The 72089-nt window shown below is 37.6% G+C and overlaps 1 protein-coding gene across 1 annotated transcript; it reads left to right on the forward strand.

The window, feature by feature from the left end:
- The first annotated feature begins 11469 nt into the window (after positions 1–11469).
- LOC114650394 (interleukin-5 receptor subunit alpha-like) lies at positions 11470–55449 on the forward strand. Its single transcript, XM_028799987.2, has 9 exons — positions 11470–11550; positions 32399–32490; positions 37710–37830; positions 37915–38087; positions 43149–43297; positions 47465–47606; positions 51299–51398; positions 51888–51975; positions 53998–55449. Exons 2-9 carry the CDS (start codon positions 32427–32429, stop codon positions 54094–54096), a joined length of 936 nt encoding a protein of 311 aa, XP_028655820.2. The 5' UTR covers positions 11470–11550; positions 32399–32426; the 3' UTR covers positions 54097–55449.
- The last annotated feature ends 16640 nt before the right edge of the window (positions 55450–72089 follow it).

Below are 72089 nucleotides of genomic sequence, written 5' to 3' on the forward strand. Positions count from 1 at the left end.
CTTTTCCATCATACAAATACCTTAAAGCAATGGCATTATCCAGGGTGTTAAGCCCCTAATAAGTGCTGAAGCTAGCACTGCCCCTGGTTCATATGGGACCTTCTGGAAGAGGACATAGCTAATAACCCAGCAAAAGGGAACTTAAAAATTATTATCAGTTGTTATTGGGAGGAAAAAAATCCAAAAGTAGGGTTAAAAGCAAGTGGCCTCCGAGACCTATGCCATTACATGACCATCTGCCCTCTAGGGTCATGTCCCGATTCAAGCATCTGATATTTGTGATCTATATCTATGCTACCTACTGGTTGGTTTTTTTTTTGGTCTACAGGGGCACCAGGTTCTTATCAGCCACATAACAGACATGCTCAAAAACATGATTTTAATAATATAGATTAATTAAATAGTTTTTTAAATTAACATTAATTAATCATTAAGGACAAATTTTATTTTTTAAGACATGTCACCTCATACCTGGGATGACTTTGGTCAGACATCTGCCCAGTTGCTGGATGAATATGGACTGAAAGAAATGCACCCCCAGTATTAGGATAATAGCATTCTGAGAGAGTGGATTGTGCTGCAGTTATGGCCCAGCCACAATTTTAATAAATCTTCATGTATTTTTCTTTGAGAGTCTTCTTTAAACTAATTCTGATGGCCTGCTTTCCTAGCAGATACACATAGTCAGGTCAACTCAAAACAATTATTTTTGCTTTTGTTTTGTTTTATAACTCTTCCCTGAGTACTATCTGAGAGTGCTTTAACAATTTATATGTAAAATATGAATTACACATTTTTCAAATTCTATGATGCACACACAGAGAAATAGAAATTAGGATAAACACATTGTACAGTAAAGGGATAAATATTCTGTAAAAAAGACACATATAGCAAACATGTTCTTAGAGACTATGCAGTGGATTACTGTAAGTAAAAAGCAGTAAATCTAACTAGGAACAGCATTTGAATGTCAAGAGATTTTCATGATTTTAATTGCCTATTATTGGCTCAAACTAATTACTGTAGCATATCTCTAGACAATGCATTCAACTGTCATTACTTAATTAGTCTTGCTGAGCCAGATGTATATTATGTATGTCTGGAAACAAACATGAATGAATTTTGTTTAAAACTGGGTGGAAACAATTAAATGGCTCATTGAGTTTTACAGATCTTAATTAATCCATAATTTCATGATGGCAGCGCAAAAAGTAGGGATGGCGAGTTTGAACTACAAAGAACAGAGAAGTGCTCTCAATAACCAGCTCCAACACAGAATGATCTTCTAATTATAATATACAGTATACAGCCAAAAAGTCATCTAAAAGACCCCCATTGAACATAATATGTGTGTCACTGGTGCTGAGAAAACATTGCATGTTTTAAAAATAAACGTAACCTGTTGCAAGGGAAAAACCTTTCTGTAACATCAGATTACACTTTTACATTCAGATACATCCATGGACTAGTGGTAGAAGTGAATGATACGTCACTGCAGATGCTCTATGTGCTCTCTGTTGTTCAGTTACGATGACAGTGTTGGAGTCGATGTAAGGTTGAATGAATAGGCAGAATTTTTGAAGAAACAATGTGTCACACCCTGTCAATAGGAGATGAAAAGACCTGTTGTTGAGAGAGCTGGTAACAAAGAGCCACTGTTTTCAATACTCAAAACACTTGATTCAACAAATCTGCTCAACAACACCAGTAGAAGCATGGACAAGGCTGCACAGCAATCCCTGTTTGTTAGTACATCTAAACGAATAACTAAAGTAAGTTAATATTACTATCTAATTGGAAATGCAAACTTGCCCTGCCAGAATATAGCCACAGTTTTAACACATACAATGCTTACCTAAACTTTATTTGCTCTTGTTATTCCACATAGTGATATAATAGTCAAAATGACAGAAAGATATCATAGCAAACTTAGCCCTGATTCAAATGTGTTTAGCAAGTTAGCTGCACTGGTCTATGTAGATCTGTCTTTCTATCGCTGCACTTATTGCAATATGCAAATTAGATAGATAGATAGATAGATAGATACTTTATTAATTAATCATTAAGCTTCAGTTACCTTGTCCTACTGAGCTCCTGAATCGATATAAGAAACTTTAACTTTTTACTTTCTCTCAGAGACATCTTCAGTTCAGTTTCATTTGCACTCTCCCTGAAACCCTGTTGTTTTAAAGTGCAAGGACTGGAGGAATTTTAGTGTTTGAGGAAGAAGTCCTGTGTGTGTAACGTTTTCAGCAGTGAATTCCTCTACTATTGACTACAAATTTTGTAATGAGTTGTCCCCAGACATGTATCATCTCTGCCTCCACAAGACTATCACTTAATTAACTCTTAAAGATATCCATCCATCCATCCATTCATCCATCCATTTTCTGAAATTTCCCAGCTGCACACATTCTTAACCTGACTCATCCAGTTCAGGGATGTGAAGGATCAAAGCTGATCTTATCAGTACTCCGCCCAAGGCAGAAATCACGTCTTGACAGGGTGCCAGTCTATACTAGTATACACTTATGTTCACTTCCACATTCACTCATGCAAACCCAATTTATTATCACCAGTCAAGCAAAATAACAAATCTTTAGCATTCAGTTCTACTTTTTAGTACTTAGTACTAAAGTGATAGATGATGCTTAAAGGTGCATCCAAGAAGACATTAGTGCCACCCCCATTACCTTTTCATTCAGTATGACTTTTGACCATCGGATTGTCAAAGAGAATACTGGAACTCTTTTCAATAACTAAGGAGTCAGATTAACTTTCAACGTAAGGTTCATCCAGCTATTAAAGAAGCAGACAGACACGATACTGTTTTTATCCGAGACACCCACCCTTCCTGTAGTACCCTTTACTTTGATCCCCTGAAGAAGTCTCACAAATGAGAGGAAACTGTTCAATCCATGAAGGTTGTTTTGTTAGCTAATAACTAAGGTTTCCCAAAACTGCAACTATAAGCTCAAAAATAATGGTTCTTTAATGACACTTTATGATTCATTCCTTGGTCTTGTGGTTCCCTGTAGAACTATTACTTGACAAAGCACCATTTAATTCAGGGAAGGGTTCTTTGCAAATGAAGTTGGTTCTTTGTGCTTTGAAGTACTTCTGGTATGTAGAAAAAAAACTAAAATCTTTAATGTATGGTAGCAGGATACTAGCAGATTAAGAAAACCTGGACTTAGCCCATGTTATTGTAAAATCATGACTTTTTGGGATTTCACATATGCGCTACCATCTATTTACTGTATGGAGCCTGTTACGGCTCTAAATAAATAAAGGGCCTTTCTGGAACGTTCATGTGGATGGGTCTTTTGGCAACCAGAAATGCTTCCCCTATGGCATTGCTCTGAAGAACCACTCTAGCACCTTTATTGTTAAGAGTGTAGATAGTTTTGAAAAGTTGTGTTGAGATCCACATGTACACCTTTTGCTGGTTCATAAAATCAGATTTCCTCACTTCTTAGGATTCTGATGTATTTCACTTAAATAGTACTTAACAGCTCCTTATGTATAGATAATTGTTACATCTGATAGACACCAAACACACTATGATGCAAACACTCACACATGCCCACACACCATCAGTAGGGAAATTTTGAATGTCTCTTTGCGTGTGAAAAAAACCCCATGTGAATAAGGGGAGATTGTATGAATATTTCTGAATGTCACTATAAAGCTTTTCTTTCCATCCTTCTTATTGTTTTCTTCATTCCTTGAGCTGCTTTTTAGGATATTGCTTTATGGTTCTTTAACTAACCACTAAAACCTCCATCCTAAATTATTTTTCACTCTTTGCTTACTTATTCTTTATTATTAAGTTCAGTTACAAAAAAAGACAGAGGGCACATACAGTTTATTACTTCCTGTCTGCCTGTCACCTTCACACACATTTTAAAATACAGAATTTCACACCAAAAGCTTACCACAATTATAAGGAGTTCAGCATATGATCAGGACAGAAGGAAATGTAAATAAGCTAGCACTTATAACATGAAATAAACCCTAAACCTCAAAATGTGTTTTTTATGTGAAATCCATGGTTTGCATTTCTCTTCTTGTTAGTTGAAAAATATTGAGACAGATATAGGCTTCTATAAGTAATCATTTCATTAGGTACTCCTGCCCTAATTGTGTAACTGGCTATCTATCTATCTATCTATCTATCTATCTATCTATCTATCTATCTATCTATCTATCTATCTATCTATCTATCTATCTATCTATCTATCTATCTATCTATCTATCTATCTATCTATCTATCTATCTATCTAGTATTTGATGTGAAAGAGAAGATATTTAAAACTAGACTTATCTGCACTTAGTCTTATCAATACAGGGTTGTGAGATGTTTGAGATGATCTTTACATGATGAGGAACATGACAGGAATCAACCCTGAATTGGTAGCCAGTCCATTGCAGAATGCACATACACACATAGAACCATGGGAGAACATGAAGTCAAGTCCCCATACAGCTATTGGAAGAGCTGGCAATCATAAACCAATGTCACTCTAGCTGATAATATGTAGGACTATAAATAGAAGGGTGGTGGTTGAATACTTGTTTATGACCTTTGGAAGTCACTTATTTCTTCTTCTTTCAACTGCTTAATCTTTAAAAAACCATCAACAAAAATTAAACTGCTAATTTAACAAATAAATAAATGTAAGAAAATAAGTTGTGGTTTTATGTATTTGCCAGACTTTAATATTGCTTTACAAGTAAAAGATTAAAATATCCCATTTAAACCATTTTATTATGCAGTTTCGTTTTAAAATGACACTAACCTCCATCTCAAAACAAAAGCTGAAAAAAATTCATTTACTACTGCACCTTAAACTTTAACCATTTTGAATCAGATCAGATTTTTTTTTTTGGAGAATAAGAAACGTGAGAATAGCCGAAGACGAGAAATGCCACATCCTATGTAGGCAGAATGTGTTAAAATTATTTGGCCTCCACACAATAAATAATAATTAAGGAAACATGCAATGTACAACACACCTACCTGCACATTCCAGAATAGAACAGCCCTGTCTGCTTCCATTCTTTGTCCAGTCAAAGGCTTTTTAATGCTTTCCAAACACAATAAGAGAGTATAAAAGAGATAGATGATATTAGACTTAATGATGAAATAAAAAGGTTCTTAACATCTAATTAGAAAGAACAAGAAACAAAGAGGCATTCGATAGACACTATAACTTTAATCAAAAAAAGAAGCTAGAAATAGCTGATTGATTATTAGGCAAGTACTCTTCTCTTGCAATTGCACAACTAAAATGGGATAAAGTTTCTCAAAGGCAACTACAAATTCCATCTGTCCATCTACCTTATATATGAAGATGAGGAGTCTGACTTGAATGGTTTTATTTTTCTTAAAGGTCCCTGGTGGAATATTTAAAACTTTCAGTTGCTCTTAGCACGTTGATGCTGAGTTTCAAAGCCAAACCAGGTAATAAAGCCAAAACCAAATGCCTGGAAACACTTACAGCAAAAGTATTGAAAATAAAACGGCCGTGAAATGAAATCTGTCAGACATACTGAAGCTTCCTTCACTAGTATTTAATTTCAGCAATAATATGCAAGAATTCAATATGGACTTTCACATTCTGCCCCTTAAAAAGTAAACCTCAATGGTACCAGCATTACCAGATGCAGGGAATTACTTCAGAAGTTTCATTCTTACAAACCTAGACATTTACATCCTGACATAATGGATACACACGCAGATATTAGATTACACTCGGTAACAAAATTGAACTTTTTTTGTCATAGGAGTCAATAAAGGTGAATCGTGTGCCATTTTTCATGCTGAATTCAAATATCTAATTAGACTTTCTCTATCATACAAGGATTTTAAGTGACACACAATTCAAATTAACAATAAATGTATATTTTCACTATATACTATATACATTTTGGAAGAGTCTCACCTAAAAGATAGAAGTGTACAATGTTCTGTTATACTTGGCCTAAGAATATCCTTCTTAAGGGTCCAGCTGTAGTCAGCCAGCATATTGGGACTCCTCTTGCCTTGGTATTGCTTTTCTATTTCAGAAATGTCCCGATTAACTGTTCGCCAATGATGGTCACTGACCGCTCTGAGATTTCCAAGGAAAAAGTCCGGATGACAATTTAAGAAATCCATTTTTAAAGATTTGAACACATAGATATTTATACTTTGACATTTACTCACCAACTGGCATGGAGCTGTGCCTCAGACAGGCAGCAAGCTCCTGCCTCACCTTGTCTATATGTGTAACAGCCTGCACATTCTGGCACAAAAGATCTATTTTAAACCCTTCTGGATAGTTATACTATGTTCATAAACAGCAATAAAAACATTGTAATCCTAAATTTAACTATAAAAAGCTAGCCTCTAAAAAGAGTTTACATGCTAATTATAAAAATCAGAACTCAAAAACTATGGGTGATAAAAAAAAAATCTGTACATTTCTGAAATCACCAGGAAGAAGTACTTTGAAAATATTGTTATGTGACAGAATCTTTGTTGACCAGTTTTACTGTAGCTGTCCACACAAAAATGTAAGTAGTCTGTTTATGGATTATTCCAGAAGATACAATTGTTTACAGTGTATTTATAACTCCTGTAACTACCATCTTAAAAAAGCTAGTTTAGATCCCGATTACCTCAGTAACTACTGGCCAATATCCAACCTCCCTTTCATCTCTAAACTCCTCTAGAGGTTAGTTGCATCTCATTTTTAGACTCACTTTGCCAAAAACAATCTGTTTGCATCATCTTAATCTGGCTTCAAACAAAACACAGTGCAGAAACTGTGCTGGTAAAAATCGCTAAAGACCTTCTTTGTATAACTGGCTTCGGATTATTATCCATTCTCATCCGTCATGTCCTCAGTGCAGCCTTCAATGCCACATCACACTACTCTTTGAAAGTCTAGTCAACATTGGACTCCAATGTGCTTATCACTTGCTCACTACCTGTCTTAAAGGTAAAAAAAACATTGTTTTCAAATCAAGACCCTCTTTTCTGAGAGCTCTACGGTCACACAGGGAGTTCCACAGGACTCTGTACTGGAGCCATTGCTATTCATCATTTATCTTCTTCACCTTGGCAATATCATCCGTCATCATGGCATTTGGTTTCATTGCTATGCAGACACCACTTTATTTATTTATTGTGAGTGCCATGCTGGATGGTACAGCATCCTGAGCAGGATGGAATTGGGTTCCTTGACAGGGTTGGAAGTCATAACGGAAGGACAGAGACAGGCTAGCATGCCAACCACAATGGAAGTGTGTATCTTGCCAGGTTGTCATTCCGATCAGGATGGCTGGTAGAAAAAGAGATGTGCTTGGAAGGGCAGGGGGTGGGTGATTTCCTAGAGTTATATCTTCCCATATGGATACTAGCAAGGCAGGCTGGGAGTTGTAATCCCCTAAGACAGCCCTGTCAATGTTTTTGGGTGCTGCCAAGAGGAGCTGCAAGGGAACAGTATATCTTCTTTGAAGGGCTTCCATCTGGCCCAGAAGTGATTCCATTGTGCAATGAAGGACAGCCCAAACCACACAAACAACCTTCTGCCTGACTCTGACACCTTGAGGTAAGGCATTGGGCTCCTTTTATGCTGGCTTCCAGTGATCTGGCATGACTTTTGGGGAGCACCTCTGGGTTGTTTGACAACCATGGCAGTCATTTCCTGACAGCACCCCCTTGTGGTACCTAGGGACCCCGACAGTCCTACACTTCCAGACTTTAGTTCCCATGAACCCCTACAGGTGTCCAAGATGGGGTGCCTCCAGCAGACCACTGCCACCTATTGTATCAAGGAAGGAATTTTGGATGGACGGCACTTTCCATCTTGGTAGGAGGTCATGCCGTTCTCCATCTGGGATGCCCTCTTGTCCTCCATGGCACTCACAGGGAGCAAACCGTTCCATCTCTTTACAAAGTTACAGTAAATAAAAAACCATGGAGCAGCTGCTGTTTCACCACCTGAGGCCACAGGTCCATCACGCCCTTGACCCTCTGCAGTTTGCATACCAGGAGAAGGTGGGAGCGGAGGATGCCATCATCTACATGCTACTTGGACAGAGGCAGTGGTGCAGTAAGAATTATGTTTCTGGACTTCTCTAGCGCCTTCAACACCATCCAACCTCTGCTTCTTAGGGACAAGCTGACAGAGATTGGAGTAGATTCATACCTGGTAGCATGGATCGTGGACTATCTTACAGACAGACCTCAGTATGTGCATCAGCAACACAGGAGCGACGCAGGGGACCATACTTTTTCCGGTCCTGTTCAGCCTATATACATCGGACTTCCAATACAACTCGGTGTCCTGCCACGTGCAAAAGTTCGCTGACAACATTGCTATCGTGGGCTGCATCAGGAGTGGGCAGGAGGAGGAGTATAGGGACGTAATCAAGGACTTTGTTAAATGGTGCAACTCAAAACACCTACACCTGAACAACAGTAAAACCAAGGAGCTGGTGGTGGATTTTAGGAGGCCCAGACCCCTCATGGACCCCATGATCATCAGAGGTGACTGTGTGCAGAGGGTGCAGACCTATAAATACCTGGGAGTGCAGCTGAATGATAAATTGGACTGGATTGCCAATACTGATGCTCTGTGTAAGAAAGGACAGAGCCGGCTATTACTTCCTTAGAAGGCTGGTGTCCTTCAACATCTGCAATAAGATGCTGCAGATGTTCTATCAGACGGTTGTGGCGAGTGCCCTCTTCTATGCGGTGGTGTGCTGGGGAAGCAGCATAAAGAAGAGGGACGCCTCACGCATGGACAAACTGGTGAGGAAGGCAGGCTCTATTGTAGGCACGGAGCTGGACACTTTGACATTTGTGGCAGAGCGACGGGTGCTGAGCAGGCTCCTGTCAATCATGGAGAATCCACTGCATCCACTAAACAGTATCATCTCCAGACAGAGGAGCAGCTTCAGCGACAAACTGCTGTCACTTTCCTGCTCCACTGACAAACTGAGAAGATCGTTCCTCCTCCACACTATGCGACTCTTCAATTCCACCCGGGGGGGGGTAAACGTTAACATTATTCAAAGTTATTGTCTGTCTGTATACCTGCATTGTTATCACTCTTTAATTTAATATTTTCTTTATCAGCATGCTGCTGTTGGAGTATGTGAATTTCCCCTTGGGATTAATTAAGTATCTATCTATCTATCTATCTATCTATCTATCTATCTATCTATCTATCTATCTATCTATCTATCTATCTATCTATCTATCTATCTATCTATCTATCTATCTATCTATCTATCTATCTATCTATCTATCTATCTATCTATCTATCTATCTATCTATCTATGTTTAATGTTTTTACTCTTTATTTTACTCTTTACTCTCTAATAAGAGACTGAACACTTCTAGCTGCTGTCTAAATTGTATTATTCAAATGGCCAAATCTAATTTCCAAATCAAAGCCAGGTGTGCAAGGATATTGTTATACAATGTAGTCCCTTTTGCAGCATTTTTAACATGATAGCTAATCACAGAGGTCACTAAAGAAAAGCAGTTGAAGAACTGCATGAAACCTCTGATCGTAGTTTGTTTTATGCAAGAGGGGATGACAGTCGAAACACTTTATATGCAACTTTGTTTTATTTATCTGTACAACATAAGTTCTCATAAAACATCTGTAGGTAGGCAATTTTCAGTTCTTAAACCAGCTGTATGTAAAATTCCTTTAACTACACTTTAGTAATTCAAGGCTCTTTAGAAACTCATAATGTGTCAGTACATTTGGCTCACCAGCTATTTGAAACTGTCACTAAGAATTAGCTTCAGCACTGCCATAGTAACAGTCTGCATGAAAAGGACTAATTAATACAAGGTCTGGAAAGGCCTGTTGAGAGAAGATTTTTGGGGAGTAGTTTAGTTAAAAAAAAACAATTTTTTTCACTTCTGACAACCTTTATAGAAAAAGGTGAGAAATCTCAGTGAGCCTCAGTGAGCCTCTTGTTATCGGAAAGTCCCTCTCTTCTCATCTTGAGCTTGCCTCATCACCCTACACTTGTTCATCACCAGAGACAAGCATACTGGAAATGTATTTAAGCTTCCTTAATGTGGTCACATATAATGTTTGCTACAAAGATTTACATTCTGTCTTTATTTTTCCAGCAATAGAACAGGAAATGCTGTGAGAAATGTTGAATTTGATCATACAATTTAGTCCTCACCCCCATCCCTCCCCAAACAAGTGTGCTTAGATGGCTAATGAACACTAATAGCTTAACTGCTTCATTGCTAATTTTGAAAGATCACAAAAGTCCAATTAAAGACGTTTTTTTGGGGGACATAATTTCCACCAAAACATTTATTATAATTATTGGCAAATCTGAAAAGTTGCAATCTGCAGGCTAGATTTGCTTTCTTATTTTCTGATTGCTGAGTGTTACCTTATAGTTTCAGCAAGTAGTAAGCATCAAGTTAATGAAAGACAAGTAGTGTCTCAACCTCAGACCCCATTTCCTTATAATTAGGGCAGTTCATGTTTCTTATATTTCTTATATTTCAAGGAGGCAAGAGGGTGACGTATAGGCTTTTCCTTTAAATCATTTGCAAATAGAAATTAACCTTGTTTCCACCTCCTCATTTTTCTTATGTAAACTATAACAAATACAGAAAGCGTTCTACAATATTGTGAAACAGTGTTTCCAAAAAAAAAAAGTACTGAAAAAAACTGACATTTTTTTTGTAAGTGAAATTTCTATAAAAGAATTCGCAATGAGAGGAAATATGCAACAAATATTTTGACGGACTTCTCCTTTACAAAACAAGTTATAACATCTTAACATGTGCCTGATTTCCATTCGCTTCAGGAGGCAGGGCGGGTATTTCTCAGTACCGTTGCGTCAGTACACGACTTCTTAGTTTCATTTTACCGTCTGAAGTTGTTTCATTTGAATGGACCAACAAATTTGTTTTGTTGTTGAAGACAAAAGAGTTCTGGAGGGTTTAGTCTTAGTTAGGTCTAAAAAATATATATATATATCCTCAGGCTGCGGCTTATCGTAAAAGTTTGATCGAATTTCTTGGGGAATTCTCCAGTCAGCTGACGTGCTGTACAACAGGTAAGTTCATTTTTCTTAGTATTGAACATCCGCGCGCTTCATTTAGGAACATCATTAGATGTTTTTGCCAAAGAATTACTGCATAACTTTGATAAAGAGAGATGACGAACAAGACCAGCTTTTTACAGACGGGAGTTTTGCTAGAAAAGAAAAAATTCTATTATTATTAGAATCAGTCGGGGCCGCAACGTCTGTGTTTTGGTAGCAGCAGTCACTTCTTACTTGCAGCTACTTCGCGCAGTGTGGCCGGATTTAAAGCATGTAATGAATGGAGGGCTGAGAGCAGCTGGACCGCACACGAGGCTGTACTTTCAAGAACAGCCCATTAATCCACCTGCACGGATGACGTGACTAGTCTCGCAGTTCAGTGGGCACGGTGGGCTTTGACTGGCATCGCAAACCACAGTGGGCTTTGGTGGGCAGAGTGTCAGACCTGTCAATCGACTTGTAAGTCCAAACGCTTTGTTCTGTTATTTGACACTCGTTAGCTTCGGAATCTAGGTTTTGTTTTAAAGAAGTTCTTCTGTTACAGCTGAATATATATATAAGTAAACTTTATAAATATATATATATATATATATATATATATATATATATATATATATATATATATATATATATATATATATATATATATATTTGTCCCCTTCTAAAACAAGACTGTAACATCTGTATAAGGGTATAAGGTTAACGATAATAACACTATTGTTATTTTTCCTTTAACTGGTTTCCGATGACATTTTAAAGACATACTTAATAGCTTAATCCGGAACTTTAATCGGAGCAGAGTGGAAAAACAAGCCTCAGAAAAAAGGAATGGGGAATGTATTATTATTATTATTATTATTATTATTATTATTCATCCGTCCTCCTGTCCATTCATTTTTAAAACACGATTTTCACAGGACATGGCCATGACTACACTTATGGACTAAGATCTAATTTTTGACCGCAAGCCAACCGATCACTGGCAGTTTTACTCTTACCAGTCTAGTTTTGAGTCAGTCACCTTGACTGTAAACCTTGCGGATGTGGAGGGAAAACCACGAAACTCAGAATGAAGGCACCACTACTAAAAGTTGGAGCACTAAAGTACTGTATATTATGTAGATTATATTTGCTGCTACCGTCGTTGCAATTATCCATCCTCTCACGATGCTCGCCCATCCTTTTCTGCTCGCAGTCTCTCCAACTCAGAGTCACGGTGGACTGCAACTTAGTCTTAGAATTAACTTGAGCAAATGGCCTATATAAAAGTACGTCTCCGTTTTAAGTATCGATGTTATATTCTCAGACCCGCTTAACCAGAGCCGGCTAATCTTATGTTACTCTCTCATGGGAAAATGTTTTAGTGCAACTTACAACGTGAAAATGCAAGTGCTTAACTGCATGCGAACACGTACCGTAAAACAATAGCTGTATGAAACGTAGTGAAGCAAAAGCCCTCCGACGGTAAACGTTTAATCTCTAAATAATGAAGAGAACGTTTTCGCACAGCCGGAGGAAACGTGTCTCTCTATATTACTTCTCCGATCACAGGATTTTTTTTCTGTACTTGCCTAATGTGAGGTTTTGGAGTTTAAAGAACTCTTTATGTCTACTTTTTTCTTTTGATTTATATGTGTTATTTTGATATTTTAATACTTAACCATTTAAACATGTACTCTTCTTTATAATGGCACCATTGATAGAATGGTCCCAAGTTATTGAAAAATGTAAGGTAATCAGCAATGAAAGTTTCATAATGTGGCACTCGATACCAATATCTTTCAAGTTATTATAATGTAATCCAGGGGTAGGCAACGTCGGTCCTGGAGTGCCACAGTATGTGCAGGTTTTTGTTCCAACCCAGTTCCTTAACGAGAACTCAATTATTGCTGATGAAGCACATATTGCTTAAGTGACATTTTAATGCTTCATTTTAGTGGTCTCGCTTGTTAAGGTTCTCCAACCTTAATTGCTTATTTCAATCTTAAACTGCTTCATTCAGTGTTTTAATTGCTCCTTATTAGCAATAAGATGTAAAAGACAAAGCAGCCAGCAGTTCTCCAGCTAGCTTTTTTCCAGTTACATCTGTGTGTGTTCATCATGCACGGTTTGATTTAATAAAACACTTAATAGAAAAATGTGACAGACTGAAAATGATCTGTTTTAGGCTTCAAATCATTTGGATGATATCCTTGGAAAGGAAAAAAATCTACGATATAAAAGCCTTACATTGCACAGACTAACAAGCCATGAAATTAAATAAGGTCTGAGATTGGCAATGATTGGTTTCTAATTAAGCAATTGGGTTGAATGAAAACCTGTAGCCACTGCGGCTCACCAGGACCGACATTGCCTACCCCTGTTTTACATCTTATTGCTAATAAGGAGCAATTAAAACACGGAATGCAGCAGTTTAAGATTGAAATAAGCAATTAAGGTTGGAGAACCTTAACAAGCGAGACCACTAAAATGAAGCATTAAAATGTCACTTAAGCAATATGTGCTTCATCAGCAATAATTGAGTTCTCGTTAAGGAACTGGGTTGGAACAAAAACCTGCACATACTGTGGCACTCCAGGACCGACGTTGCCTACCCCTGATGTAATCTGTGGAAAGTCTACTCAAAATATATATACTGTTAATGCACTGTTAGCCACACTATTATCAGCAGTATATACAGAATGAATATTCTTATATGGGGCGGCACGGTGGCGCAGTGGGTAGCGCTGCTGCCTCGCAGTAGGGTGATCTGGGGACCTGGGTTCGATTCCCGGGTCCTCCCTGCGTGGAGTTTGCATGTTCTCCCCGTGTCTGCGTGGGTTTCCTCCGGGGGCTCCGGTTTCCTCCCACAGTCCAAAGACATGCAGGTTAGGTGGATTGGCGATTCTAAATTGGCCCTAGTGTGTGCTTGGTGTGTGGGTGTGGGTGTGTTTGTGTGTGTCCTGCGGTGGGTTGGCACCCTGCCCAGGATTGTTTCCTGCCTTGTGCCCTGTGTTGGCTGGGATTGGTTCCAGCAGACCCCCGTGACCCTGTGTTCGGATTCAGCGGGTTGGAAAATGGATGGATGGATATTCTTATATGACTTAATCCACTTCAGGTTTCTGTCTGGGACAGAGGAGTTTGGGCTGCACCCTAACCTGACAGCACTGATTGCAAATCATTCACACTCAGATTGGTCCAGATGAGAATAACTAAATGGCCTAATCTGAATGTTTTTTGGGAATAATAAGAGGAAAAGTAGAGTACCCAAAGGAAATCCCATACACACATATAGGAAGAATATGCAAACTACATACAGATGGGTGAGCACAAGATTTGAACCCAGAAAGTGGCATCTGCACCATGATGTCATCCTAATATAAATGGTTCTATTGGAAAAATTAAAATCTATCTATCTATCTATCTATCTATCTATCTATCTATCTATCTATCTATCTATCTATCTATCTATCTATCTATCTAGGTCACTCTTGATCTATCTCAATTATTCAGTCAGATATATATTACATAGTGCTGCAAGTACAATAACCAAGTAAACTGCAAGCAAGTTTAATTTCACTTAGTCAAAATACCTCAAATAAAACTGAACAAAATACAACCTACAGGCTATCCTAGCCAGATAATGAGAGACCATTTTGGGCACTCCTTTAACAATGGATCCTTATATTTATCTCCTGAAGTTGACAAACAACAATCATTTTTACGTGGTTGCCTAACTTTTAATAAAATAATAAAAGAAATAATTTAAATGCTCATAGTAATACAAATATTAAGGTAAACACAGAGGAAGTTTTTTTAAGTTTAATTTAATGTATTTAAAATTTTAAATGGTGTGCATGAAAATAATATTGCTGGGAAAAAAGATATTTAGAACAAAGCATGTTTATAAAAACTGTGGCTCTAGTTCAAATACAAATTAATTATTTAAACTTCACTTTATATAGTATCAGTGACAAAGCTCAAAAGCTACTTTATAAATCACATTGCAACACAAATTAAAGCAATGAGACAAAGTGTAATACAAGACACATGCGTGCATGATAAAGGACATAAATGTAACACGCTAAGAAGAGTGTACTTAAGTATAAAATAAGATAATAATACTGTATATAACACTAGATTAACAATATGATGGATACAAAGAGCTGTCTTTGTTACCTAAGACATAAACCTGCATGCGACTTGAGAGACAGAGAGAGCAGCACAATCAGGTGTATCCTGTTATATAAAGTCCATTTGAGGTCTTCAAGCATTTCAGGTGGTACTGTTTTCAAACGGGTGGAACGGTGGTGCAGTGGTAGTGCTATTGCCTTGCAGAAAGGAGACTAGGGTTTGCCTTCCAGGTCCTCCCTACATGGAGTTTGCATGTTCTTCCCAAGTCCACTTGGGTTTCCTCCCACAGTGCAAAGACATGCGGGTTAGCGGGATTGGCGACACTAAATTGGCCCCAGTGTGTGGTTGTGTGTGTGTATTCGCCCTGCAATGGATTGGTGCCCTGTCCAGGGTTTGTTCCTACTTTATGTCCTAAGCTAGCTGGGATAGGCTCCAGCAGGCCCCTGTGATCCTGTTTAGGACTAAGCAGGTTAGAAAATGACTGACTTTACTCAAAAGGCAGCGGCAATGCCACAGAGAACCAGCCTAGAGGTAAATTCAGCACAAGCAATAAGGTAGAGGCCATTCAAAAATAATCAGTGGCAAGGCTATTGGTAAGCTAAGCAGAAAAAATGAAATTCGGAGTTTTAAGTTGGGAAAGAAAGTGCTAAAATAGTTATAACCTGAAGAACAGAACACTAAAAGACTGGCTTCTTTATTACAAGGATAACTTTTATAAGGAGGAACTGCAACAGTCTAAAAGGGCAGATTCAAGTTATGTATGATGACATAAGCAACAATAAAATATACATTTTTTAATTTAAAACTTCAATATGATCTTCTATTGTAACAAGTTCAAGAGGACACAGCACCTGTTATTCATTGCTTTCTAAATAAAGTAAGCCTCCACCTCCTAAAATGCAAAATAATGAAATAAAAAAAAACATCTACATTACGAAGACAGACATGAATTACAATATCAGTATATACCAGTACCAAAGGGCTATCTAAGTTTTCTCACATATTTTTTCAAGGCCATTAATCTGCTGTCTGCCATACTTCCTTAATTGCCGTCTGCACTGTGTTACAGGAAAAGAAGGGAAACAACAAGTTTCTAGGCATACCACTGCTTGATCTATTTCTCTTCCTGACAGGAAAGTTTTCACTATAGCCAGTGGGAAATATGTCTGTTTAGTGCAGATTAGTGCAGATCATGACACAGCTCTCTGTTATCTATAGATATTCTTATTTATACAATATTGATATTAACACATACTAGTTGGTCTTTCAGAAGTATAACAGGACACTCAGATATCATTAGATATTCCTAATTCTACAACACAGTTGTATATGTGATATCTGGTTTGTCAGAAAAATAATAAGACACAAAGCCAATTCATACAATTACACTAATTTGTCTTGTTTTGAGAACTTTTAATGGTTCTGCCTTGCTCATAGTGCATAATTATAGTTACGTATATTTATAGACTTGTTTTTTTTTTTTTGTTTGTTTGTTTTTTTTTTTTAATGAGATATTTGCATATGTACCTAGTAAAACATACATTGGCATAATGACCTTGCTGGATGTGACTTAATTTCAGCAAGTCAAACCTTCCTGTTATTCCATCCTGTCATGGTTGTGTTGAGTAGTTGTGCCAACAGGTCTGGATAGACTCATTTTCAACAGCCTTCTTGCACTTAGTGAACTTTCAAATCTGCCGGGACAATGCATTTTGGGGTTTGTGTAACCAGTTGCAAAAAGGTGTTAAGTAAGGTATTTTTTACTAATTTTATAGATGCTAATATCTGGGTTTGTGTAGTCCGAGCTTTGATTGTTGGTTCAATCAAGAGATTGACTAGGCCAGCACAAAACATTCTCCTGTTTATACTCAATGGCCTCTTGACGTCTGACAGTCAATATGCAGGTACTAAACCTACAATTTATTATTACAAGGCTGTCTTTGCCCAAAAAGAGTCCAGCTGCAGACCTCTGTAACTCCACTCCATGGATGAACTAATCAAATTGCACAAATCTACACCACAAGACAAAGATGTTACACTCAAAAAATTTGCTGTCAAAATAAAAGGTGGCACTTCTAATATACATTGCCTCCATGAAAGAAACATCATTCCCAAATAGCTGTCAAAATAAAACAGATCCCTTTACACTGTTACTAGACTTAAACTATATCCAAACAAAAATATATTCTACTGTGCCATTATTTTTAAAAAAATATTGTATTAATACTACAATCAAAATAAAGAACCATAACTAGGGAGTAATGAAAAATGAAAATAGAACAAACAAAATAATCTCCATTTTTAGGCTTAAATTATGTCATGATAAAGATATTTTTGACTGTGTCATTATTTTGTAAATTACTTTACTAATGTTATGATCAAAAATAAATTACTACACCTAAACTACACACTTTAAACACGTTTCACAGTTTAAACACATTTGACCTGTTTAATAATTCTTTTGTCATTAAATGTAAGATTATAAGTGCAATATTTTGCAACTACAAAAGCAGATTTCTTTAAGCGGTTCACCTTTAAAGACAGAAAATAAACATTTAAGATATAACTTCTAATAAAAATGATGCCACAGAGATACATTTTTAAAATAAATTAAGAACAGATTGCAGTTGAAGTGCTCAAATTTCATTTCAATGCTTTTGATATTTTTTACAGGATACCTTTTTGCAAGATAAAACCTGTGAATTAATTTAAGTCAGACTTGTCTTACTTTGACTTAAAAATATTTGCTGGTAAAGATCAAACTTTTTTCCATTCTACATTTTTGACAAAAGTGCTCCAAGAAGATGTTAAATAAGGTATACAGTAGTCAGTAAATAATACTGATAGAAGGCTCTAAACGTTTTAAAATATTTCTGGAAGGACTTAACTGCTTCATCATGTCAAACTAATAAAGGGTTTAAGGGCAAATATGCCTGCAAATGCATCTCAAAGAATAAGAGTAAACTGTTTAAGAGATAATGGAATCTTATGAACTGGTACCATTTTAGAGTCGTTAATTGTTATTTTTATACTAATTATATATATAATTAAAACACCTCAAATAAAACTAAACAAAATACAACCTACAGGCTATCCAAGCCAGAAAATGAGAGACCATTTTGTGTACTCATTTAACAGTGGATCCTTATATTTATCTCCTGAAGTTGACAAACAACAATCTTTTTATGTGGTTGCCTAACTTTTAATAAAATAATAAAAGAAATAATTTAAATGCTCAAAGTAATGCAAATACTAAGGTAAACACAAAAGAAGTTTTTTTAAGTTTAATTTCATGTACAGTATTTACATTTTTAAATGGTGTGCCCAAAAATATTATTGCTGGGAAAAAGGATATTTAGAACAATGCATGTTTATAAAAAATGTGGCTGTAGTTCAAATACAATTCAATTATTTAAACTTCACTTAATATAGTATCAGTCAAAAGCTCAAAAGCTACTTTATAAATCACATATTTTTTACAAGATACCTTTTTGCAAGATAAAACCTGTGAATTAATTAATTTAAGTCAGACTTGTCTTACTTCATGACTTAAAAAATATTTGCTGGTAAAGATCAAACTTTTTTCCATTCTACATTTTTGACAAAAATGCTCCAAGAAGATGTTAAATAAGGTATAGTCAGTAAATAATACTGATAAAAGGCTCTAAACGTTTTAAAATATTTTTGTAAGGGCTTAACTGCTGCATCATGTAAAACTAATAAAGGGTTTAAGGGCAAATATGCCTACAAATGTATCTCAAAGAATAGCAGAAAACTGTGTAGGAGATAATGGAATCTTATGAACTGGTACAATTTCAGAGTCATTAATTGTTATTTTTATATTAATTAGCATGGAACAAGATTCATATTTATTTTGAAGTGTTATTGTCATATGAAATGGTAGTTCTCAAGTCATTTACCAGTTTTTTGATTGTAACATGAGCAGAATGGTGATACAGTGGTCAGTGATCTGTGTTCAGTTCTGATGCCTTGTTGCTGTCAGTGTAGAGTTTGTGTGGTCTCCCTGTGATTGTGGGAGTTATGCTCTGGTTTTCCTCTGACATCCCCAAGGATGTGCAGGTTAAGTTAATCAGCCTCTGTGTCAGTTTGGGTGAGAATGTGACTGGGCCCTGTCTCAGTCTGGCATCCTGCCCTGCTCAGGTATTGTTCCTTACTTGCACACAGTGCTGCTTGGAAGAGGCTGTAGCCCTTATGATCCTGAACTCGATGAATATGTTTGACAATATGCGCATGTAGTAAATATATTGAAAATATGAGAAAACTCTGTATTTAACAGGTAGTAGTTGACATTTACTTATATTCATGTGCAAGGGGGATGCCTAGAATAACCATTCAATAAAATTGAGTGCTTTTTGGATGAAAAGCATGGTGGCATTTGCCTTTGAGTGGTGATTATATATTAATCAGCAAAACAGTTTTGTAATTACAATAAGTAATACATTTAGTGAGAAATGATTCACCAGCAAGTAGAAATAAGTATGTGGAATCTGGGCATACTGATCTAATTGTGCAATTAGCTGAAATATTGGAGATGTGTCCTGTTAAGCACTACTCCCATATCAGGCAAAAACTATGAATGTCAGGAAATGTGGGTCACTTCAGTTTCCTTTTAATGTCACTTTTGAATTTTTGCTAAAATCTTCCCAACTTATCTAATAAGTTATCTAACACATCTAATAAATCACTATTAATATAACTTCATTCTTAATGCCAACTGTTAGCTCAGTTCTACTATTTCTAGCATGCAGACTGTTTAGTAATCATGTTTTGAAAGGGCATGATGGGGTTTTTGCACATTTCATTAATAATTACTCATCCATCTTTCTATCCTCAGAAACATCTCTTTTTTATTAGCTTGCTCTACAAAAAGATTATTTAATGAAAACATGAGTGCCTCCTATATTTTTGAAGTATAATGCTGTGTGCACATTTTAAATAAATATTTGTAGGCGTACAACTAGAGGGGTCTGCTACACTGACCTGATATTTGTCACACATGGTACAGTATGAATGTTTGTTCCTAAAATATCAGATTCATGTTTTTCTAAGACATCTGAATTAAAAAAAAAAAGACAAAGCCATGAAAAAATATTTTTTGCAGTCTGTGTTTTATATTTCATAGCAAATTTTTCTTTATCTTCTAGTGGGGGAAAAATAAAACCATGAGTCCAGTCTGTTCATACACATATTCAGTAAAACAAGTGTGTCATGAAAAATGAGAAAATACAGTAATATTTATACCCATATTACATGCACTAACAAACATCCCTAAAATAATTTGCAGTGGTGCAAAAGAATATATTACAACACTAAATTGCAATATCAATGTTAAAATATTTTTGTAAAATGTTAAAACTAATACTCAGACATTTACTGTCTTCATATTTTACTCTTAAATGTGTTACCTGGAGAAAAATCCAATGACTTGACTTCATAGTCAGCCAGTGTGTGGCTACGGCAATGCACAGTTAGCTTGGTTAAATATTGAATATAGTATATTTTAATGTTTTTTAAATATTGTACATTTGGACAACAAAAGAAATATTGTTTATTTCTATGTGAATATAGTTTCTGTTTTTGACATAAAACACTGGCTCCACATTCTTAAAAGTAAAGGTGTCAGAGTGGTTCTTCAGACCGATGCCGTAGGAGAACCATTCTTGGTTCCCAAAAGACCCATCCACATAAAAGTTCCAGGAAGAATCTTTATTTACTTAGATACATAATAGGCTCCATACAGTGAATAACCATGGATAGTAACAGATCTGTGAAGTCATGATTTCAAAAGGACTCTTGCTGCTTACAATAACAAGTTCAAGTTTTCTTAATCTGTTGGTGTTCTGCTAGGTACTCAATTATACATTGAAGATTTCAGTTTTTTTTTCTTTTCTACGTATTAAGAAGTTTTTCAAAGTACAAAGAATCAGCCTCATATGCAAAGAATCTGTCTCACAATGAAATGGTACTTTGTCAAGCAGTAGATCTAAGATGGACCATACAACCCAGTAAAGAACCATTATTTTTAATTGTGCATTTCTCCTTCAAGCACTGGTCTGTAAAAAAAATTCGTAGACCCTAAAATACAGGTAACCAATGACTCAGTTATACATTTATATTTCAGCAGTATATAACAGCCATATTGTACCCCTCCACTTGCAGTACAGGGTTATATAACCAGTACAATGAAACCCTTGTGATCTCCAGGCCTACATTAAATCAAGAAAAAGTATTTCTTGAGATTGTCGTCTCATAACCTATGAAAAATGAAGACACTATGAAGGTAAACACTTAATATATTAACAAAAAATACAGTTTCTGAACTTCAGTAATTGAATCCATAACAATAAGTGGCTAAAACAGAAAACAAAGTTTATGAGGTACTGTTTTTCCTTTCTATGTTACATTATTATGAAAGCAGTCTTATCATATACACACTTTGGTGTACAATTCATTATACGTTTTTGCATGTTATCAAACTTTCTAAAAGTACATGCACTCACACATGCACTTATTCCTTATGTAAATCAGTCTAGAAGAATAAAAAAAAACCAATCAGAATTACATTACTGAACACATTTACAGAACTGTATGACATGTTTTTATTAATGTATCACCTTATAGGGAAGCTACCCATGCTGTTTGATTGGAGCCACAATGGTGGGAAATAGAAATCCATTCCTAGTACATTCTTGACCAGTTCAGCAAAAAGTTCACAAACTGCATCCTCAAATATAAAGGTTATTTTTAAAGTCCTTATTAAAATGAAAACAATCACATTTTAATATATACTGTACTCAGTAATATAATGTATAAACCCTGAGTCTACACAAGATTAAAACCATTGTTAGTGAGTGTTAACTTGGTTATAAATGTTTAGAAATGTATATAAATGGTTATAAATATATATATATATATATATATATATATATATATATATATATATATATATATATATATATATATATATATATATATATATATATATATACAATATGTATATATATTGTAAGAAGGACGCTATATAAGGGGCCACATGTAAAATTGCACGGGCAATACACAGTCTCAAGCACAGTACAGTAAATCACCACAAAGTCAACACACTCTTCTTCTTTTACCTCCACTCCTCCCTAGCAACCTAGACCACTTACTCCCGATTCTGGCCGCTGAGTGGTGGTCGTTGGCTCCTTTTATAGTTCACCTGGAAGTGCTCCAGGTGCTTGATCACCGAGTTCCGGCTGCACTTTCGGGTGTGATGAATATGCTGCCCACATGGGCTCAGGAGTCCCAAACACAGCACCCCCTGGTGGTGTCTGCGGGAACCAAAAGGGCTGAACCCAACTCCAATTCCCATGGAGCCCTGTGGGAAACCGAGGCATCGCTCCAACCCAGGGGGGTGGCCATCTAGCGTCCAGGGGAAGGTATTGCACTGTCCAGGGCTGCTCCCCCTGGATAAAGTGTGCAGGATCGTCCCAACCTGGCATGGACCCTGGCCACCTGCCACAATATATATATACTGTATATATCTCAAGTGAGCTGTAAATAGTAAAGCACAAAGCAGAAGTGAAATTATTTTGAAGAGGGTTACTTGTTTGGCTAAATTATGTTTAGTTTTATAGCAGTTAAGTTAGACAATCTATATAAATTAACATTATGACAATATTTAGTTGTCCTTTCATTACAATCATATCTTGAAATGTGGCTGTCTAGAACTGATTTTGTATATGCATTTTTTCTTTTGTTTTATTTATTTATTAATTTTATTGTAATCATTCCATACAAATAGAACAATTTATAACAAAAAAAAAATTGAAGACAAATCAAACCCCACCCCTGAGAAGGAGAGCTTAGCCAAAGGAGAATTGCTTAGGGCTTTTTAATAAGGCAACAATAAACAAAAGAAAGGGAGAAATATATAAAGGAAAATAAAAAATGGAGAAGGGAATTAAATGCGGTAATAGTTATTTCTCTTATTCTAAAATATTATTGATTAGATCCTGCCAGGTTTTGAAAAAATTCTGTACAGATCCCCTAACTGAGAATTTGATTTTTTCCAATGTCAAATAATATAAAACATCAGTTTCCCACTGACTTATCAGAGGAGAGTTAGGATTCTTCCAATTTAACAAAATAAGTCTGCATGCCAAAAGTGTAGTGAATACAATCACCGTTTGCTTGTCCTTCTCCACTTCAAGTCCATCTGGAAGAACACCGAACACAGCTGTTAATGGGTTAGGAGGGATTGTGACCCCAAGGCTGTCTGAAAGGCATTTAAAAATTTTGGTCAAAAATGATGTTAGTTTGGTGCAGGCCCAAAACATGTGACCCAGTGAGGCAGGAGCTTGGTTGCAGCGTTCGCAGGTTGGATCTTGCCCTGGAAACATTTTGGACAGTTTTAAGCGAGACAGATGAGCTCGATATATAATTTTTAGTTGAATAAGTCTATGCTTTGCGCATATGGAGCTCGAAGGAATTCTCTGCTTTGCTATCTTCCACTCCTTTTCTGATATATTGATTAAGAGATCTTCTTCCCAATGTCCTCTTGGGTCTTTAAAAGGTAGGGACTCTAATAAGATTTTATATAATGCGGAAATGGTGTTTAATTCCTCGAAACTGAGCAGTATTTTTTCCAGCATGGTGGAGGGTACGAGGTGAGAAAAATCGGGCAATTTCAGTTTAACAAAATTTCTAATTTGAAGATAGTGAAAGAAATGTGTAGCTGGGAGGTTGAATTTGGAACGTAATTGTTCAAAAGATGCAAATATGTTGTCTATATAAAGATCTCTGAGCATTTTAACCCCAAAACTTTTCCAGGTATTAAAAACTGGATATGTTTGTGATGGTTGAAAGAGGTGGTTCTCTTGCAGAGGTGCCACGGATAAAAGATTTTCCATCTTAAAATGCTTTCTAAGTTGGTTCCATATTCTGAGTGAGTAAAGCACAATTGGGTTATTAGTATATTTGCGATAACTTGCATTTATTGGAGGAGAAAAAATATTTTTTCTCCTCCTGTCCTATGTGCTTTTCTGTGCATGAAGTGTTGTTTTTCATTAAGTCCAAATTATGTTACATAAACCCGTAGCTTCCATATGGTTGGAGTTTCTGTTGTCTAAATAATGTGACATGAAGATCTAATCTGATTGGATGCAGCTGCAGTCTTTTTTTTGTGACGTCAGTTAGCATAAAGAAGAGAAGACAGTCTTCTCTTTAAGGGAGTTCAGTCTCTCTGGAGTGATGCATATCTAGCATATTAAAATTTTAAATACTTTGAACATGAAGCTGCTTGAGATTGCTTTCCTAGTTTTACTTATTACATTCCTTAGTTACTCACTAACAATGTTAACAGTTTTCTACAGTGCCATTTATCCACTTAATCTCTGTTTTCCTTCTTTAAGAGAAGGAAAGCAAAAATATAGCTTACCTAGACAAAATAATGTGGACAGAAATTTCAAAGCACAGCAACATGATGAGTGTCCACATTAAACCCTGAGTTCAAATGAATTAATTTAAAAAGAATCACAATTTTTTTTTTTTAAACAAATGTGCCAAAAGGCATGAGCTCCGAAGTCCCATGCCTGTGGCCCAGATGCAACCTATTCTTCAGCCTGGAAGTACTTCTGTTCTTCCGTCCCCGTGACTTAGGAGTACTTCAGGGCTATATGGGAAATGAAAATCCTTGCGTCTCCCTGCAGCGTCACACGCCGGCACCCACGGTACCCAGCAAGGCTGTGAAGCCAAACTCCATCGCCCATGATGCCCTGCGGGAATCCAGGGCACCTCTAAGCAGCAAGGACCTTACAAAGACCAGCAGGTTCCTGTGTCGGCGGGAACCTGGGCAAATATGGTGGAAATGCAAACACTTCTCATGACAGTGTCAAGGTCCCCCTTGAACTCTGTCACCACAGTCTCATAACAAATACACACAGACATGGCATGTACAGTTTGAAAGTTTCAAGATCCCCAAAAACCATAATTTTCCTTGGTTTGACCCACACTGATGGATCTAAAATCTATCTCAGTAGATACGGGTCACATTTGACCCAGAACAGCCTCTATATACAAAAATGTATAGCACCTGTACAACAGTATAACATTTTAAAATATTTTAATTTTTTGTGTATTTTGGGTCACTTTAGGAAAATTCATCAAATTTCAGACTAAAGGAAAGATATTAAAGGTATTTTTATTGCTGTCAAATATTAAAATGGGTCAAATTTGACCCAAAAATTATGTAAATGGTAAACACGCAGAACTGAGACAAAAAAAGGTCATATGGGTCACTTTTGACATTGTTTTCATATACAGTATTTATTGAATTGATGCTGATAAATTGGGCACATTAAAACTGTGGAGTTTGCAGCTAGTACAGCCTTAATCCACTCACCAAGCAGTGTGGACTTCTACTGTTGTCTGCACACTATTAGCAGTCGAATTTCCAATGTCTACTGCATACAGAGAACCAATGGCTACCATACCCGCTTCCTTGAGATTTTTGCAGTTTTAAATTACCAACTTTGGAAATATTTTTTTTCTTATTAACAAAGTTTTTTTTTGGTAAAGTCAATATGAATCATACCAGAGCAAAAGAGTTTAGTTAAGCCTGGGTGAATAATAATAAATAATAATTCTGCTGCTCAAGAACCCAAAATAAGATGCACTGTATTTGAATGAGTTAAATAAATTAATGGATATTTCTGCAGAAATATTTTTAGTAATTTTTTAAACTAAATATGTACATAATGTTCAATAAGGTTTACAAAACACAATTATTGATTTCTGGCTTTTTTATCAATAACTTCACTAGAGTGGGGATTTTATTTCTTTGCTTATCTCCAATATGCTTGACATGCCCCCTTGGGCGTAGCAGAGTGAGCTAAACCAGAAATAACAACATAGGCAGATAAGAGAAAGGGCAGTCAAGAACATTAAAAAAACGAAACTGAAGCTTTACAGTTGATAGCCTGAAAATAAACAGCAGAAAATTAGTTTATAAGTGCCTAAAGTAAAAATAATTATTGTTAGAACTTCTGTAATAGATGATGTTTGTTTATGCGCTGCATCTTGTTTTTCACAGTTCATTTGTTACTAATTCTTATTTTAGAGAATAGCATGGAGGTACAGTGATTAGCACTGCAACCCCACAGCTTTAAGAACCCAGACTCTTTTCCCAACCTTGTCATTGTCTGTTTAGTTTAAGTGCTCTCCTCGAGTTTCAGTGACTTTTCCCTGTGCATTCTGATTTCATCTTATATTCAAAAGATGTTTTTTAGGGTAATAAATTGTCCCATTAATACTTTGAGTATACAGTATATGTGAGTGCACCATATAGCAGCAGACCATACACGGCTGGTTCCTGATTAAGAACTTTAAGACAGTTTTGATGAGTGGAAGTCATTCAGCCCAATGCTAACTATCAAGATTCATACAGTTTTCTCAAATTATTATTCAATCAAGTTCTGAGAGTCCCCGAAGTGGTAAAGTCTAACACACTATGTGGTATCTTACTCCATATATCTATGGCTCCCTGTGTGAAATGAAACTTTTAAAAGTTTGTGTGAAATTTACATCTAAACAGCTTCCATCTCTACCCCTGAGTTTTTATTGAAGAAATAACAGCTGGAATCAACCTTACTACTGTATTTCCCTTTAGATTTTGAAAACTTCTATCATCTAAAACTTCACGCTTTAAATTCTGTTAAACTAAAAAGACTCAGCTCCTTTAGTCTCGCTCTCCATACCTCATAGTCCTGGACTCAGTCTAGTATGCTGGACTTTCTATCACACCATTGTTTGTAATATGGAGCCAGAAACAGCACAGAGTGCTCCAGAGTGCTTCACTTGATTTGTACTCAACACATCATGTATCTGACCTAACTTCATATTATACTTCTTATTTGCTTCTGTACATCCTTTGATTTGTACTCAAGCTGTAGTGGACACAGACTAGTCCATTACAGTTACTAAGTTCTTCTAATATCTTCTTTATTTCTGATTCCTCATTTTGTACATAACATTTTCACTTTGTAAATATATTACTTTACATTTATTTAGATTAAATTTCACCAGTCATATATTTGCAGAAGTATGAATTCTGTTAATTTCCATCAGTAAAAATTCTGCTAACTCTAAGGTATTTATTATTCTCCCTAGTTTAGTGTAATTAGCTAACTTAACCAGCTTTTTAGTTGCATTACTATCTGGATTATTAATATAAATTAAAAAGAGCAGTGGCCCAGCATTTAACTGTGAGAGATACCTCTTTTAACAATGCCTCATTTAGTAAAGGTTCCTCTCACCATACCCATTTTCTTTCTGTGCCAATTTTGCAGCTGTTTACACAGTCTCTCATCTGGTTCCTTATCAAAAACCTTTTGAAAATCATAATAAATAACATAATAAATTAAATATTCTCATGTTTGAATAAATGCATTCGTTGCTTCATCATAGAATTTGAGCATATTAGCAAAACAGAAACTCCTCTGTCTAATACAGTCATGACTGTTCAGTAATATGTCTGAACTTGACACATGTTGTTTAATCACCCACCTTAATATAATGACAAATGTCTATGTATCTGCGTGTCTCTCCAGTTGTTTTTTCTCTGTCATCCAAGAGATGGCACATCACAAACGTTAACACTGCTTTTACAATTCCCATACCAAATGGTATGTAACAGATATATATGCATTGCATCTGTCATTGCAACAGATGGCGGGCCTACATTGATTACTTAGATTTCAACCTTCCTTAGATGGGTCACACCGCTAGTTTCTTTAATAATTGCTTTCATTAATTTACTTGTGATTCATATTAAGCTTATAGTTTACTTGGATCTACTTCGTCACCATTTTTATTTTAATTGGTAACATTTGTTAGATTCCAGTCTTCAGGAATTTCAGTGTCTGCAGCAATTTCTGAGAAGCTTGCAGTGCTACCTGTTTAAGATGTGTTGAAATCGAATCATTATAGACCTTAGCATTGCATAAGACTGTTTTATGACATTTGGTATGGGGTTCACAAAAGCATTGTTAAATGTTCATGATGCACCATCTATTGAAATGACAAATGTAATACATTTTATTACTAAAAACGTTTCTGATGCCCATCTTTTAGAAAAAAAGAGACACAGCGATCAGACGAAACACATAGACAGACACACAGACACTAATCCTTTTATTAAGGTGTATATGTGTTAAAGGTTTATATATGAAATCTGACTAAACTGAGATGAAACTTTTCTTGTCCTGAGAATTTGTTTCACTTTACCTTTTTTAAACTTAGTATTAATTCTTAGTCTGCTTTTTGAAAATGATTGTGTTATGAGATGTTCACTTTGAGTGTTTATTTCTCTAAAACATTTTTTCTATTCATATGTATATGTGAGAAAATGGGATTCTTTATATTGGGTACATTTCTGTGCAGTTACCTTTGCAGTATATATTGATTATTTAAATCATGGTACCACAACACTATATTGTTTTGCATATGAGTGCTGCCATGTTATCAATCCCATTACTGGTACGGTGCTTCTGGTTGCCAATGTGGCAAAAATGGTTTTGGAAGGTGCAGTATTTTACATCATCAATGCAGCCTCTTAAATGCCAGTGCAACTATTCATTCATATCCATCATTTGGATAGAATGCTCAGATTTATGCAGTGTGAATTTCTTTCTCAAATTTCTGGTTTCTGGAATTTTGGTTTTCCCTCTGACTTTGATTTCTGATTAGCAATTAGGCTTTGGTTCAAAAGGTTTCCTCTTCATGGTTTCAACTTGTTTTGGACTTTTCACTACATTTCATCTCCTAGTCCTCTTCCAGTCTTCGTCCAGAATAAGTACCTCAGAATCAGTACCTCCTGAACTGTCCATATTAGAACCTTATTGACTTCTTCACATGTGAAATCTTTAGAAAAATACAGTTAGTCCCAAAAGTATTTGGACAGTGACACAATTATCATATTTTTGGCTCTGTACACCACTGCAATAGGTTTGAAATGAAGTAATCATTACATGATCAATGTGTAGTCTTTCGGCATTAATTCAAAGGGTTTAAGAGAAATACAGTATGAGCTACTTAGGAGTGACATCCAATTTTAAATATGGTCCTCCTATTTTCAGTGATTCATAAGTATTTCGACAATTGACTAGCAAACTGTTCCATAGCCAGGTGTGAGTAGGTCCCTGTTTTGTCTTGGTAGAGTAATGTATTGCTCTACTTTCCCCTATTGTATTATTAATATGTAGCCTTTGTTAGAATGCCTAATCTCACAGACTTAGCACTGTGTATAAGGTATTATAGTATATAACTTATCCCCACCTTCCCTTCTGTATCTATAACCTCAGGCAATTAGTTGTAGTAAAAAGAAAAGCAGGAGTTAAGTTATACATAAAATAATGTATTATTGATAATATGTTACCGTAACCTGGCTTTCTTGCGGGGGTTGAAAGATTTTAGCAGAGAAACACTCGCCAAACTGGTTTAAGGCACATCCCCCAAATCCTGTTGTAAAATTCAAAGAGACCCATTCCTTGGGTTGTAAACATGAATGCTTCTCACTAATATTTCATTGCTTTGCCTAAATTACAAATAAAGACATACAAAATATTTATCAAGTTATATGCAAAATCTCACATCACAACAGTCCCTCATTTTTCTATTAAATATTAAGCAGGTAGAGGCCTAAAAAGTTGTCCAATTAATTAAAAACAGGCCATCATTAGGCAGAGAAAACAAAACAAACCCATCCGAGAGATAGCAGAAACACCAGGAGTGGTCAAATCAACCATTTGGTATATTCTTAAAGAGAAGTAATTCACTGATGAGGTCAGCAACACCAGAAGGCCTGGACAACCATGGAAGGGAACTGTGCTGGATGATCACAAAATTCTTTCCTTCGTGAAGAAAAAACAATTCACGACATTCAGCCAAACCAAGAATACTCTCTGATAGGTAGACCTATCATTGCTAAAGTCTACAATTTACTTCACGAAAGTAAATACAGAGGGTTTACTACAAAGTGCAAACCACTGGTGATCCTCAAGCAAAGGAAGGACAGATTAAGACTTTGCCAGAAAGTACTGTTAAAAAAAAACAGTCCAATTTTGGAGCAGTTTTATTTGGACAAGTGAAATTAAGATCAATATGTACCAGAATGATAGATATAGAAGAATATGGAGAAGAGAAGGAATGGTTGAGAAGGGTTGTACATAGAAGGTAATAATAATAAGTGTACATTACTCACATCTCTGAGCTTTAGGTGTTAATGTACTTAATGTTTGGTATCTGAGGATGGGAAACTCTCTTACGGTTAGGTTATGACAAAATAAGATTAAAAATGGAAAAACAGGAGTCTCTCCTGAAATCTGTTCTTTTACAGATATTTTTAGTAGAATATTGCTGTTATGGAAATGATAACTAATAAAAATGAAACCTGCTTAAAAATTAAAATCTAATAAAAATAATACCAGGAAGTCAGGCAGTTTTTTGAAAGATGTGAACAGTAGCAAAGTACATGGCAAATATGTTATATCAAATGTTATGAAAACAGAACTTAATAATTTTCCAAACAGAAAAGTTATCAGAATAAAACATATATATATATACTGTATATTTGAAGAAAAACATAAAATATATAAAAATAAAGAAAGTATCAAATAAAATACACAAAAGTATGTACTGAACAGAAAAGAATGCACTGCGAAAACAGAAAAAAAACATCTGAGAAATTGCTACAATATTACGAGTGGCAAAATCTACAGCTTGGTATATCCTGAGAAAGAAAGCAAATACTGGTGAACTCGGCAACGCAAAAAGACCTGGACGTCCACAGAAGACAACAGTGGTGGATGATTGCAGAATCATTTTCATGGTGAAGAGAAACCCCTTCACAACAGCCAACCAAGTGAACAACACTCTCCAGGGGGTAGGCATATCGATATTCAAGTCTACCATAAAGAGAAGACTGCATGAAAGTAAATAAAGAGGGTGCTGCACTGGAAGGTGCAAGCCACTCATAAACCTCAAGAATAGAAAGGCTAGATTGGACTTTGCTAAAGAACATCTAAAAAAGCCAGCAGAGTTCTGGAAAAACATTCTTTGGACAGATGAAACCAAGATCAACCTCTACCAGAATGATGGCAAGAAAAAAGTATGGAGAAGGCGTGGAACAGCTCATTATCCAAAGCATGCCACATCATCTGTAAAACACGGTGGAGGCAGTGTGATGGCTTGGGCGTGCATGGCTGCCAGTGGCACTGGGACACTAGTGTTTATTGATGATGTGACACGGGACAGAAGCAGCCGAATTAATTCTGAGGTGTTCAGAGACATACTGTCTGCTCAAATCCAGCTAAATGCAGCCAAATTGATTGGGCGGCATTTCATGATACAGATGGACAATGACCCAAAACATACAGCCAAAGCAACCCAGGAGTTTATTAAAGCAAAGAAGTGGAAAATTCTTGAATAGCCAAGTCAGTCACCTGATCTTAACCCAATTGAGCATGCATTTCACTTGTTGAAGACTAAACTTCAGACAGAAAGGCCCACAAACAAACAGCAACTGAAAGCCGGTGCAGTAAAGGCCTGGCAGAGCATTAAAAAGGAGGAAACCCAGCATCTGGTGATGTCCATGAGTTCAAGACTTCAGGCTGTCATTGCCAGCAAAGGCTTTTCAACCAAGTATTAGAAATGAACATTTATTTCCAGTTATTTAATTTGTCCAATGACTTCTGAGCCCCTGAAATGAATGGATTGTGTTAAAAAATGCTTTAGTTGCCTCACATTTTTATGCAATCGTTTTGTTCATCCCACTGAATTAAAGCTGAAAGTCTGCACTTAAACTGCATCTGAGTTGTTTCATTTAAAATTCATTGTGGTAATGTACAGAACCAAAATGAGAAAAAAGTTGTCTCTGTCCAGATATTTATGGACCTAACTGTAAGTAATCATTTTTAAATGGGTGTCAACATTTAATCAAAATATAGGTCACATTGGTAACTATGTTGAAATGAAGCAATACATGCATTAATAGAACTGTGTATAATACTGTAATTAAACAATAGGAAAAATAAGATAAATCTAATAATGACTGTATCTGACACTATAATATGTTTAGGAATAAGAGAAAACCAAGGAGTCACATTTGTTGTGTTCTGTTTCTGTTACTTTTTTGTAGGCTCCCTTTTTTGTTGCAGAGTTCAAGCATGTATCTTTTAAGAATACTAATTATGTTATTGACATTTGCAACATGTTCAACTTCCAAAACGGGTAAGTAGCCTTAATTAATAAGGTTAGTGAAAGCGTAATTACAATACAGTAAAATTTTTAATATAACATGCATCCATATACAATATGATATAGATATGATCATTTGAGTACAATATGCACAAGTGAAAATTGTGCACACATTATGCTGGCCAAAGAATGTTTATTTCAGTGAGGATATGTTGGATGAAAATAAAATTCAGTGTTGCAGAAATCATTACTGCCTGAAGTCATTCCATAGTCATAATGCCAATTGAATTTCTTGCTCTGGCAGTCCCTGCTAACTCAGCACATAACACAATCTCTGATGGAAAATGACAAAAAAAAATTCTTTAGTTTATTGAATGGACAATAACGTTGTTTTGTCACAAGGTCACAAAACAGCTCTGTTGTCCCCTTTCCTGCTGTGCTTCATGCTCTACAACAGAATAAACACCAATAATCTGTTACAACCAAACTACTAAATCAGAATCCTTTGGACCAAACATAAGAGACAAGTTGGTACTGCTTTTCCTCTGGCCTTCCATCTGGCACAGGTCAAAAACAAGTTCTTATCTAGTTGAGCTAATGGCTCAATCTCTTAAGTAGCACATACACTTTTGGCTGTGATTTATCATCTTTTAACTGACTCACACTTTCCCTTGTTATATTAGCAGCTGAAAGATAAATGTTAACTTAAAAGTCACACCACAGACACTATGTCAATAATGCATAGTATGTTGATTGTATAGTGCATGACTGAGAACTACTATTTCAAAATAATTGCTGATCCCATGTAATGATGATTTCATCAAAAACTATTGGTTCTGCACAGATAGGTAGAATACTAGTTTCTATACCATTCTTATGATAATAACAGCTTCCAGTAGAGGTGCTGTTTAAATAGTGTATAGGTTGGAAGAGGCAGGGATTGGGAGATGTCATGGATCCACTGATTACGTAGAATTTTCTTAGCTGATAATGGAAGTGGAGAACATCTGCTGTTCTACACTCAAATCATTACCCTGTGTACCAGATCACATAAGAGGCAGACCAAGCTTGCATGTGTGACAATTGATACAGTATATGTAGTAGATCTTTTCAAATCTCTCCTTAGGTGTTATTCTTGTTTTCATGTGATATAAAGCCACACCACACTGAAAACACACTTCTTTCCATTTGAATAAAGTACTAGCAAGGACTGAATTTAGTAAAAAGCAGTATGCTTGCTGTAATTTCTTAAGGATGATATCCCCTCTTGCAGACTGTGCTATTCTTTTGCAATTTGTTGTCCCTTGTTTTAAATGTTTCACAATAATTAAGTTATATATATAGTTAAACAAACCTCCTATGAAGAAAAACAATTTTGGACGGCGTTTTCCCTTGCCCGGACGTGGGTCACCGGGGCCCCACTCTGGAGCCAGGCCTGGAGGTGGGGCTTGATGGCGAGCGCCTGGTGGCCGGGCCTGCACCCATGGGGCTCGGCTGGGCACAGCCCGAAGAGGCAACGTGGGTCCCCCTTCCCATGGGCTCACCACCTATGGGAGGGGCCAAGGAGGTCGGGTGCAGTGTGAGTTGGGTGGTGGCCGAAGGCGGGGACCTTGGCGGTCCGATCCTCGGCTACAGAAGCTGGCTCTTGGGACGTGGAATGTCACCTCTCTGAAGGGGAAGGAGCCTGAGCTAGTGCGCGAAGTTGAGAGGTTCCGGCTAGATATAGTCAGGCTCACCTCGACGCACAGCTTGGACTCTGGAACCAATCTCCTTGAGAGGGGCTGGACTCTGTACCACTCTGGAGTTGCCCCCGGTGAGAGGCGCCGAGCAGGTGTGGGTATACTTATTGCCCCCCAACTTGGAGCCTGTACATTGGGGTTTACCCCGGTGGACGAGAGGGTAGCCTCCCTTCGCCTTCGGGTGGGGGGACGGGTCCTAACTGTTGTTTGTGCGTATGCACCGAACAGCAGTTCGGAGTACCCACCCTTTTTGGAGACCCTGGAGGGTGTGCTAGAGGGCATACCTTCTGGGGACTCCCTCGTTCTGCTGGGAGACTTCAATGCTCACGTGGGCAATGACAGTGAGACCTGGAAGGGCGTGATTGGTAGGAATGCCCCCCCACCCCGATCTGAACCCGAGCGGTGTTTTGTTATTGGACTTCTGTGCTCGTCACGGATTGTCCATAACGAACACCATGTTCAAGCATAGGGGTGTTCATATGTGCACTTGGCACCAGGACACCCTAGGCCTCAATTCGATGATCGACTTTGTGGTCGTGTCATCGGACTTGCGGCCACATGTCTTGGACACTCGGGTGAAGAGAGGGGCGGAGCTGTCAACTGATCACCTCCTGGTGGTGAGTTGGCTTCGATGGTGGGGGAGGATGCCGGTCAGGCGTGGTAGGCCCAAACGTGTTGTGAGGGTCTGCTGGGAACGTCTGGCAGAGCCCCCTGTCAGAAGTAGCTTCAACTCCCACCTCCGGCAGAACTTCGACTACATCCCGAGGGAGGTGGGGGGCATTGAGTCCGAATGGGCCATGTTCCGTGCCTCTATTGTTGAGGCAGCTGACCGGAGCTGTGGCCGTAAGGTGGTCGGTGCCTGTCGTGGCGGCAATCCCCTAACCCGTTGGTGGACACCGGTGGTGAAGGATGCCGTCAAGCTGAAGAAGGAGTCCTACAGGACCCTTTTGTCCTGTGGGACCCTGGAGGCAGCTGATAGATACCGGCAGGCCAAGCGGAATGCGGCTTTGGTGGTTGCTGAGGCAAAAACTCGGGCGTGGGAGGAGTTTGGGGAGGCCATGGAGAACGACTTTCGGACGGCTTCGAGGAGATTCTGGTCCACCATCCGGCGTCTCGGGAAGGGGAAGCAGTGCAGTGTCAACACTGTATATGGTGGGGATGGTGCGCTGCTGACCTCGACTCGGGACGTTGTGGGTCGGTGGGGGGAGTACTTCGAAGACCTCCTCAATCCCATTAACATGCCTTCCAATGAGGAAGCAGAGCCTGGGGACTCAGAGGTGGGCTCTCCCATGTCTGGGACTGAGGTCACCGAGGTGGTCAAAAAACTCCTTGGTGGCAGGGCCCCGGGGGTGGATGAGATACGCCCGGAGTTCCTCAAGGCTCTGGATGTTGTAGGACTGTCTTGGCTGACACGCCTCTGCAACATCGCATGGACATCAGGGACAGTGTCTCTGGATTGGCAGACCGGGGTGGTGGTCCCCCTCTTTAGGAAAGGGGACTGGAGGGTGTGTTCCAACTACAGAGGGATCACACTCCTCAGCCTCCCTGGAAAAGTCTATTCGGGGGTCCTGGAGAGGAGGGTTCTTCAGATAGTCGAGCCTCGGATTCAGAAGGAACAGTGTGGTTTTCGTCCTGGTCGCGTAACAGTGGACCAACTCTACACCCTTAGCAGGGTCCTGGAGGGTGTATGGGAGTTTGCCCAACCAGTCTACATGTGTTTTGTGGACTTGGAAAAGGCATTCGACCATGTCCCTCAGGGAATCCTGTGGGGGGTGCTCCGAGAGTATGGGGTACCGGACCCCCTGATAAGGGCTGTTCGGTCCCTGTACGATCGGTGTCAGAGCTTGGTCCGCATTGCCGGCAGTAAGTCGAACCCGTTTCCAGTGAGAGTTGGACTCCGCCAGGGCTGCCCTTTGTCACCAATTCTGTTCATAACTTTTATGGACAGAATTTCTAGGCGCAGCCAGGGCGTTGAGGGGGTCCGGTTTGGTGGGCTCAGGATTGGGTCACTGCTTTTTGCAGATGATGTTGTCCTGTTTGCTTCATCAGGCCGTGATCTTCAGCTCTCTCTGGATCGGTTCGCAGCCAAGTGTGAAGCGGCTGGGATGAGAATCAGCACCTCCAAATCCGAGACCATGGTCCTCAGCCGGAAAAGGGTGGAATGCCCTCTCAGGGTTGGTAGCGAGATCCTGCCCCAAGTGGAGGAGTTCAAGTATCTCGGGGTCTCGTTCACGAGTGAGGGAAGAATGGAGCGTGAGATCGACAGGCGGATCGGTGCGGCATCCGCAGTAATGCGGGCTCTGCATCGGTCTGTCGTGGTGAAAAAGGGGCTGAGCCGCAAGGCGAAGCTCTCAATTTACCAGTCGATCTATGTTCCTACCCTCACCTATGGTCATGAGCTATGGGTAGTGACCGAAAGAACGAGATCGCGAATACAAGCGGCTGAAATGAGTTTCCTGCGCAGGGTGTCTGGGCTTTCCCTTAAAGATAGGGTGAGAAGCTCAGTCATCCGGGAGGGGCTCAGAGTAGAGCCGCTGCTCCTCCGCATCGAGAGGAGTCAGATGAGGTGGCTTGGGCATCTGATCAGGATGCCTCCTGGACGCCTCCCTGGTGAGGTGTTCCGGGCACGTCTAACCGGGAGGAGGCCCCGGGGAAGACCCAGGACATACTGGAAGGACTATGTCTCTCGACTGGCCTGGGAACGCCTTGGGATTCTCCCGGAAGAGCTAGAAGAAGTGGCCGGGGAGAGGGAAGTCTGGGCATCTCTGCTCAAGCTGCCGCCCCCCGCGACCCGACCTCGGATAAGCGGGAGACAATGGATGGATGGATGGACAATAGTTAAGTGAGCATTTATCTATGTTTTACCCAAACTTTGGAAATCACTTCCCCTATATACGGTATTAGGCCTTCAGATTCAAGTTTAACATTTTAAAAGCAACTTAAAGTGTATCTTTTTAACTTGCTTTTTCCATGTCTTAGACTTTTTCTTGTTATTTCATTGGCTGTTTTATGTTATTTTATACTTATAGTTTAATATTTGTGTTTTGTAATGTGTTTGTGAGTGTTATAAAATGTGCAATGAAACAAAACATTGTGAGTTTACTTTTTACTTCTTTTATTTTTATTTTTTAAATTAAAAACTAAATAGAAAGCTAATATGACATACACCTTTATTAGTCTTGTAGCATTTTTCTAAGAACTTGTATCATCTTTAGATTAAACTGTTAGTTTTACCATGAAAAAAACATAGTATTATTATGTTTGTTTTTATTTATGTATTTGTATCTCACATATTTTGAGCTGTTTCTCTTAAAAGATAATCATTTAACATTGTTTGTGAATTTGCATTATTTTGTGTATAATGTGTTTAAGTGAAATATGAATTAAAAAAAATCAGAATGACATTCACTATACACCTGCCCACATATTTATATTTATTTAGAAAAATTTTATTTGTTAGAAGTTACATGTCATTATAGTAGAAAATATCAAAGTTCCTTTTTTTTTACTCAGAAATGAAAAAAACCCTACTTGACGTATCCTGCGTATTCTACTACAGTACTACTTATATTATTTGCATGTTTCATTCATCAAAGGAAATTCCAAAGGATGCTACCTATTCAGTGGCTTCAAGGTAAAATATGCAGCTATCTAAAATATTACTTTACATACAGAGATACAGCTACAATAAATAACGATTGATATTACTTTTTTCCAGGCAGTTCATGGAGACACATAATCCTCAGATGATAAGAGATGAAAATAACATAATTATTGGATTTAATGCCACAGTTAATTCAAATATAAATGAGTCTAGGAAGATAGAAATTAATATATCAAGTCCAGTCCTCAATAACAGCACACAATTTACTTTTCCTCTTCATAAAATAGGTAAGCTAAAAGGGTATTTTTAGAGTATAATGTAAAGATATTAGTATTATTAACATTATAGGTTATAACCTACTTTTACTGGTAAAATAGGTATAAAGTGTAGTGTTCTCCCTAGGGCCTTTTCGCTGCGTGCCTAATTCACAAGATGTCCAGTTTAGTTTGGCTAGGTGCTCTTTTCCTTCCCTACCAAATGGACAGCTCCGGTGTATTTTCTCCCCCTCTCAGCTTGCACCATACAAAGCATGTTTCTTATTATCTATACTGTTTGACAGTGTGATTATATTATAAAGAGAGTGTAGTCATCTGCGGTGGGTTGGCACCCTGCCCAGGATTGGTTCCCTGCCTTGTGCCCTGTGTTGGCTGGGATTGGCTCCAGCAGACCCCCGTGACCCTGTGTTCGGATTCAGCGGGTTGGAAAATGGATGGATGGATGGAGTGTAGTCATAGAGAAGAATACACAGCAGCTGCCCATCACATTTTCTTAGATGGACCTGTGGTGGGAAAAGGAATGCACAGCCAAGCCACTGGCTGACTTTCACTGGCTGTGGGAGTGCTCAAGAGAGTGTGCTTGGAGGAAGTGACTCCAGGTGGGCCAATCTGAAGACCTGGAGTTGTAATAGAGGGAACAAGGAAGATGCTGGCTGGTATGCAAAACATCAAGAAAAACAGTTTGTGAAACAAAAACTGACCTGTAGAGTTGATGAAGGAGTGTAAGCTATTGAGATAAAGAGTGAGGGCTGCAAATTTAAAAACAAAGAATTTATATATTTATATATATATATATATATATATATATATATATATATATATATATATATATATATATATATATATATATATATATATATGTTGTAACAAATAGAGGCACTGTTGACCCCTTGAACCCTCAGACCAGACGTCAGACACCAGATAAAAGTCCAATTATTATTTATTTTATAATAATAATGTGCACCAAGCATCCTTCACTCCACTATACTCATAAATAAATAATCAATCAATAATCAATACACAATCCTCCACACTCCCAGACGCGTTGCCACCCTTCCACCCAGCTCAGCTCAATGTCTGGGATTTCCCACAGTCCTTTTATAGTCCTTGACACGGAAGTGTTTCGCCTCTCTCTGTCCATGTGACCGTGAACATTTCCGGGTTTGATAAAAGCTCCTTTTCTTCAACCTGGAAAGGTGTCATTCGCTCTGTCACCGTGACTAAGACGCACTTCCGGGTTATAGGTGAAACAAAAGTTTCTGGGCCTTCCTGCAGCGTCCCTTGGAGGTTCCCATGGTATCCAGCAGGGCTGTGATGAAAAACTCCACTGTCCATGATGCCCAGCTGGAACTCGGGGCACCTCTATGTTGCAGGCAGGGCTCCACCTGGCGGCTTGGGGGTATGGCCGGGATGAACGGCTGGCCATATTCCACAATACTCACCCCTCCAGTGAAGAATTATAATTCGGAACGGCCAGCCCCGCGAGGGAGGTCTTCCTCCAGGAGGAGGTGTTGGTCAGGCCTTGGCGACGTCCAGAAAACTCCCGGGAGAACCTTGGAGGAATATTATATAAAAAGGACCTCTGATCTCCTGTCCTCCGAGGACAACTTCGCCATACGTGGCCCGGTCGGCGGCATTCATAACACAGCCGCCGTTCTCCTACTGGTCTCCCTCTGCGAGACTGGAAACAGTCAGGAAATTTCCGCTCAACCCCTTTGTCCACCGAGGATTGTTCCACAGCCGCAGTTCAGCTCTCAGTTCTCAGCTGTACTTTATCAGGAGACCCCCGTTTTATTTTTGGGATTTCCTTTTTACTCTGGGACTTGTGTACAGTTTGGGTCTCTCTATTAGAGGAAGAGAGCCCTTTTCCTGTTTGCACACCCTTTGATTTATTTATAATACGGGTCAGGGTCTTCAGGATCAAATCGCTCCGAGAGGCAGCACCATCCAGCTGCTCCGGTTCGATCGGTCCTTCCCCCGACCATTCAGTCAACGTTCCGCACTCTCTTGTAGGGCAGGTAGTGATTTGGCACCCGCTACTTATTAAACGCGGGCCCGGATCACACTGCGTCCCTGTATGCTGTACGGTACCGGTCACACTCACCTGTACCACCGCATCAATCATGACGGGAGACTCCAAATTGCCATAGGTAATCCTCTATCCTTTTCAGCGGTGCTTCGGCCGTTGCTCACAGCTCCTCCACCCATTTCTTCATATCCGCCAATACCTGGAAGAAACTGTGTACGGGCTTGAGCAACTTCACGAGTTCCTGCAAGTCCAAAATGTTATTTACTTCGGCCGGAGGCAAGCTTACTTCCTTGTTCGCCTTACCTACTGGCTGGGAGCCAATGAGCACGTCCGCTCCTGACACGTGCTCGGCTGGGTTGCGCACAGCTTCAATACAAAGAGGTTCAAAGTAAGTGATTAACGCTAAACACCTTAAAATTAAATCAGTCTAAATCATTGATTTCTTCACATTCAAAAATAATATCATATTAAGACAAAATGAGTAAAAACTTAACTCAGAAAATTAAACTGAAATTTATTTTAAAAGAGATGAAACAGAGACACAGTGGAGGCTAGTCTATCTGATAAACTACCCTCTGTAGAATCTTTTTCAAATGAAAAATACTTAATTACTGAAAATACTTTTCAACTGTCAGCAGTATGTGGTTTAAAAATTTAACTAGCTAGCGGTGAAAGTTAATAGAATGATGAACGCCATGTGTATCAAACACTAAAAGAGACAACCTACAAACAAGGAATTGACTTGGGTAACTATGCCATGTGCGACACGTCAAAAAATAAAAGAAAGCTTGGTTGATAATGAACAAAGTAAAATGTACCTTGTTGCTTGTTATATATCAGTATAAGTGTGCATTTCAGTTCAGCTATTGATGTCTGATTGTGGGTTGACACCTAGTGATATGATTGGTAATGCCTCGCACATTTTGTTAGTTGTTCAATAAAGACAAAAAAAGAAAAGGCACACGCTGTCTCCTAGTCCGTTCTTATCAAAGGAAAAAAGGTTATGATAGTGTAATGCATTACAAATACATGACAATGCTTGTGTAGTTTAAAAGGAAAAATATATCCTAGAACAAGCTTAAATAAGGCAAATTGAGAAATCAATTTCAATTTTGAATAACCTGCAAAGAGGTGCTTTTCTGGGAGGTTTATGATCTATTACATGTATTAGCTAGAAAAAAAACAAATTACAGCATACATTACTATTTGATAAATAGCTTGAGCTTTGCAAGATTTTGGGTTGTCCTTTTTTAAAATATCTCAACACTTGTAAAGACTAACATTATACCTCAGTAAGAATAATGAAAGTATGGGTTGATATTTTAGCGTCTGAAATTTGATGTATAATACTGTACTGACAAATACATAGTACTATTTCAGAGTTCAGTGTGATGAAACTACAGTTATCTCTGTTTTAAAACAGCGGATTGTATACATTAAATATATTACTCAAATAAATAAAGAGGGTAAGGTTAGTTTTGTAGTAACCTGCAATATGATCGATTGCAAATTTGAGAATAATACTGTACCTTTAAAAGCTGTACCAACCTGTGATGTAGTTGGCCCAGAATCTAATGGGGCAGCTGCTAAGATTGGGAAACAAAAGGGAATTTCAAAAGTGCTTAAAGACAGAACAGACAGACTTGCGCTCAACTGTCATTGTGTAAACTACTGACTGGCTCTTGCTAGCTCCCAAGCAGCTGCTGAAGTGCCTTATATAGTGAAATGTAATGCTATCTAAAGGCAGCTGTTTTTCTTCTTCCAAATTTCTTTGGATGGCTGCTTTATCCTGCTCTAAAATATGCAGAACATTCCACAGGTAAAACTTAAAATGGCCAGTGACACTAGAAGGCTATCTCATGAGTTTTCAGTAGAAGAGAATACATAATGAGTGTTATAGCTGCACTTGAAAGAGAAGCCACTAAATTAAATGATATTACAGATGAAGGTTTAAGTAGACACATTAGAACATAATATTTTGCCTCTTCACTTATAATGCTTTCAGATGTATTGCCTTTATTGTCTACCTTATCTAAAGCATGATAAAGGCAGGATGTAATTTAGCAGAAACAGAGGTAATTTTATAAGTCATAAATCGATTTTGAAAGATACCCCTGACACTTTTAAAATCTTCATCAACACTTTCAGATGAACAGTCGGACTTTCACATTGATTATTCACATGTTAATATTACTACATTCAAGGCTACAATTTATGATAAGTACATAATCACAATTAACCAGACAGATGCAGGATTTCCTGATATGCCAATCATTTCCTGCTTTTCAAGATTTCTCAGTATTAAATGTTCATTATCAAAGTGAAGCTGCTGAGATTCCTTTTGATTATTATTCCAAAAATGTCAGTCCTGAAGTTTTAAAATACCACTGTACTAAATAAGAATGGTCTGCTACATCAAAAACTATTAAATGACAGTCACAAAAATATTTAGTTCAAAACTAATACTGCTAAAATTAGCAACTGAGCTGAAAGAACCTTTTCCAAATCTAGCAAGACTAGCTGCTTTAGCACAGCCTAATGTAAATTTTATGCCCTATAAACAACAAAAACCTATATGAGTCAGAATACGCTAATCAATTTTCTTTGTTTTGCGTATTTTTTTGGAGGAAATAGATCCATATGATTTTGATTACAAAAAGCCTGAGACACTGGAGCTTCTAAGAAAAAGAGAAGAATTAATATATCAAAATTTAAGCTCAGTGATCACTTAAGAGTATTGTAAGTTGTTCAACAACTGATAAATACAAAAGTGTTTTATTTTTAACACTTGTATACTCCATCCCACCATCTAAAAAATTCTGGGGAGAACACTAAAGTAGTTATTTCAATGTAAGATTGCATTAGGCACTTTTATTCAATATTTATAAATTAGCATGAAGTTAGCCATGTACTTGTGATTTGTTTTCTTTCATAAGTAATTATAGTACATTTTGAAATATAAAATCATAAAAGTGACAGTTTTTAATTTTGAGAAAATAATTATGTTCACATGTATTCACAAAAAACTTTTTTTTCTTTTTTAGAAGTACTCAGTCCACCAGAAAATATTAAAACATATTTTCAAAATAATGATCTGTACCTTAATTGGAGTAACTCAAGGTCGTTGGTCACAGTTAACCCTATCTGCTTCAAATATGAAATCAGCATTTATAATGGCATCAAGGAAAAAAGGGTAATGTGGTGACATTTTGATGTTTTTAAAAATAAACATATGCTGACACTAATGATGGTAAATAAAGTTTTATGGCAATAAAGAATATATCATGTTAACATTTTACCAAAAACACCACAGATCTGCATGAACTTTCTTGGTTTTTTCTTTAAGCAGGCTCTCCAGTCTTGTAAGCAAACCTTTAAAATAGTTCATGGTTTGAAAACCATACTGAATAGGGAAAACTTGACAGTCTCAATGTCTTCTTTTTTTATTTTAATTCTATATATTATATCTGTTTCTTTATTTTGTATTCACCATCAAAAGGTATCAAGGATGTTGTTTCACACAAGTCGGTTTTCATACAGTGTAAAATCGAGCCACATAAGATCACAAACGTGATACACAAGAAATAAAACAATATGTCAAAAACAAAAGGATTTACTGCTAATCTTCAATACAAAGAGGTTAAAAGTAAGTGATTAACGCTAAACACCTTAAAATTAAATCAGTCTAAATCATTGATTTCTTCACATTTATGTGAAGTTTAATCATCCAAACTGCAAGAAGTTAGAAAATATCTATCTTAAGTCTTTTAAAACAAACAAATCAAGCCAGATTTTTTGCTGGAGACCTTACTCTTGCTGTAAATTTTACCTACAGTTATGAACGTTATAGGAATCATCATGCTTCTGTTTCTACTTACTGTCTTACATGTCTTTGGAAATTTTTTGTCCAATAGTATTCTCAAAACAAAACATATAATTAAAAAGAACATGAGTAACTATGCTACAATTGCCCTTTACATAAATGTTGCCTTTAAATTTGGTATAATAATTACAATAATATTGAAAATTTTAAACCTACCAAAAGTGCAAGTATTAAATTAGCTCTTAGAGTATGGATTTTTGTATGGAAATACTGTTCCCATATTTAGATTTCCTAGTTTAAACTTTAACATTGGCAATTTTGTTTTCAAGGCTCCTGTTTAACACAGTGCATGCTGAGCATGTGAAAACATACAATCCGATTATTATAATGGGTTAATTTACCCTAATTGTGTGGTTGCCAGCAGCACCTTGTTTTTTTACATTGCTTTATAACATTTGAATATAGAAACGCACAATCAAAAAAGATTGTTATACGAGGTTTGCAGAGTTTTCCAAAAGATCTTCTCATCCCAAAAACCCTAAAAAGTATGATTTCAACTCCAGATTTAATATAAGCTAAGTTTCTAATTGTAGGTTTTACAGATAACATTACTATTCTGTAATGACTGGTGGGTAATTGTCAATTACAGTATTGTAAAGTATATTGCTTACCCTCACCTTATATAGTATAAGGCAACTGAGATTCCATGAAGCTCAGTGTAAAAGTGCAGGAACGGCACTGGTAGTCAACAATGAAGAACTCAAGATAATTAGATGTCTATGATGTGAACTCCAGTAAAACTGTTATTGCTTTGAATATGAACAAAAACAATCCAATTTTAAAAATCTGTCTTGTTTACATATTAAAAATCCAATCCTAATGCCATTATTTTAAAAATATACTTTCTAAGCAGCAAGTATATGAAGCACATCAGAAAAATGGAACAGTCCTATGTGCAAATGACTATTACATCCAGTCAGTATAGTATAGTAGAAAAGAAGTCACACATTTGGGGCAGATTTTCAATTATTTTATATTCACATGGAAACAAGAGAAACTGTCATGTTTATTGTTCCCTAGCCACACTGTATTTTGTTTTGGATTGAAGCAAGGTGCGTTCTAAGCTAGAATAAAACAATACAACACAAAAAATTGCGTTAAATTTTTTAGTGATGATAGAAGTCCTTATGATTTTGTAACTGGTAAAGGCTTTAAACAACTCACTTAATACTTCATTGACTCAACTGAGAAATATGGCAGATTTGTTTTCATTAAAATAAAAATCCTCTCTTAACAGATTTAAATAACCCATACTATTTATTTATTTGAGGGAATTTGACAGTTCATTGGAAAACAGTGCAGTGGATTACAGCAGTCAGTGTATTTGTAATAACAGAATTTAAAAAAAGAACCTCAGAACTGCAATTTGCAAGTCTGGCTTGTACTGCGTAGATTAAATCATGCAGCATCCCCTGCACAACTCGTGCAGTCCTCATGGTTGTATCCGTCAACATTCTTAAATTAAGTTTAAGATAAATTATATTTTCAGTTGGTATATCAATGAGTTTTAGATAATGTTTTAACCTCTAAAAAAGCTGACAGATGTTGCAGTTGGAGTTTTGCATATTAAAGCACTTGATTCTTAGGGTTTGAAGTTGGAGTCAGATAAGAATATTGTGGCTATGACTCTCGACTGCATAGCCCAGGGTTAGCCAGAATTCACATTTACAGGAACCATGTAATGATTCACTAGTTTTGGTGGATTTGACACAAATGGTTAGGGGTGAAACCATTCAAAACAAGATGCAAGAATGGGGGAAAGCAATAAAAACACAAATGCATCAAGTGTGTCTCAGCTTTGCTTTAAAGTGTATCAAAATTCAAAGAAATCTGTCCACCAGACACCTCCTGTTTCATCCCGGCAAGTAGATGCACCGACATATACTGTATCTTGACAATAATAGGTGGTTTGTATTTTATCCAAAAGTACATAAAACACCAGAGATATAAGTCTACAGTAATAGAGTATCTTATGGAATGAACAAAGAAATGCCTTAAAATGAAGTGTAAACAAATTGCTACGGGTTTTCTCTTTTTGCTGTGTGTTAACATTAGCCAAACAGAAACCAATGTCACATGATAGAGCAGGTGGTGGAGTGCTAGTAAGGACATTGTGGGTTTACGTCCCGGGTCCTCCCTGTGTCCTCCCTGTGTGGTAGCACTTTGAGTAAATGCAATGAATTATTATTATAATGCTATAGCAGCTGCTGAAAGACAAAGCTTGAGGATGACTCAAGGTTGAAGGCCGCAGAATGGCATCAATAGGGTAACTTGCTTAAACTCAAAGGGTTTATTAATCCTTTTTTTAAAATTTACTCCTGTTTTGTGACTTTGACTGTTTGTCTTAACATTTTGTTGGTGTTTTCCCCTTTACACACCTTATAATATGATTTGTTACTATAACCTCACCAGCCACATTTATATTCACTCTTGATTTGATGTGTTTACTATTAACTATACAAGTGTCCATTTGTATTTTCACAAAAACACAAATAGGAGGCCTGGTCTGTTGTGCTTGTCTTGGTCATAATTGTTTAGGAACAACTTCTCACAAAATCCTGTGAGGTGTGGACAGTTAAACTTGGATTTAGAAGAACAGTGTGAATCAGCTGTTGGATAAGCACCTGTGTTTTTCTGACAGCCTCTACCATTATATTTTTACATAATTGTTCTTTTTTTAAATATTGCACAGTAACCTAAATATTTGATGTTGACATGATGCTTCACATGACATGAAGATCTTGTATTCCAGATTTATAAGCAAAAGAGTCAAATCAATTGAACAGCTGCCAAATATTATGTTATCTTTTTTATATATATTTAAGCAATAACCAATTACAAAAAGCCTAATTTTCTGAGACTTAGTCTGATTTAGGGTTGTATGAGGCTTGTCAGAATTGGTCACAGCAGCAGTTTGTCATTGACAGGGCACCAGTCCATTACAGGGTCAACTCATGAGCCAAACCATACATATCCTCACACAGGACCAGATTGGGGCTGCTACCTGAAATTTTACATCTTAAGGGATGTAAAAGGAGAAATTGAGTATCTAGAGAAAAACTTATATAGTTACAGAAAAAATGTGCAAACTTTACACAGACAAATTACACGACTCAAGATGCTGGATTCATGGATACAAAAGCAAGCCATAAGCACTGCATCATCATACCACATCAATTACAAAAACACTTAATAAAATATTACCTAATTTTTTCATAGGGGATGACCTTTTTTAAACAGAATAGTCTATTATTTGTACAAGATATTTCTTTACAGGTTTTCGTATTTTTTAATTAAAAAAATAATTGACCAATAATTACATGAATATTTTTGGAATGCTCCACTTCTGTAGTCTTTCCTAGCTTATGAAGCAATATGTGTGTTCTTTAAAGGTGTTTCTAACCAGGAATTGTTTCATGAACATTTTGGTAATTAAAATTAAAATTAAAATCGTCTTCAAATTATTTTTTTCTCCAGGAAGAAATTCAAGAAACACACTTTGTGTTACCAAATATAGATCGTACTAAGAAGTATATTATTAAACTGAGAGTAAAAAAAAATGAAAAAAATTGCAGGAAAAACCAAAATTGGAGCAACTGGAGTGAAGTCATTTCTGTGGGTAAGCATTTATCAAATACCAAGTATCCAGAAATCACGACATTGGAAAGGTAGTAACCTCTGAATAAGAAATCAAGTCAAAACAGTAAACACAAAAAGTATATATTAAATACAGTTTACAATGTGGGTAGACTTATGACTATATTACGTTCCATATGAGCAACTTTCACACAATTGACCCAATATCAAGAAGAAGCCCTGAAAAAGATGAATAATAAAAAAAACATGCTCAAATAAACATTGTGCAAGGCAATAGCACAGAGATGTAAGGAACTCTACTTCAGTCATGGACTGAACACAGCTTGTGTCGAATTTAAACATTTCCCCTTTATATCTGCTTAGGTTTTTTCTAAGTCTATGTCTCCAAGCTGAGCTATTATATTAATTGGTGGCTTTAAACTGTCTCAATAGGAGTGGGTTTGAGTGTACAACTGCCCTGTATTCTTAGTCTATAGTTTCCTTAGTTGTTATATCACATTCTTTTCCACTTAGAAGTTCATGCAAAACAAGCATCAGGTCAAGATATTGGCTGAAGAAATATTTTTCTTTAAATCCTGTCTGTTTTCTTTTTCCAGTTCTTCCTGGCTTCCATTACATCACGCGATGGATGTGTTTAAACCTTGCCATAATAAGATGTCCAGTTTTGCATTTTGTCATGTATTGGTAGACATGGCTGTATGTGAAGATGTGAAATTACAGGCATTATTTAAAAGTAAATATACAGTAGCAGAAACACTAAGATGGTAGAATGTGCCTTCATCACATTGCAGTTTCCTAGGAGAAATCTGCTGAGTTTTCTGGTTTTCAAAAAAAGTTTCAAAATAGAAAAGAAATGTAAATAGATTTTTTTTGTCTTGTATTTTTTTGGAGAAGTACTTTTGAGGCTTTGTTTGTTTTTAGTAGTCAACTTGCCATTTGTTTTCCTGTATGTGTGCAGCAGTTAATATTTTTCCCACGTCCAAAATTCTGAGAAATAGCTCTGTGTTGTGACCACCTCAAGTTTCCATTTAAAGTCCAATTGAACCAAATTAATTAACCAAATCATTTTCAGGGACATTACTAAAGGGTCATCAAATATAGATAAATTCAAAACATTAGAAGGTCAATAGATTGTTTATCACATTTTACAGAGGATTGCTCTTATTCTTGTCTTATTTCTTTTATTTTGTATTATGCATTTCTGACAGTCCCTCACTCCCTCTTACTGTATGTTCTGCGTTTGCAGAGCCAGATGCTTGATACACATTAAAACTCTTAGGTGCTTCAGTCTTCAGGGCCGCAGTTACCTGTGAGGTCTATTTAAGGGTCCCACCTACCACAAAACCCACCTCTGGCATTAGCTACTGTGTTTTTTTGCCCTTCTCTAGTGCTCCTGTCATCTGATTTAGATGAAGAATTTTACATTTCCTTCCTCTTTTTTTCCTTAATAGGAATCCTTTGCTAATTTGTGTTTAGGATTTTCTATTTTGGTCTAGAATTTTTTTCTTTTCTTGCTTGTTTTGCTTTCTCTCTATTTAACCTTTTTTTCTTCTTTGCTTTGGTTTTAAATAGTTTACAGTTTAAATACTTTTGTTTTTATTTTAAAAATGAATTTGACTTTTTTCTTTGTTAATTGTTTTGTGTTTTATTTTTTTATTTAATGTATAATAAATACAGTTATTTTAGTATTTAAAAGGTTTATCTCTGTTTTAAATTTTGTAAGGATTTTATTGATTTGGACTCTCAATTTGACCAATCATAACAGAAGTGTGATTAAAAACAAATGTCATCCTGTATTTTAAAACAAAGATCCATATTAATATCAGTGGCTATCCCCTTTTTTTACATGGCTGCCAAATGTCACAGGTCATGTGGAACATACATTATATGCCTACTAACAATGCAGCATCAACGTGACCAGATGCACAAAATGGTAGTACCCATGAGATTCAGAAATAGAAAGTGGGACCATTATGAAAACCAAATATACAAAATGGCTGTGAAATGACATCTTCAAATAACAGTAAAGATGGAAATAAATAAAATCAGAATACTACAGTATTTTTAAACCTGACTGGTAGTTTTTGAAAGAGCATAATATTTATCAGATTAACCTGTCCAGTGTTTTTTGAACATGTTTTTACAGCACAGATTCACCCTTTTTTCAGCCTGCCAAGAATCCTTTCAGTGGCTTATTTTTGTTACAGTTGTTTTAAATGCCAATTTATTCTGCATTTTCTCTCTTTCTGGCATATTGTAGTGCCAAAATGAAAAAGGAATGTCCTGAAGACTAGTAAAATTGTCCTTTAAGTTCAGTTGAAAGATCATGTGTTTTTTTTTTTTTTTTTTTCGGCTATCCAAAAATTACTTTGAAGACTAGCTAGCACAAACAAAACCTCACATTAGTTATATTTTCTTTAGCTATATTTTATAAATTTGGAACTGGCCAAGAGTTTTATAACTCTACATATATATATATATATATTGGTAGATCATTGACTTTATATTCAGGAATGATTTTACCTAACAAAAATTTATAAGAGCTAGTGACTCTACCAGTGGCAAATACAATAAATCATAATCCATATTTCAGTCATTTGTTTAATGTGTCACCAAATCTTCACCATATTTACCCAGTTGAAGAGTGAAACTAGAATTCCAGGAGAGACCTAAGGAGCATACAAGTAAAGCATTAGCCATATTTATTAACATCAAGTCCTTTGATTTTTCTGATTGATATTTGTTGTGATGTATGTGCATGTATATCATGGTTGCAGAACGATTGAGTGTCCTTTGATTAAAGGTAAAGAACAAAGCCTCATTATGACTAATAGAAACAAGCAGTAGGCATCATTCTGAATGTTCACATTAATGTAGTGTGGCCCGACTCAGATAGACGCAGGACACAAGTACAACACACACCATTTTATTTTATTCTTTTTTCTTGTGGGAAACGCCTTTCCCTGCTTCCCACCTGTACAGCACAGTTTAAAGCACTACACAGAAACAGTTTTCTTCTTCTTTTTCTTCCTCTTTCTCTCTCTTTGCCTCCACTACTCCTCCTCCAGTAAGCTTCGTCCTCCACCCGACTCAGGTTCCCGGAGTAGTGGTGGCTAGCTCCTTTTATAGGACACCCGAAAACGCTCCGTGTCCAATGACCTTCTTCCGGTAGCACTTCCAGGTGTGGCGAATGTGCTGCTAAACAGGGCTCAACAGTTCCTGCAGGGCACCCTGGTGGAAACCACAGAACCCATCAGGGGTGCTCCAAACTCTAATTCCCTAAGGAGCCCTGTGGGAGTCCGAGGCACCACTGCCACCTAACATGCCGGGGGAGGTAATGCCCTGAACAAACTCTCTCCCCAGGTCCTACCACTGTCGAGGTGTCCCAGCCAAGTAAGGGCCCCGGCTATCTACCACAATAGGTAGAATTAAAAGAATTCTGTGGCTTTGTATACTTCTTTTAATATGTAATATATGCATATGTTGATAAGGATGACACAGGTTACTTATAAAACTGCAGATCAGCAGTCTTAAACAAAAATACAGTGATGTGCAAACAATAAAAGTACTGGCTAGTAGGATGAGTAGGTATTCAGACTGACCAGTTTTACTCCCAACACAACAAAGTCTTTGTGTTTATGCTTTATACATATTAAATTATTATTGCTTATTAATATTTTCTGTTAAATTGCTAATTACTGTTATTATTTGTAGACAGCATCAAGCATCATCAAGAATGGATTTTTCTGCCTTTGATATTACTCAGCTTCCTCCTTTTTCCTGCATTGATTTTCTTAATCTTGAGATGTCCAAGGTACAGTGTATAACATTACATGTACTGTATCAATAAACAATTAACTTTTTAAAAAATAAAATGTTTTAGCTAAAATATCAGGTGCACCAAAATGCAGTAGTTAGTGCTGCTGGGTTCAGATCTTATCACTGACTTCATGGAGTTTGCACATTTTCCCTGTGTCAAAGCTGTTTTTTACCTCCCATTACTCTGTGCCCTAGAGATATGCTTTAGATTAACTGATGGCTTTAATCTGACTGAGAGTACACTGGTGTCCAGACTAGACTTGCTTCCTGCCATGCATCTGAAGATGCCATGCTCAAACCCTGAAACTGAAATAAGCCATTTGGTAAAAATGATTGTAGTTGTTTAATAAATACCTTTTTTTGTTGCAGAAGCATGTATGCAGTCATATTGGTGTCTGTGGCCTTTGAAAATGCAGTTTAGTAAATTAAAAGAAGTTTACTGTAGTTATTAATTAATTTCTGTATTTGTTTTCTTCCATTTTAGTTCAAAGATTCTGAAAGTCGTTTTCCCACCAATTCCTGTCCCTGCCAATAAGATTAAGCTCTTTTTGGAAAAAGACAGACCTATGCAGGTAAAATATATTGCTTACGTGACCAGTTTTTTTATCCAAATTGTGATTGAAATAGGCTTCCACAATTATTAAAGATGATTTTTTATGTAATGACTAGGGGGCTCTGCCCCCTGCTTGCATCGCTTTGCTCGCCCAGATTATACAGATATACAATTTAAAGAGATTGTTATTTTCATTTCATTCATTTTTGCTCATTTTTTTATTTCTTGATATTTGCCAGTAATTAAGCTGTAGTGAATGAGTTATCCCCCCCATCCCACCACCCCAGTTGCACGCTACACACCAGCCACTTCGCGTCTCTGCCTTTTGTGTTGTGAAGAGGGAGGCTGAACACACCCTAAGGAGATGCGGACGCCTCCTCAGAAACCCCCTCTTAAACGGAGATATAATGGGAAACAAATACATTTTTCTCGACCCAAGATTTTTTTATTATAATAGTGAGATTTATATTTTATATTTAAAAATTCTTCCATACACTGTTCTTCTTTTCACTGATCCTCTCCTTTGAATTTAGTCTTCGTGCACCAATTACTCTAAGTTTTCTGACAGGTAGATTGATATTTGGATAGACAGTGCAGAATAATATATACATTCTAAAAGCATTTTACAAGGACCTTGATATTTAGAGACTATTTTTTACATTTCAGTTATTCTTTTGCTTCAGTTTAAGTTCTAAAAAATGTTTAGTCTGATAAGGATACTTAAAAAAAGCACACCACCCTGACAAAATTCAGACACAAGAATTTCTGTTATTAAATAATAATAATAAAGCACTTCCACACAGAACCAGCAGAGGTGACTGCCTAACTAGGTAGGTGCTCGTCAATGCAAAAGAGCACCTCAATGTTTAAAAAACAATAGTAATTAAAGCATAATTTAAGTTATAGTTCATCCTTACACCCATTATCTGTATCAGTCTTACTCTGGACATGGTAAAGGCAAACCAAAGCTTATTATTATAGCAATGGGCCTCGTTTCTCAACCTGGAGTGCTCTCCATTAAAGGCAATTATCCATTTACAGTTAATTATTTAATGAATACATCTTTACATAATAATTGCAGATAAACAGTGATTTTGCTAAAATTAAGTTCTTAAAAATGTTATATTTCATAATATATTCAGTAAAAAATAGATGTAAAATTGTATTTTTATCATCTTATGCATTGTTTCTTATTTATTGCAAGTAGAGGTATTAACCTAAAAACAGCGAATATATTGTACACTTCAAAGAATTTATGGGATATTTTGAGATCTAAAGCGGTAATGGTGAAATCTTTCCTGGTAACTTCCCAGTCAGTTATGTCAGACAAAAAGAGATAAAGAGTATTCTCACTTTTAGCCTTACACAATGGTTTTTAGACATTATTGTCCAGTGTTTAATGCAAGGGACTATAAATGACACCTGTCACTGACTCACTGTGTTAAACCAAGCAAGTCACTTAACCTGGCTGTTCTCTTGCTGAAGACATGTATAATTATATATTTTATATCTATGTTCAAGTGCAGCTAGATATAAAGTAGAATGGCACAGTACAATATGGTGTATGCACTGTAAGAGAAAAGTGATGATAATGATAAAGAGTTGGGGTACTAGCCTGGTAACCTTGTATAATCGAATTGCAAAGCAAAAGAAAAAAAACGCAATAATTGCAGAGACGTCTTTTCAGATGTAACTTCAGAATAAAACTGACAAAGATGGTGGAGCTTACATTTTTTAGTCCTTCCGGCAGGAAGAGGCGGGTCCAGGTGTATGGACACCAGAAGTGATGTCAGAGGTGTTATAGCCATCAATCGTCCAGTCTGCAGAGGGAAGAAGAAAAAAGGCGTTAAGACACAATGCCAACCCCTGGAACAGCAGTGTAATTACAGTCACTAGAGCTCTTCAGTTGTCCCCTATGAGCACATATGTGACAGCGCAAAGACTTCTCTAGGTTATACATAAATAATAGGCTCAAGATGAGATATGAACATGTGATATTAATGTTATTCTAATGTAAAATTAACAAGCTTTTTTTTAACAGCCTCCTGTATTATCTGAATGGAAAAACACACCTGAAGATTTTATTGAAATAGAAGAACACAGGGAAAATGTTTTAATTGGTGCCCTACATATTGGTTAGCACTGCTACCTTAAAGCTACTGGGTTTGAATTCTGTTCCTTGCACTGCCATTTCCTCCTACATTCTAAAGATGTTTGTGTTAGGATAATTTGACCTGATATGAGTGAGTGTACAGCATTGCTTCCTGCAGACCCTCTTCAGTTCTAAGCTGGACTAATGTTGATGGACAGATGGATGAAATACCATGAATGTCTTACTAATTAAATAATTAAGTTATTGGGTTGACTTAATTTTCTTCACTGTCTCTTTCCTGTAGTATTAAGTAGTGCTAAAATATGTGTCAGAATGCCGACATGTGCAGTGTGTCCAGACATACAGGCAAACATGCTACTGAGAAAAACAATACTACTGTTTAGCTATATTCTATATTGTACAAGAATTTTTATGAAGAAACATGAATTGTACTTTTGAAGTATTTCTAAGAGTATAAAAAATGAATGTCACAAAATATATCACATAATAGTATGGATTTCAGTTATACTCCAGGTAATAGTGTATTGTTTATTGCAATGTGTATATTATTTAAAAGCTTGGTCCAATATCAAATAATTCACCTAAAATAATAAATAAATAAGATAATGTTTCAGAATCACAGCTATCTATTTAAAAAAAATACATTATTTAAAATGTTTTTGTTAATAAAAAAGAAACAAAACAAAAAAAAACTTGTTTTTTAATACTGGCATAGGCATGACATGTACATTTTTAAGATTCTTGTGCAACACAGAGAATTTGGAAGTATTATAATAATCTAGAATTGTATTGCCATACTGGCATAATCTAGAACTGCACTAGCATAGTTGCATCTCGCCTAATGCTCACTGCTGGCTTGATATAACTTTTAAACTCTTAAATTCAGTTAGTCAGGATTGGTAATAATTATTTGGGATATAGTATATGAATTAAGGATAAAAGATGATTTTGTTACATTTTAAAGAGTAAGTTTGGTGTTTTTCAAGTTAAAGTTATTTCTTCTCAAATGTGGTATATATTTATTTGCCACGTGAAATAGTGTACTAAGGTTAAGAGTTTTCCATCTCGGGAAATTGAGTTGTAAAGTTAAGTGTTTCCTGTAAATGTAAAAATATCTTGATCATGCTAATGCTTTACCACATTTGTGAAAAAATAACTTTGATTTGAAAAATACCAAACTTATCCTTTAACTGCTTAGACTTTTCAAATGCATTGATTAAACGGACAGGAAAAGAAACAAAAATGTGCAAAAAAATGTGTATATCAGATAAGTGTGACCGGTATTTTAAAATGTTCCATGTGTGTGACATAATATATTCTATTAAATATGTGTGTGCTGGTGAATTTATAATGTGTACTGTTGGGTCATCCAATAAAGAAAAATGACCTTTTCATCCTCTGTCGCTGGCTGCATTATTGAATGTAGATGTGGTAATAGTCTCATTCTCTTTTTAAATATTATGGGACCCAGATCATACCAATGACTCCATTAGCAAGTGCTTCATCCCATGGTGGGAATCTAACTTATTTAACCTACTGTATTGTATTCTCTACCCTCAAATTCTGTCACATTAGTAACCAGTGTTTTCCAAGAGTGGCATTAAAATAGCCTCCAGTGATGTTTGCTTAAAGATGCTCTCCCCATTAAAGACATCTGACTAAGGTCTAATAAGAAAGCTAATAATGCAACAATCCAGTCTAATATTTCAGTTGAAGACACAGAGCTTCATTCACCCTATTAGTAGAATATCTGCAGTTTCAGATTTTGGCATACTCTGGCAACTTGGAGCTCTCTGAATCACTTAGAGCTGTTCTAAGAAACATTTACCAGCAATACAAAACAGAAACTCCAAAATCAAAATTATTTGTCCATTTATTTATTTATCCACCACACTTCTGTTTCTTTCTTTTAAAAACACAGTATTCAAGGTGTATAACACCAAATGTATTTGTTATGCTGAATGGTCTTTGCCTGTCTGTGAAACATCTTGTTATGTTCAACTTCTGAGGAAATTTCAAGAGTAAACTATTTTCCACGAAAAAGGGAAGTGATGTTTCCACATTAAAAAGGCTACTGAACCATGCTTTTATTAAAGTTTCCAGTAAAGCTGATCTATGATCTTGTAGTCCGATCCTTACATATGGTGAAATATCGTAAACTGAAAGACTGAAACAAATATACTGGGATATGAAGGCATTTCTTGGTACCAGACAAAGTTGAGCATAACAAAAATATCACCTTCGTGTCAATAAGAATGATGATGATATGATGATAATATATTGTTAATTTTGGTTTTCTTTGTTTACCCTGTAATACTGAATAATCAAAATGTGATACCCTAATTGGAAACAATTAAAAAAATACATTTAAATTTACAATAAAATAATGATCTTGTGAAAGAAGAATGGCACAGTGCTCTAGTGGTTATTGCTGTTGCTTCACAGATCTAACATCCTGGATTTAAATTATGATCCCAGTCATTGTTTTTAATGTGTTTGTACATGTTTTGTCCTCTGCTTTCTCTGGTTTTCTTTCCACATCTCTGTTTCCACATTTGGTAGGTTACTTGGAGATTCTAAATCAGACCTGTGTGGTGAGCATGGTGTGTGTACAAGTGGGCCTTGCGAAGGCATGTTCAGGACTGCTTCTTGCTCCCAGTGTTTCTGGGATAATCTGTGGTCCTCATAACCCTGAATTAGATTAATCAGGTTTGATTATGGAATGTTATAAATGGAGACAGAATGGCATCACAGAAGATAGCATTGCCTCCTCACAGCACATAGTAAGTAATCCATTGCAGAGTTTGCATGTTCTCCCTATATTCAAATATGCTTCTTTCAGGTATTCTGAATTTCACCCCAATACCCAAAACCAGATCCCTGTCACAAAGACTTGTAACCCAAACCTTTTTTGTTGTGAGTGTGCACTGTGATAGACCTGTAGCCCACCTAAACTGGTTTCTTACCTCATAGACTTCATAGGCTGTGGCTTTCTGACACCCTGGTGAGGAAAAGACACATATGAAAAATGTTCAAAGAAAGATGCATCTTCTTCTTTCGGCTGCTCCCGTTAGGGTTCACCACAGCAGATCACCTTGTTCTGGACATTTTTTTTATTGCTAAGGAAAACAGACCTTAATAAATATTATAATTTTTTATATAATATTTTTGAAGTATGAATGGTTTTTCCCAGCATTTCAAAGTTGCATTATGTTAATGACTCTACATGGTCTCAGTATGATTTATTGTTACTCCATAATAGACTGATGTCCCATTTAGTACATTTCATTATATGTTGTTGAGACTGTGTACAAGAACGTTTAGAAAAAAGCTGGAAAAAAATGGTGAAGTGAATAAATGAATGTGCACACACTTTGGAGGATGCTGAGGAATACTCTTCAACCTTATGTAACTTTTTTACCCCATTATAATATGAGGTTTAAGATGTAATTCCTGCAAAACACGTACAACCAAATGACACAGATAATGCAGGGGAAATGTGTGGCATTTATAAACAATCGAGATCATGAATATGAAAAGACACACTTTGGCAGAATTACTATTAGAAACAACAGAAACAGTGTGACATAAAAGATACAAATGAGACATAAAAAAGGCACTACTACATGGCAATGTGGTCCCCACTCCTGATTAGTCTTTCTATGGATTCTGTTTCAGGTAACTATACTAGTCTGCAAAGGCCTATACCATATGTAAACTAATAAAAGAAAAGTTAGTAGTTCATATTTACTTTTGGAAAAAAATCAAGCACATGCTATTTTAATGATGACTGGACTGATGTTTTGTTATATTTCTTGTTTCAAGCTGTGTATAAATCAGATACTAAACCCCATTTTGACAGCACAGATTTACAGTAGCTAGTGGTTCTATTACACTGCACTGGAATCCATTGCCCTGTTCTTGGCCTTGTGGTTATTGTTGTAGTAGTAGCAGCAGTAGTATTCTCACATCATGGACTGGTTGGAATTTTCGCATTCTCCCCATGATCTCTGGCATTCTTGTTGGATACCAAGACTTTCTGCCTTGTCCCACATTTTTTTCAACTTACTTGAAGTCAATCACTGATCATTAGAGCTAACGGATGACCCTATGCTGCCATGGAGGAAAAAGGCATAAAAAAATTCCTTTTCAAAAAAATGCCACACCAAAGAGCTAACAGTTCATTAGGATTGCAGCACAGGCAAAGCCCACCTGCCTTTTCATATCCATCCTTTCCTGCTACAAAAAGACATTGGCGAAAATGGATCAAATGATGGATTGTTACCTGAAATGTAGCACTATACTTGAAGGATTAAGCGCGATGACTATTCCAAAATGTGAAATTCTAAGATCAACATCAAATTAAAAACAAAACCTGAAATCCAAACAAAAAATCTCAAAAGACACTCAGCACAAGACAAATCCAAAAAGTGTCAAGGAGTTGAGAATGAAGCAAATCTGAAGCACAAAAGGGGTCAGAAGAACATAGCAACCAAAATCAGGTAATATGGCAGTAATAATTTTGCAGAAAAGATGGTCGTGTATAACTCTATTCAGGAGTTTGCCCCACCTGAAAGGACCAATTCTAGTGATGGCCCCAACCGGGCATAATCAGAACATAGGAGACATGAGGAATTCTGGTGAAGTTATTAATACAGAACAAATCATACATAGGAGACTAATAAAGGTTCATGAGAAAATGAAGAACACAAAGGAAAAGATAAATGGTAGGCGTCAAGACTGACAATTTTTTAACTTATACAGGGAAAAAGGAAATGGTCGTTGCACTGAGCCTGAAGTCCAACATATCCAACAGCAAACAGGAAGAAGGGAGTATTTTCATTCAGCTTCTGAATATATTGAAAATGAATTTGTTAACTATGAAGTTAATTTGCCAATTTGATGCCCAATGTTTCTTGGATGAAGTAGCTTGCACTCCTGTCCTGCAATTTATCACTTCTGTGGAATATAACCTGGACACAGACAGGCAGACACGCTAGGATTACCCCACACACGTTTATTGACGTCTTCCATTATACAAATTCAGCTCAAAAAGCCCCCAATACCCCAAAGTGCTTGGCCAACACACAATGGCTTTTCTTACACTTCATGCCGCCTCCTTGCCTCTTCCAGAGACCTTGTCCTGCTTCTCTCCCAACTCCAGTCATCCTCTGAAGGGAGAAGGCCCATTTAAATAAGCACCCGGATGTGCTCCAGGTGTGTCCCCGGCAATCTCCCACCGATACGCCCCAGTGTGGCGGAAGTGCCGGCTGTATCCCCGGAAGCACTCCGGGTGTCCCCTCTTTTCTTCCCCCCAGCTCTTCTGGATGTGGTGGAAGTGCTGAGGTCCAGGGTCCTATTGGTATTGGGGTGCCCCCTGGCGGTGACCACGGGCCCCTACAGGGTTGAGCTTCCCAGCTCTGTACCCGTGGCCCCCAGGGCGGTCGCCTCCTCGAGGTCTCTCCGGTCTTCTAGGGTGTCCCAGCTGGGTGCCACCCCCATCCGGGTACCACACTTCGTATCAGGTGGACAAACCCTTGCAAACATATTAACTCATAGTAATTTACAACATGGTAGTGTGAGTGTTAAAATATGAATGAAAAAAATATGAACACTTTCTCCATCAAGAAAATAAACTTAATACTCCAAAAAAAAAACTTCAAGCTCCAAAATATAAAATTAACACTCGAAATAAACTTCAATATCTAAAATATAAAATGTCAGCCAAACTGACTTGAATTAAATGGTTTCTGAATTCTCAACATGAGTAATCCATCTGAGTGTGGTGCTTGTCAGTCCATATAAGCTCTTGAGCCAGTATAGTAAGTCATGAACATTAAAAATGAAGGTGAATCAAAAAGCATAATTACTGGAGCATTTTCCCAACTGAATAGTATTAACATATTATGTATAACCAAAATTCAAGCTATTCATTGTGCAAGATTAAGGGTGTACTAATACTAGGCACGATTGTTCCATGCCATGCCCAAGCGTGATTGTACCCTCTCCCTATCTTCCTGCTGGCCAGCACTCACACTGTGCTTAATGTTGTGGGCCTGGGCACACTTTCGTCATGACCGTGCAACTTCACGTAAAGCCGAAATAAGATTTGAATGCATGCATGTCAAAATGATTTTACTTATTTTGTTGTTTTATAGTTGTGTACAGCAGGATAATGCTCTACCCACTTACAGATTTATTAAGTGTACAGCGCAGTGTTTTGCTGTTAATCGTGCTGCATGTCTGAGATTTTTTACGGTGACAAATGATGTTAAAAGAGGAATTTGTATTTTTTTCTTGTCAGCTACAATTCATGTTCATGTGTAAGGTGAGAATAAAAACCTGTTTTTAAATCAAAAGATATTGAATGAAATGAGAATTGCACAACCTGATTTGTTGCATCATTGATGTCATGTCTGTTTTCCGTGTTCGGGCACATTTAGCAATCACATTGTTCCTGAATGCTACTGAATTGGGCTCGGATCCACCTCTTACAAGAGGGCCAGGGTATGGTACAGTTGGCCTGGCATAGAGCAATCACACTAGTCAAATGAACTAAAATTGAGGGGTTACATGCAGACAAACATGCCAGTGTGAGTACACCTTAAACTTCTCATGAACCTCTAGGATAGGACAGGAGTCATATGATTTAGATTTCCTATAAAACTTAGAAAAGCACCAAATTTTAAATTGGCTTTCAGTTCTGGGATTACTCTCATCAAACATCCATCTATCCATTATCCAACCTGCTATATCCTAACTACAGGTTCACGGGGGTCTGCTGGTGCCAATCCCAGCCAACACAGGGCGCAAGGCAGGAAACAAACCCTGGGCAGGGCGCCAGCCCACCATAGCTCATCAAACATCAAGCATTATATATGGTGAGTATAAGGAATTCAAGTGAGTTTTTCAACAAAGCAACTGCGTTTAGGCCTAATGGCTGTAGCTTTCATTAAAATTAATGAAGATTAATAGTAGATTAATAAATATACTGCAAAACTTTTTATTAGATAGAATGTGTGATTTTATTAGGTTAGCTTTGTCTATATAAAATTTATTTTGGATAATACTTGCATCTATTATTTTGAAGCATTAATTAAAGTAAGTTTTGTGGAAGCTTTTCATGTTGTTTAATAGTTTCCATCATGTAAACTGTAAAGAAATGTAAACTTTGCAGCCTTTGTTGATTTTCGTAAAGTGTTTGACTCAGTTGATCGAGCTGCCCTGTGGGACATCCTGAGGGTTCGCGGGATCCCCTCGAGGTTGCTGGATATCATGGCTGGTCTGTACACTGGTAGTGTGAGTGCTGTGCAGAGTTGAGGCAGAACCTCTGTGTTTTTCCCAGTTGATTCTAGGGTTCGTCAGGGGTGTGTTCTTGCTCCTACTCTGTTCAATGCTTGTATGGACTGGGTGTTAGGCAAGGTCGTGGGGTCCAGCGGCTGCGGGGCATCTGTTGGTGAAGAAAGATTTACGGATCTTGACTTTGCTGATAATGCTGTGATCTTTGTGGAGTCAATGGAGGCTCTGATTGGGGCACTCGAGAGACTGAGCGAGGAGTCTGAGTGTCTGGGCTTGTGAGTGTCCTTGTTGTGGCGCTCCCGATATCTATGCAAATGGATGAAGGTCCAAGTCTTTAGAGTCCTGGTGCTTCCTGTGTTGCTATATGGTTGCAAGACATGAACGCTATCCAGTGACCTGAGGCAAAGACTGGACTTCTTTGGTACTGTGTCTCTCCGGAAAATCCTTGGGTACCATTGGTTTGACTTTTTTTAAATGAAATTTTGACACAAGGCTTAAACTGAAATGTTTTAAAAGTAACTAAACAATAAAATATAACCTTGTATGTATTATTAAATTACTTCTCCACAAAAAGGTGAATTATTTTTTGGGTAACTCTTGTATTAAGGAAACTGGAAAGAGGAAGAGGAAATGAATAATAAAGATACAGTATGCTTATCAACCATTTTTATAGCTAAACTATTTCTTGTTAAATGTTACATTATTTTCTTTATAAACAGAGGACAATTTCAAGAAATATGCAAAATAAGAGGAAGTATTTTTCTGTTCTCCGGATACTTGCAAATGTGGTGGAAGCTGTGCTTTAAACTGAGGAGACATACAGCATATTGGAAGGGCTATTTTGGGAAATAACTTCAATTGTGCTAGTTATTGGATAAAATATTTGTTTTATTTTCAGCTGAAGAACAAAATTACGTGAGAACTAAACATTGTTAGTGCCTAAAACTAAAAAATGCTTTAGGTTATGGTACTTTTGAAGAGAAAAATAAAATCCATTTACAATTTAGTTTTAAATGTCAAGCCCATGTAGGACTGAAAAATGAGATAGTAAAATTAACACTTAATAGTAGAACATTCCCTGCATATTAGGGAATCATGATTCAAATCATCAAGAATAGAAATAAATTCTTTTTTGTTTATTACATATTTTTCTAATAATGAGTTATATTCAAAATAGCACTGTGTTACGCATGTGTGCCTGGGGATCACCTTCCTGACTCTGTTGAGATAAGCAGTATTATGATGGAATGAGATTTGCACTAACAGTTTTTCCCTTTCCACCCACAGCTCTGTAAAGCCACCAGGAGAGGGTGACTGACATGACCGCATCAGCAAGAGATGTCTCCACCCAGACAGGGCTCTATAAAAAAAACCTGATGGTCCCCAGAGGAGGTTGTCTGCTTTTTGGGCCTGAACTTGGTCTGGGGCAAGCTTCTCCACAAAACATGAACCTCCATAATAGGAACCCTTTTTTGTTGACCAAGCCAATCCACTGTAATTTTCTGTTATTGGTTCCATCAAGCACAGTTTTTTGTTTATTGTTTTGTGCCAAATAAACAGTGACACCTGGTTAGTGCCCCATCATTTCGAAGCATCTCTTGAAATTCTCTCCACCAGGTCACAATGATAACAGAATTAGTACAGTATGTACAATGCATTTTTTAAATGTTATTATGTAGTTAAAACCAAGTCCCAATAGGTCTCTGGGAACTGAAATAGGTTTTATAACCACCAGATTCAAAGTCAAGTGAAGAAAAAAATTGCATGAATTGATGTACTATGTCATGTATTTGTAATGCAGTACACTATCGTAGCCTTTCTTTTCCTTTGATAAGCATGGACAAGCAGACAGCACGTGTCTTTTTCTTTCTTGTCTTTATTGAACAACAACTAACAAAATGTGCTAGGCATTACCAATCATATCACTAGGTGTCAACCCACAATCAGACATCAATAGCTGAACTGAAATGCACACTTATACTGATATATAACAATTCCTCCCTTCTAAAAATCAGAAGTAATTAAATTATTCCCCACTTTTTTTTTCTGAAGAAATCAAAACATTGACTTCTAACTATACATTTAATTTTCAATTAGTCTCTGTGGAGGCTTCTGTATGCGAATTGGGTAACGTCTCTCTTCACAAGGTAATTTTTCTTGATTTGTTACAGCAGTGTTAGCCTCTGCAGAAGGTGATGGAGATAATGCACATGGGCTCTGTCCTTGTGCTGCTTGAGGAGATGGTAAGTGCTCTGGACAGTTGATAGAAGTAACAGCAGGGGAGTCAACAGGCAGTGTGGGTATCTCTTCAGCTCCAACCAACCCTGATTTTCTCAACTGGTCGACATGACGTCGCCATATGACACCTTGAGTAACCTCTGCCTTATAGGACAAGGGACCAGTTTGCTCTTTGACTAGTGCAGGAACCCATTTCTGGTCTCCTCTGTAGCTCCTGGCAAGAACCGATTGTCCAATGGCAAAGCTACGTGTAACCTTGTCAGTTGCGTTATGGCCTTGTTTGATTTGTCTGTCTTGCACAGTCTACTTGATATTTGGTTGCAGCATTTCTAATCTAGAGCGAAGAGGACGCCCCAAAAACAACATAGCTGGAGTCTGGTTTATTGTAGCATGGATGGAATTCCGATATGCAAATAAGAAATTGGCCAATTTGTGTTGGAGGGTCAGCTTCTCATTTGTCATTGCTCGAAGAGCTCATTTCAAACTTTGCACAAACTTCTCTGCCAGGCCATTTGTGGCTGGATGCCATGGGGCAGATGTGATGTGCCATATGCCATTTCTGCGAAGGAATACCTGGAAATCTGCTGCTGTGAACTGGGGTCCGTTGTCACTCACTAGTTGTTGTGGAACTCCAGTTCTAGCAAATAAATCCCTCAGTACTTCAATGGTATGAGGAGAAGTGGTGGAGTTCATAGTGAAAACCTCTGGCCATTTAGAGCATGCGTCAACTACCACCAGGAAGGTTGTCCCCATGAATGGTCCTGCAAAGTCGATATGCAGCTGGTGCCAAGGTAATGTAGGCCATTCCCATGGGTGAAGTGGTGCACATTCTGGCTCATTCTGAACCATCTGGCATCCACTACATTGCTGCACTATTTTCTCGATGTCTTCATCAATGCCTGGCCACCACACAAAACTCTGGCAGGTGCCTTCATTTTCACCACACCTAGATGGCCCTTGTGAAGCTCTTCTAATACTCTGTGTCTTAGTTTAGTAGGTACAATGGTTCTTAACCTTCCTCTTATGTTAGCTTTCTGTTACTATCTCTTATGTTAACGGGTCGGTTTTGACCCGTGTCTTTAATCAGCCATATTATCCTCAAAACAATTATTTATCATCCAATTTTTTTCCTTACCTCTTGGTTACTTTGTTACGCTTCCTTGTCCATTAAAAGAACGTTTTTAATATTTTTGCTGTTACCTCATGAGCTTTTACTTTAACAGCATACCTCTCGTTTTCAATTTTAAAAAATGATTAAATGAACCTCAAGAGAATTATTTAAATAAATAAAAGATTGTTATGTTACCTGACTATTACTGAGGGGTATTAGAACACATCTCTTAAATAAATTTGCTATATATATTTTTTATTATAATATTAATTACTATAGTAACATCTATGGTGTTACGGGTCAAATTTGACCCATATATATTTATTTCAAAGAAAAAGGCAAAAAAGTATTTTCAAAAATAACTTTAATATAAATGGAAAGCTAAACAAGTAAATCTCAAAATGTGGATTTGCAAGGTCAAACAAACAACGAACAATCAAGCAAATCAAACCAATAGAAATGAGGTACTAGTTCCAAAAAACGTCTTTGTGTGCAAGAACATGCATGCGCATTTAGATGCATGTGTGGCAAAAAGTGACACTTTTAGTGTGTTCTTTGCAAATATAGTTTTTGCAGTAGAAGCAGAGTACGTTTGTCTTTCTGTCTTTATTGCTAGGGCAGACCTGACACCTCTTTCTTTTAGAATCAGGTGGCCTCAGTGGGGTTGTGGCTGTGGCTGTGTAGGTTGATGTTGAGGCAGTGCTGGCCGAAGAGGATGCTGGCATTGATTCTCTTTGTGTTGCTGATGGTGTGGAAGGAGTGCTACGTGAGCTCTGCAGCTGTCTGACCAAGGCTACAGCGGCTGGGTCCCGGGGCACTCGTTCCCTTCGCTCATTGTATGCCTTGACAAGGGATCTTCCTAACTCCTCAAGAAACATTCTCCACTTGTTTTTTCTGGTTGAGTTCCACCCTAGGTGAATGTGGGTCCACAACACAAATGCATTGTATGCAGACACATCTAGAATGTTATAAAACACAACCATTGGCCATCTCCTGGTCATTCTCTGGCAAGTGTAGGTGGCAGTCAACTTGTCCAGGTTGTCCACTCCACCTTTGTTTTTATTATAGTCCAAGATAATTATGGGCTTTTTGTCACTTGCTGATGACACAGCTGCGTCTTTGTGAAAGTGGACATAAGTATCACACTCCGGTGTTTTTTTGGACAATATGAAACAACCGTGGTGGTGTCTGTAAAAGCAAATTTTGAAGAAAGTGGAGCCCTGTCCTTCACCTGCAAAATTTCGGCAGGCAGCTCAGGTTTATTTTTTTTTACTGTGCCCACCATGGTAAGTTTCCACCTGAGAAGTTCTTGTCCAAGGTCATAGCTGGTAAAGAAATTGTCACATGTGATATTGTGGCCCCGCAGTCCAGTAGTCATATCGAGGACTACACGTTTTCCTTGATTTTTCTCAGGAATGCCACTTGCATGTTTGCCTGTGTAAATCTGCAGATTCCATGCATAGCTGGTTTTTGCATCACAGGCTGCCCAAATTTTTATGCCGTATTTCACTGGCTTACTAGGCATGTACTGCCGGAAAGGGGATTTTCCACGGAAAGGGACAAAACGTTCATCTACTGTTACCTCTGGCCCTGGGTTGAACATCAGTGGAAGGAGCTGCACCCACCGTTCCCGGACATCCCTGATGGGAGCAAGCTTGTCAGATTTTTCTCTAGTTTCTCTGTTGTCAAATCTAAGGACTCTTGATATCATTCGAAATGACTGAAGTGACATTGTTGCCCGGAAAATATTTCTGCCTGTCGACACATCCCAGAGAATATCAGTGGCCTCATTGCTGGATTTGTAAACACCAGCAAGAAGAAGAACACCAATTTAAGCATCCAGGTATTCCTCATCAATGTCATTCCACATGTCGCCATGAACCTTTTTTCCTTCAAGGTTTGTCATAGCAATCATGACTTTCTTTAGTGACAATGGCATAAACAGATCAAAACATGTCTTGATGTCACTTACTCTCGTCACAGCAAACCTTGTGATTCCAGTGGTCATTTTGATGACATTTGCAGCAGCTGCCATGCCATGTAAGTCAGGAGGTACTGAGCTCCAACAGATGTTACCACCTTTCGATTTGAACGTTTAAGCAGGAGTGAGTGCAGCTTCAGCATCGGTGACCTCCTCATCAGACTCATCAGATGTGTCTGTGCCTTCTGGTAGATACTCTACAATGTCTTCCTCCTCGGAAACCTGCTCATCTGAATCACTCTGCTGTTCTGTGTCCTCTGCCTCATTTTCAGAAAAGATATGATCCAGAGCTTGGCTTACTATAAATCTTCTTCTCATTTTTGACTGCTGCAAACAGGAGATGTGTACTCTGCAAGTCACCAACGCTAAACTACATTTGTCTTATGCAAGCCTTACGTGTCTGAACGTGTCTTTGTTTGTTTGTTTTGTTTGTTCAGGTAAGGAGACACACAGGCAAAGAGAGAAGCCCCTCAAAGTGTGTTTATGATTTTTGTTTTGACCCTAACTATTGTTTTATAACCTTAAATTATAACTGGGTCAAAACTGACCCTACCAACACAAAGGTAATAATTTTCACCAGAGCATTTTATAATTTAGTACAATTGTTTTTTTTTGTTTTATTTTAATTAAATACAGATTCCTGACAAAGTCAAAAAGCCTTGATGCAATAAACAAAATTAGGTAGTAGTTTTATGCATTTAAAAAGTAAAATGGGTCGGTGCTGACCCTAACACAAGAGGAAGTTAACCCCCACATCACACATCCAGCATTTAAGGCAATTTCATCACGTCTCCAGTAATATGCAGCCAGCAGGGATTTGTGCCAGGCTGTCCAACCATTCAGTGTGGCAGCATACACCTGAGACAGGATCTTGTCATGTTTTGTTTCCGTTTTTTACCATGTCTGCCGTGATGGGCAGACTTTCAATCTGGCTGATGGAGATCATATCTATTGTTTCCTCATCTCCAAACTCATCTTTTTCAGCCTCCAGTGGCAGTCGTGACAACCCATCTGCATTTGCATGGCAGGCTGTACGTGTGTACTCAATCTTGTACCTGTGTCCACCTAAAAACAAAGCCCAGTGCTGCATTCGGGCAGCAGCTGTGGCAGGAATTCCTTTCTGCGGGCTGAAAATTGAGGTTAGCGGTTGGTGGTCTGTGACAAGGGTGAATTCCCTACCAAAAAGATACTGGTTGAACCTTTTGACACCCCACACTAGACTCAATACCTCCCTATCTATTTGGGCATAATTCTTCTCAGCTGCAGACAATGAGCGTGATGGAAAAGCTATAGGCCTCTCACTGCCATCTTCCATAACATGAGACATCACTGCTCCGTTGCCGTATGGAGAAACATCACAAGCCACCTTGACTGGAAGGGACGAATTAAAGTGGGTTAGGACTGTGTCAGATGTCACCAGTTTCTTTGCATCTTGAAATGAATGTTCACATTCTTTGGACCATTTCCACTGTTTGCCAGCTTGTAATAGCTCATTGAGTGGATGTAGCACAGTTGCCAGGTTTGGAAGAAAGTTATTATAATAATTCACAAACCCCAGGAAGGATTTTAGCTGTGAAACATCTTGTGGTTGCGGTGCTGTCAATACAGCCTGAATCTTGTCCTGACATTTGTGCAAAACTTGGGCATCTATAGTGTGCCCGCCATACCTGACACTGGGCTTCAGGAATTCGCATTTGCCTCGCCTGGCTCTTACTCCATACTCTTCTAACCTTTTCAGGACCTTTTTGAGGTTTTCTAAATGCTCTTCATCTGTCGCTCCAGTGACAATAATGTCGTCTAGATAGCACTGGACACCTGGCACTGACTAAAGGATCTGATCCATTGCTCTTTGCCAAATAGCTGGGGCAGAGGCTACCCCAAACACCAGTCTGTTGTAACGATAAAGACCCTTTGTTGTATTAATGGTCAGGAACACCTTAGAGTCTTCCTCTACTTTCATCTGGAGGTATGCATCTGCTAAATCTAACTTTGAAAAACGTTGCCCACCCGACAAACTGGCAAAAATGTCCTCAATTCTCGGCAGAGGATACTGTTCAGCCTGCAGCACAGGATTAATGGAGACCTTAAAGTCCCCTCAGAGCCTGACTGTACCATTTCTCTTTACTATTGGGACAACTGGGGTTGCCCAAGGACTCCAGTCTACTTTAGAAAGTATGCCATCTGCCTCCAACCTATCCAATTCCTTTTTCAACCAAGGGTCGGATGGCATAGGGTATTGGACGTGCCTTGTGGAACTATGGGGTCGCACCACTCTTAAGTACAATTTTAGCTCTAATGTGCTGAAGTGTCCCAATGCCACTCTTAAATACAGCGGAGGCATTTCTTAGTATCAGCTCTAGGTTATTTTCTGTAGTCTGTTGCACAACAGGCAAAGCACGAAGGCTTTTAATCTCTCTCCAGTCATCTCCCAGCTTTCTTAACCACTCACGGCCCCATAATGGTGCACCTCCATTTTGTATTATGTGTAAATCATGTACCTCTTTCCTTCCATTATACTCTACAGCCACATGCAGCACTCCAATAGGCATAACCTTTTCACCTGTGTATGTTCTGAGAAGAACAGAAGAGGGGTTCAGCTTTTCCTTCTTGAAAAACACCTTGTAATCTTTCAGTGATATAACTGAAACAGCTGAGCCTGTGTCCAATTCCATTTTTATCACCTGGCCATCTATCTTGGGGGTGAGCCAGATTGCCTGCTTGTCTTTTCCACTAAGGCTAAATAATTCCAGACTGGATAATGCATCTTCACTATCAATGTCAGAGACTTCTGCAATATTATGCACATTTTTCTTTTCGCTGTGATGCATTTTGTGTTCCACACTACACTTTGCCTTTCCACTACGATAAACTCTTTGAATATGGCCCATTTTGTGGTACTATTCATTTTTAAATCGGCACTGTGAGGGAAGATGGTACTCGCGTCCACAGCGATAGCAGGGCCTTTTATGTATTTTGTTTATCTTGGCTGCCGCCATTTTATTCACGCTGCACGTATTCACTCCTCTTTGTAGTTAGCTGCAGTTTCCATTGAAATAGCAATTTCTACTGCCCGTTTAAATGTCAAATCTGCCTCAGTTAACAGCCTCTTCTGGATTCCCTCTTGAAGGATTCCACAAACCAAACGATCACGCAATGCATCATTTAGCCCGTCACCAAACTGACAATATTCTGATAACTTTTTCAGTTCTGCCACATAAGCCACAATTGTCTCTCCCTCGTTCTGATTACGCTTATGGAATCTGAAATGTTCCACGATCAGTAATGGCTTTGGTGACAAATGATCCCGCATTACACAGACTAAGTCGTTAAAACTTTTCTAAGCGGGTTTGTCTGGGGTAGTTAAACTACAGAGGAGGCCATAAGCTTTCCCTCCCATGGCACTCAGTAGCACAGGAATGCGTTTTTCAGCTGGAATATCATTTGCAGTGAAATACTGTTGCAGCCTTTCAACATTCATGTTCCAATCTTCCGTGGAACTATCAAAAACATCTATCTTCCCGATGTACGACATGTTTGCAACTTATCGTACTCATGTTGCACTATCACGTCGGGTCCTTGCTTTTCTGCTTACTTGGTGCGGTTCTCACTGCAGTTATTCAGTGTCACAGTGCTCAAAATTAATTTCTTGATCTCATCGCCACTGTCATGTATTTGTAATGCAGTACACTATCGTAGCCTTTCTTTTCCTTTGATAATAATGGACAAGCAGACAGCGCATGTCTTTTTCTTTCTCGTCTTTATTGAACAACAACTAACAAAATGTGCTAGGCATTACCAATCATATCACTAAGTGTCAACCCACAATCAGACATAAATAGCTGAACTGAAATGCACACTTATACTGATATATAACATACTACAGTTAGGTGATGATCATGGAGGGTCTATTGCAAATTATAGCACATAATGCCTAAATGTTAAATTTTTGAAAGGAGTACTCCATGAAATGTCAGAATCTATGTTGAACTTTGCTTAAGTGCAACTCTGCTACTATTATATAACTCATGCATTTAAAAGTGGAAAGTACATAAGCTGAAATAACCTCTCTCAATATAATAAATTTGAAAACCTTTCTGAAAACATATTTTCTCTTTGTCTGAATTATAATGAACAAAACCACATTATCATAACAAAATTACTCACAAAGTTGTTTTCATGGGCAGCTCAAGCTATTAGATTAGCAGTTACAAAGATCAACCAAAGACAACCACCAAGCGTGCAACAATTGAGACGACCAGTGAGACATGCACACATACCACTCGTATACTCTACGGCATCACATTGTGATAGCAAAGATTGCCCAGACAAGAAAGTCAAACATGCTAGTAGCTAAATGACAATGCGGCAATCAATCATGGCTCATCGTACTTTGTTCCGAATTCCTTGACTACACTGCAAGGCTGTTTTAAGATCAGAGAGTTGAAACAAAATGAAGCTAACAAAAAACAATCTTTAAGACATATCTTGTGTGAAAGAGTGTCATTTTCACTCTGGCAGACAGCTGCATGTTGTCAAGAAGGTCAACAATGAAAGATTCTGCAGAGAAAAAGGCACTGGTGGTGGGGAGAGGGGAAAAGGAAAGGCTCTCTGACTTAACCCACTGTTTCAGCTGAATGTACAGAGAGCACCTCTATCCTGGACCTGACTTTGGGCTTTTCAACTAGATCCACTGGATATAACTGTGTTGGGGCACAAACACATCACTGGTTACAGTTACTCAAAGAGCAGTAGGATCCTGCTCCCTCTTTTCACCCCTTGACACCCAACCCCCCAAAACCCCACCGACCGTCCTTCTTCATGAACCATGAACATCAGGTCTATGTGTGCACCAAAGATGACAATCCTTTTGTCCTCAGCAGAAAAAAAACAAGATGTTTTTGTTGCTTGTGGTTGGGCTGTAAGAAACCTGGCCACTTTCATATTCCCCTTGGTGGGTTACCAACACCACAAAGGCACAGCCGATGTCATGGCTCAGCAATCATTTGATGCTTTGCCCCAAATTAGAACTTCTTATCCCTGAGCACCAACTTGCCATTTTTGGGGTCACCACCTTCTGCCCACAGATGATCCTTGGCAATCTATTGCCATCTATTGAATCTCATTAGCCGTTTCCCCCTGAACAGCCCAGAGGTTCCCTGCAACCTGCACCATCTTAGGCAAGGCCTGGAGAGTCAGTTAGACCATTGGCATGAGCCAGAACACTTGACCCATGTTTGATAAATTAGAGAAACAAAGACATTAGGTAAGGTGAGATACACAAAAGAAAATTAAACTCCAGGAAAAAAAAACAGAAATGTGACACAGTAATAAAATGAGTGGCTGAACAAGAAGGAACCCATTCACAGAATTAAAAGGGAAGAAAAAGATGAA

The sequence above is a fragment of the Erpetoichthys calabaricus genome, chromosome 4 (assembly GCF_900747795.2).
Source record: "Erpetoichthys calabaricus chromosome 4, fErpCal1.3, whole genome shotgun sequence".
NCBI classification, from domain to species: Eukaryota; Metazoa; Chordata; class Cladistia; order Polypteriformes; family Polypteridae; genus Erpetoichthys; species Erpetoichthys calabaricus.

Bases quoted from the DNA above. Each gene is read 5' to 3' on its own strand.
- LOC114650394 (XM_028799987.2), top strand. From the start codon at position 32,427: ATGTATCTTTTAAGAATACTAATTATGTTATTGACATTTGCAACATGT. The intron at 32,491-37,709 runs GTAAGTAGCCTT...TTTTTTACTCAG, and splicing joins ATGTTCAACTTCCAAAACGG to AAATGAAAAAAACCCTACTT. The intron at 43,298-47,464 runs GTAATGTGGTGA...TTTTTTCTCCAG, and splicing joins ATGGCATCAAGGAAAAAAGG to GAAGAAATTCAAGAAACACA.